The 72,089-nt window shown below is 41.8% G+C and overlaps 1 protein-coding gene and 1 pseudogene across 7 annotated transcripts; both read right to left on the bottom strand.

The window, feature by feature from the left end:
- Positions 1 to 10,033: 10,033 nt before the first annotated feature.
- LOC147438940 (Nucleic acid-binding, OB-fold-like protein) lies at positions 10,034 to 26,235 on the bottom strand. 7 transcript variants are annotated; one of them, XM_086484900.1, is made up of 14 exons: positions 26,060 to 26,235; positions 25,913 to 25,987; positions 25,608 to 25,775; positions 25,468 to 25,536; positions 12,604 to 12,669; positions 12,432 to 12,509; positions 12,229 to 12,315; positions 12,087 to 12,146; positions 11,771 to 11,967; positions 11,599 to 11,689; positions 11,441 to 11,509; positions 11,262 to 11,353; positions 11,081 to 11,144; positions 10,034 to 10,475 (listed from the first exon to the last, which is right to left on the bottom strand). In XM_086484900.1, exons 1-14 carry the CDS (start codon positions 26,126 to 26,128, stop codon positions 10,371 to 10,373), a joined length of 1,290 nt encoding a protein of 429 aa, XP_086341026.1. In that variant the 5' UTR covers positions 26,129 to 26,235; the 3' UTR covers positions 10,034 to 10,370. The 7 variants fall into 7 exon arrangements, with proteins under 7 accessions (XP_086341026.1, XP_086341024.1, XP_086341025.1 ...); XM_086484898.1 differs by having other exon boundaries at positions 12,405 to 12,509; XM_086484899.1 differs by having other exon boundaries at positions 12,087 to 12,149; positions 26,060 to 26,234.
- A 29,519-nt stretch (positions 26,236 to 55,754) lies between these two features.
- LOC147438941 (uncharacterized) lies at positions 55,755 to 56,345 on the bottom strand (annotated as a pseudogene).
- Between the last annotated feature and the right edge of the window lie 15,744 nt (positions 56,346 to 72,089).

The following is a 72,089-nucleotide window of genomic DNA, read 5'->3' on the forward strand; positions in this document are numbered from 1 at the left end:
AATGTCAGTTTTGTGCAGTCGATAAGAATTCTCAAAAAGACTTTTTTAGTTTCTATTGAGATTCATTCCAAATCTTTGCTTGATCTTGTTCATAGTGACATTTTTGGACCCTTTCCTCCATCCAAATCTTACTATCAATATCTCATGACTTTTACTAATAATTTCTCAAGATCCACCATTGTTTTTCTCTTACGACATATATCAAGGGTTCTATCAATTTTCAAGCAATATCAAAAGACCGTAGAACTTCATACCAATCATTGCATCAAGAAACTTCACAGCAACAACGGTGGAAAATATTTTTCCAATAAGTTTGATGAATAGTATAGGGACCAAGGCATTCATCATGAGCATAATGTTTTCTATTCTCCTCAATAGAATGATGTTGTAGAATCAAACTATTCTTAATGCCATGTGGTGTGTGCAGATCCAATGTGGATTGTCTTGATGTTTTTGGGTTGAAGTAGTCTTGGCAGCAGTATTTACATAAAATCATCTTCCTACGAGTACTCCTTCTCATAAAATACTGATTAATTTTTGGAAAGGTGAACCTCCCTCTGTCTCATAGTTTTACACCTTTGAGTGTATTGCAGATATCTATGTATCTAAAGAGACACGAGCCCTATTGGTTTGAAATCGATTTGTATTGGGTATTCAGATATTTTTAATGGATACAATTTTTGAATTCAAAGAAGTTAATAATAAATTGTGATGCTATTTTCAATAAACAACTCACAGGAAGCACATGCTCTATAGGAGATGTTGAATAGACATGGTGTATAGATGATGTTGATGATACCATGTTATTACTCGCTGCTTATGGTCGAAGATGATGTAGGTGTTGATATTTATGTTGACCTTCCGATTGATACCGAGCATGATACTTGTCATGTTTATGATGATGATATTCTTGATAATGCTCTCACTATGTGCACGGACCATATCGGTTACACAAATGCAATATCATCTCCATAAAGGAACAATGGCGAAAGGCCATGGAATTTAAAGAGTCTCTTTTGTCCAAAGATACTTAGCTACCACTTGAACGTGCTCCTATTAAATGCAAATGGGTCTACAAAACAAAAACCAAAGCGATGGATCCTTTGACAAGTTCAAAACCTAGTTAGTTGCCAAAGTTCTTTTCACAAATTGCAAGATTTGATTATTACACACAGGTATGGAGATGAGTGGTCATGAACATGTAAATTAACCAAAAGCATGCTCAACTAGTGGGCACACATTTGCACTGGCATTTCCCATTATAATGAATCTTTTTAGTGCACTACAAATATTTTATGATTTAGAGCTACTAAAACTAATAATGAGTTATACAAAGGAAATGAGTAGGGATAAATGAGTGCTCTAAGCTATGAAACCTAGCGATGGTGACAGCCCGCCACCATCCTCTTGGGTGCAAGAACTTTGTGTGTGCTTTCTATATATGCCATGTTGTTGTTGTGAGCTTCACCCTCATGCTTCTCTCCTCAAGCTCATATGCTCTTCTTTCTACTTTCTCACGGTTGACTATTGAACAAGACTTCTTAGAGGTAAGCAAGCATCTTGGCCTGTCCCTCAAGCCCTAAAAGCCCCTCCCATTGACTCCCCTCCAATCAAATTCTCTCCATTGGATTTAGAATCAATGAATCTTCCACCTTCTCAAGGATTCCTCGTATGGTTCTTCTTCCCTCTTTGGCTAGCATGAAACGGGCTGATGACCATGTCTCAAGAGCCATCATTGGGTAGTTTCTTTCCATGCACCCCATGCTCCAAGCCCAACAATCATGGAAAAGGTCCCAGTGGGCTCCCAAAGGGGTGAAGGTGTGTAGCACATGGAATTTAGCCAGCAACTTCTACATGTTTTTCCTAAAAGATGAGAGCATTTCCATGGAGCTCCTTGGGACAGGGTAGTAAATGCTCTGCAACTCCCCGATCTACCAAGTAAAATGTTGGCCAGACTTCTCCTTGAAAATGAGACCCTCTCTATTTTTTATACCTAGTTATACAATTCACTCACATAAGCTCGATGCATAGAGTTTCCCAACTTGCCTCTCCTCTACTATCAATCATTCATCAAGACTATTATCAGCCTCTTAACCAGTGTCCTGGGTGTCAAACCATAGCAAGAGTTCAACCCAAGATGGCATCCTCAAGTTCTAATGGATCATGACCTCTACACTAGCCCATTCTCATTCACACACATAATAGTGTCAGCTTCTTGCAATTGGTTTGCTACAAGGTGCTTCTAATGTGGGTTGCAAGGCCATTTAATGAAAGATAGTCCAAGTAAGAAAGGAGTGAAAGAGTCTTTCATCTCTCAAGCCTTCCCCAAAACAAAACAAGAGTCCTCTTCTTAAGCTCACAAGCCTCCTTCAATGCTCAAGCTTTGAAGGTGAACCAAGAGCATACTACGAGGTGAGCTCCCACTAGATCAACTTTCTCTAGAGAAGGAAAGAAGAGGGCTAATTCTTTCACCCTTCTTGCCTCCTTAGAGGAAAACACAATATTAGAGAGTTTGAGAGTTTAGAGACGATTGGGAATTACCAATGTCTTAAAGATTTGGCCATGTGGACAAATCTCAAATTGTTTTCTAAGATGAAAGCCTTCCATAAGGTAATACTTGAAAAGATCTTTTGAGTCATGCTCTCAAAACTTTGGATAATGTCATAATAACTAATATCTAATTCTCCTAAATGATTTTCTCATGTTAAGCTGATCATTTAATATGGGGAAGTACCAGGGGCGAAAAAGCTAGATTATGGTAAGGCTAGCAGACTAATCACAGTAGGGATTTAAAGGACGAAAAATAGGGATCCAAAGGAGAACCATCTGCACAAGAGAAATGTGCAAGAAATGGGCTTCAAAGACCTAAGGTTCGGCCCATTAAGACTTCCAAAATGCTAAGGTTCCAAAATTCAAAGGTTAAGTCCAATGGTCAATGCTTAGGAAAATTGGATGCTTGATAGTGTACAAAAAGTCCTTGCAAGCTCCTAAAGAGGAGGGGGCGAACCCTTTTAGTAGGGGATGAGAGAGAAACACACACACACACTCATGCAAGCCCCTTTACACAAAGGGCATAGTATACACATGTCAGCTCCCTAGCCCAATTGCCCACAAGGTGCATTCAAATCCTATTGGATGGCCATAGAGATGGACCAATGAGAATTAGGCTAGAGTAAATCTAGTTTAATTCATTTAAAAACACTTAATAAAAGAATCAATAAGAATTAAGCTCTCTAGAAGACTATTGGCCAGTCTTCCAAGGGGTCCAATGAGCATTCAACAACCCAATGGCTTGCCTGATTCCTATTGATCAGAAGACTAAGGGGTCCAATGAGAGTTTAATTGCATTAATTAATTACCTAAAGCTCTCACAAAAGGGAAAAGGGGGACACATGTCACAAGGATATCACTTATGCTTCTTAATTATCATTGGCTAGGCTTTGCAAGGTACAATGGGGTGTCAGCATGAGTAAAAAGCATGAGGGGTCAACCGAGAGAGAGAGAGAGAGAGAGAGAGAGAGAGAGAGAGGGGGGGGGGGGGGGCTGATTTTGTCAAGGCATTATCATACACACACTCACACAATCTCATTTGTGAAGCAAAGAAGACTCACTCTCCTTCTCAAGCTTAAATGGAAAGCTCATCATCTACTCCAAGCTTGTGAGAAGGGAGGCCTACACCAACGACTCTTGGATTTGTGATGCAAATCCAACCAAGAGCCAAGCTTCAATGCATGCTCATTTCCTCTACCATGCTAACTACTAAGCTATGCTAAGCTTTTATGAGTGATTATGTGAGGAGATATACTTCTTTCTTGTAAGACTACTCCTTCTTCGTCTCAATCTCCTCTCATACCCCGCTAGCTCTCACCATCTTTGAAGGTGTGTGAGGTCTTGGGTTTGACACAGTGAGGGAATCGATGTTGTGTTTTATAAGTGTGTGCATGGTGCTTGAAGCTTCCATCTTCATTGCACCAACAAATTATTGAAGGAACACAAAGTATTGTATTGTAAAATGTCTCCTTTGATGGGGGAAACCTATAATACAAAGCCTTTTGGAGGGGGGGGCGGCTCCATGTAAATCCGGTCCTCAACTGTTGTCAATAGCTTAATTTCTCTCTCTTTTGAAGTATTGTTCATGCTTATCTAACTAGGTGTTATGCTTTTTGTTGCTCTCTCCATCCAAGCACTCATGTTATGCTCATTAGGAATCTATTCTAATGAAATGCTCACTATAATTATGCTATTTTTTGCTACACACAAGTTACATGCCATTAAATGTTACAGATAAGATTTGACCATATAGTCAAATCTTAAGCTCTTTTTGAAAGTGGGAATTGAGAAATTCCCAAATTTACTAATATGGAGTTGAAAGGAAACATGGAAGAGGAAGGATCTTTTTTCCTTGCGTTGTCGAAACAAGTTGAGGCATTGGGTAGAAGCTACTATAGCAACACAACGTCACCCTACTAACAACCCTAATGGAGGCACAAATCGACAACAAATGATCCTTGGAGCACTCTCAACACAAGAATGGAGAGATCAAATCAAAAAAAGCCTTTAAACACAAGCTTAAAAAGTAGGCTGCATTGGCCCCTTGTCGCCATTCACTTTTTTTGTATCCAAGGCTTTTTAACGTTTTATTGTTAAATGTCCTCTTTCTTTATTATGATTCTCATCTCTTTTATGATAAAATAATAATGACCTATACTCATAGTGCTTCTCTAGCATGATATTATGTCTTGATTAATTCATTATATGAAATATTTTTCCATTTTGTGGATGCAACCACTTCATGCGTGATTCTAATGAACAAACACTTGAAAAGAGAATCAAAATTTAAAAAGATTTACCTTTTGTAAACTAAAGCAAGCAAGATATGGGATCCTCCTTGTTGCCACCACAGGTTCTTGTATGAGAATGAAGTAACCATCTTTGCAAAATTATTTCCGTACAGATTATTAGTGTTTTTTTCTCTCAAAGATTTTGTTTTTTCTTTAAGTTTCTAATTATATTTTTCAATCCATAAAGTTATTGGTCGCATTTTTTATCCATGAAGATCCATTCCACAAGGTTTCTATCTACAAAGCTTTCCACAAGGTTGTTAAGTGTTTTAACAAAATGTAAGTAATTAATATGTGTGGAAAATAGATGCTTTCCTTAAAGAAGAACTTTTGCACCTTCAAAGATAAACTAAACTAAGATAGTAAGGTTATGGAGTGATAGGAAAATGTCCATATAAGAAGTACAAAGCTATCCTTGACAATATGGGTGTTGAGATCAAAATGAGGGTCCATCGGGAAAGAACAAAAACCTAAGGGGGGTCAACTAGGGGAGAGCCGGTTTAGGAGTTCAAAACTACTAGATGACGGCTTTGCCCCCTCAGTAGACTGCCCATTTACCTTGCTTGCGTGCTTCATGCATCTTCTTCAGCTCGCTTGCTTTATTCTTGAGTTGATTTGTAGTTAGTTCGTCTGCGATCCAGAACTTTTTTCCCTTGAGAAGCCGAGATTGGCGTAGCAGCTTCACCCGTTCATCTTTGTCCTTGAAAGTGAGTATGCAATGCTCGGATGGTACATGCCTATGTGTGTCGTTGATCCAAGAGATAGTTTCAGGCTTAATGTGGACAGGTTGAAGAATATCATTGAGCTTGGTAATGGCTTCCTCAAGGGTGTCCTCTCTGGTGCACCACAATGGGTGGAGGCCCCCAATCCTGACCTTCAGGCCAAGAGATTCTTGTAACCGGCAATCTTCTACGATCGTCTGTATCTTGTTGTCAATCTTCTTGTATATTGCTTCATGGGATTCCTTTCAGGCCACCATGACAGTCTCGGTGAGGGAGGCTTCGACTTCTGGGCTTTTGCCAGTAGATCTTGGCTCTCTACCTCCTTAGTGGCTTCAAGTTTGCATAACCGTTGTTTGAGTCCTTCATTCTCCTTGATGAGTTCTTGGATCTTAGCTTCAAGGACCATGATCCTTGCTTCTTAGCAGGCAGTCGGGTCCTTCCTTGGTGCCGTTGCCACCCAAGAAAACTCTTACGTGAAACGGGGGTGTCGAAGGAGGACGTCGGGACCACTCGTGACACCTTCTCAAAGGCAAGTCTTGAGAAAGACAAGCTTACTTGAAACTGTAAATTGTTTGGCCCTGTGGTGAGTCGAAACTTAGACAGGTGGGATCAGAGGCTGAAATTTTGGTTATTAAGCTTGACTCTGTACAACTTAGCTTATTAAGCTTAACGTTGTTGAACGTTGTTAAACTGGTGAAAGGCTCAAGATAAAATGGGGAGAGGTCATCTGTGTGAACGTGTAAATAAAATGGGGAGCGCTGTAAACAGCAATACAGGTAGCGCACGAGCTAGGCAAGAGGGTGCGGCAGTGGGCTATAGCAGTAGGGCGAGCATCATGCTTAACGCCCCCCCACGGAGCTGCCCTTCGCTCGAAGAGAGAGAGAGAGAGAGAGAGAGAGAGAGAGAGAGAGAGAGAGAGAGAAGGGGGGGGGGGGGGGGGGGGGGGGGGGGGTTGAAGCCAAAAACTGAAAAACTCCAAAGGCAGAATGATACAAGATGACCGCAGACTGGACAAAGGCCGCATTGATATAATGAGCCAACTCTAGATCAAAAAAACTTGTAAAAAGCTCCAACATAGAAAATCCACAAAAAGTCGGAAAAAAAAAATGAGCAAAATGCATTGTAAATCCACCTATATTTTGTACTAGGAGGGTGAAAGGTAGCTAAATCACAATCCAGGTGCATGTGAGAAAAGCATTTGGAAGGTGAACGTAAAGCTCTAACACTCCCCCTTCCCCTCAACAACAACCATTGAGAAGTTTGCAAAGGAAAATGCTAGAGACCTAAGAAAATGTGAAGAACCAAAATGAGCACCAAGCCAACAACGATGAATCATCTAGCACCAAGTGAAAATGACATAGGGAAGGTTGCATGATCAAGTCAATATGGAAGCTGAAAATAATGGCAAAAAATGGAATTAGTCACATAAGAGAATGAAATGGTTAAAAATGGAATTAGTCGAGGAAGAGAATGAAATCGACGAGCCAAAGATGAGCATATCATAGCCCATCAACAAATGGTGAAGTAGGCACAAAGAGTAAGATGTGGTACCCCCCGAAGCAGAACACTTCAAACAAAGAAGAAAGGCAATCAAAAACACTAAGGAACTGACAAACGAGTAGGGGCAAATCAAGTGGCTAAAGGACAACACCCACAACCGATATCTTGACCAAGTCATTGGGAGTAGCAAGGGTAAAAGTTTTCCTAGTCCCAAAAGAACCATCACCATCTACATCATTGCGACAAATCATGTCTACTCCAATAACATCTAGTTGTTTTACATCCATGTCTCCCACAATAGGTACAAGTAATAACAATTCAATCTCAATCTGCAAACTTCAGAATGAGTATCTAATAGGTAGATCTAAAAACCTAGAATGTATTCAAAAAATATAATAAGCTCACAGTCAATACAAAGTAATCAATGATTTACTTATTATGAGGACCATAAGAGTCAACGGATTTTTATGCCTACCAAATAAGTACTAGACATAGTAGGATCCAAGAGCCAAAATTGAAACCAGACGTCCCCACAGATACCCAGCACGAAAAAACTATCAAACAAAAATCAACCACCAAATGATATCCATGTAAATGATAAATTGATACTAGCAAGGCATTGGTGCAAACCCATTCCAAGGAGCCAAGAAAACAGAAATCATAAATTAACAGTCATGGCATCATCCCCAACAATAGTCCTGAAATAGACTGTTCGAGCTATTCTCAGCACGCAGCCGATTAACTAAAAGTCTAGAGTCCTTAAGTGAATCCTTAGTGTTCCATGTCGTTATTGAAACCAACCAGGTAAAGCATTTTTTTGTAGAGAGAAAATATTAGTGCTAGAATCACACCATCATTCTATATGCTGGAACAACATAAGTCAAAAAGTCTAGAGCGAGATATTCAATCAAAACAACAGAATAACCAGTTTAAAGTTGAATATTTCTATGAGAACGAAGAAGAGGAAGGGGTATACTGTAGAAAAAATGCTCGAGCCAAATCAATACCACTAGGTAAAGCATTACCACCATATGAGACCAAACAAGCCTAGTGAGTCATTTTATTCACTTAATCTCTTACACTCACAGTCACTTGTAAAACACAATGATCAGACATCCCGATAGCCAATAGTTTAAGCCCCAGCTAGCAATTTTCTATCCAAGTCAAACTGCTTAGAACCAGCATCCACAAGTGATTTAAAACATCTTAGAAATCCAATCAAAGGCTATTGCTAGAAAAATATAGAGATCAAAAACTGTTAGTGAGGTTAAGTAAAGCAACCTAGAAAAATAAGCCAGCTAATAGCTAGAAAAACCTTAGATGACCACCACATTAGAATGGAAGTTTATAAGCAAGCTAACCCCTCACATGACCACCACATTAGTACGGTAGTTTAAAATTCAACCATGCAATATCACACTGCAAAAACAGGGATAAGTTGCCCAAGTTCCATCCAAAAAATCATATGGTGCCAAGAAATTTCATGAAGTAGACCAACAAGTTCCTTAACATGAGTATCTCAAAGCGACCAGCAAGTATTCTCTTAAAGTAAAAGTAGACCAACAAGTTTCTACACACGGCCAATATTCCAAAGAGAATTCCAAGGTGAAGAACAACCAAGTGACTTCTCATTTATGAGATAAAGTTACTTTATGCAAGATAAATTCAGATTTTTTCAGTAGGTAACCTGTGAATAAGAAGCAACCCTCATCACCACCATCAAAGCAAAGCAGTACGTCATTTCCTCCCACTCACTCTCTTTTTGTTTGTAAGCAAGAAATAAGGTAGTAAGCAAGCTAATGGAGGGTTCGAACCCTCACCTTGTAAAAAAAGGAGAGATGATGCACAAGAAAGTCACAACCAGAGAGATCAGTCATTGAAGTCCTAGCAAAAGAGGCATGTCAGCAAGTCACGAGGAAAGTAAAGCTGCAGGCACACCATCCCGAAGTAATATCCTAGGGAGGAGATTCAATTGCCCACGCCAAGTTCAAGACATGGAATGCCAGTTCACCATACTTCATCAATGGTTTACAACAAGGATATGGTAGGCACAAACACACTAGAGTGCCCATCAATGAGACAATAATCAAATCAGGCATCAAAACTCCAAATACAAGACTACCTTACATTATAAAACTCCAATACAAGACTACCTTACATTATACAAAAGACCTAGCCAATGGTAAGACGAACAACCCGAGGTATTGAAAGCAATCGTCATTGGAATGCAAAGGAGGGGAATACAACACTCTGTAAGGTCACAAGCGTGCTAGAGTCGGGGCGAAAGGAAAGCCTTGATCATAGCTAAGCATTGTGGAAGAGGGAGTCAAAAATTGAGACCAGTATCTCCCACAACCCAATGGGAGGTTGCTGAAGGTTTATTTAGCGATAATTCCCACTAAATAGGCAATCTATAGAGTTTTAAGGATGAAAGATAACCAAGAGATGGGTCACACCTAATGCCAGCACTCCCATTGGGAGTATGAAATGTTATGGGATCCTTTAGAGTTCTATTTAGGGTATCAAGCATATTGTCCAAGCTCATTACAACAATGTGGAAGGTCAAAGTCGTCAAATAGGACAATCATTAGTATGACTTAAACTTTTCAACCTTCAAGTCGGCTATTCTATCCAATGAAGAAACCCGTGAGTGTGTAGAGATAGCTAGATGAGTATAACTCACCATTATAATGACAGAATGTGTGGAACCTCCCACACCACAAAACCCATTAAGGAAAGTGCAAAGTAAAGACTCATGGTAATCACCCACAAGACAATATAACCATGAGCTCCATCATGCATAGTATAAGCCATATTCACCCATTGAGGAAAGCGCAAGGTAAAGACTATGACAATCACCTACAAGATAATATAACCATCAGCTCCATCAAGCATATTACAAGCTAAATTCACCCATTGAGGAAAGTGCAAGGAACAGACACTTGGTAATCACCCACAAGACAACACACCTATGGCAACCATAGAGGAAGATTAAATAGACCAATACACGACAAAAACGGGGTGATAGGCAACATGTAGCCTATCGGTAAGGTGCACATATTCTCTATTTCTACGTGGTCATGCCGCTTGATCATGTGCCCATTACACACATTACGGCATCCTTCCAAGTAAAATGGACATATAGCTTATGGTTTTTGAGGTACAACTCAAAATATCCTGAACATCGCATTTTTAGTGGAACCGTACACTGCTCTAACATCATCTAATTTTTGACATAACTCCAGTTTGAGTCCGTGAATTATAATTGTATACAATGTCAAAAAATTGGGACACTTGCCACAAAAGCTCATTTGATAGGTGCCTTTGGTAAGGTCGAGTTGCAGGGACCAGCAGATGTCATGAACGGAATGCCTTTGTATGTAGCTATGCCATTGTCATCCGTGTAGAGGTCCTACAAATTAGTTGTAAAGAACAAAATTAGAGGCAAAGCCAGTAATGTTACGCCAAAGGAGGCATGCCGACTTCGACTATCTTCCTCCAATAGCACAGACTTAGTCAAAAACATAAGCACTCGGTCCTCCAGTACATGGAACAAAGGCAGTCACAGGTCTAGAAAGGAAAAAACACATTTTAATAGACTAGAGATTATGAATTATGCCTAATAGACTGTAGGGGCCTATCTCCTTTGTCTTCAAAATGCCTAATTCTTACGCTGCTCAATTCACTTTTTGACAGCAGTGCTGTTCTTCTTTTTGTTGCACAGCCACAAAAGCCTGTTCAACAGCATGCTGCTTGAACCTGTTTTTATAGACCCCTCTTGCAGCAATACAGAGACAAGACGCCAAACTTCAGAACATCAAATTTTATTCTCTAACATCTGTTCATGCCCATCAGTCCCAGAATAGGGGCAGCCAGGAACCTGAAGTGGAAGGAAGGTGGCCTTGTGATGCTTCATAATTTGAACGTTTTCCCCCGTGTAAACAAATTTATCTTGATTTATTTAATTTTTCAGAGGCTTAAATTAAGGCAAATGGCCATGAAAACAGCTAAACGTACCGGAAAGATTTTCTCCAACTGCTTTTTCTTTGGGTTCAGCACGTCTTCTGGCTTCCCTTCATGCCTGCACACATATCATTACTTTGTTGGATCATTTCTTTGCTGAATAAATCTCTTAAGAGCAAAAACTGTCCATTGATGTAGACAACATGGCAGACGCTAAAATATTTCACTGATATACCCCGCAAATGTTATCCTTTCCCCTACTGCAGCTTCATCTGGCACAATAAGAGGCTCAACTGAACTGTGGTCTGGGTTTGATGCACAGAGGACCTACGTCAAAATGCCACACGTTAAGAATCAAGTTTGACAAAGACATGAGTTGGCTTAATTTTACAACCAGCAGCTCTAGCAAATTACCAAGCCAGCAGACACAACATCTCTCAACTTCCCTGGCTTTACATTCGCAATCAATACAACCTTCCTATTCTGCAAGTACATCAAAAAGTCGTTGATGTCCCAAACATTCAGAGGTACTTTCCCCAAGATTCATTACGTTATTGAGTAAAAATACGTACCAGCAGATCTTCTTCTTTCAAATACCTTGCAAGTCCACTCACAACCTGCCGGACGCTACTCTCCCCCAGGTCAATTTCTTCAACAAATAACCTGTTCAGTCATGACTTAAAATTGCATCATCCATGATTACAATTCCTCACTTTAAACGCATCTTGGGCGTCCTGAACTTACGCATCAGCACTGGGGTGTTTCCAGACTTTGATTATCAATCCAACACGAATGTCCAACGCACTAACACTTGTGTCATCATCAGCCTTCTTCTCCTCGTTTTTGGGTGCCGCAGTCTTATCTTTCTTACCTCTTTTCTCTTCTCTACTAGTATCTCCAGCTTTGACCTCCTGTTCTTTACGGTCTGCCACTTTGCTACTCTGCAAAGTAGAGAAAGCTGTGGTTCATCACCCCCACCCCCACCCAAAAAAAAACCACTCTGTGCACAGCATTTCCCTGCAGCCTAGAGCTGTTTAAGCCAAGCTAGAAGATTACTTACCGTGTCTGGGCTCTTCGTTTCTGCAAGCTTGACAGCTTTCTTGGTATTGAGCAGCTGCTGCTGCTGCACATTGTTTGAGACAGAGCTATGTTAAGGAAACTATGAGAGCATACAATTGAAGTGATGAATGTGAGTAAGAAACCTTGGTATCTTCCTTGATCTCAGATACAGACTCAGTGGGCAGTGTGCTCTCAGATGATGCTACTTTTTTATCCAATTTTGACAGCCTCTTTGCATCCGAATACATTGTTTGAGACAGAGCTATGTTAAGGAAACGATGAGAGCATACAATTGAAGTGATGAATGTGAGTAAGAAACCTTGGTATCTTCCTTGATCTCAGATACAGACTCAGTGGGCAGTGTGCTCTCAGACGATGCTACTTTTTGATCCAATTTTGACAGCCTCTTTGCATCCGAATAGTCCTGCATCCAGGAAGCTGAGGTGGATTGATGAATAGGTCTTCAAAGATAATCCTGTGAGGAAGAATATAAAGCATACTACAGGAGTTCATCAAACCTGGGGTTCAAATTGGGACTTCCTGATGGGAACAGTTTGAAAAGCAGAAGCAACCTTGTCTTCACCCTGAAGAAAGAATTTTTCGCAAGAGTTATGTTAGGTCCACTTAGGGGACGAAGATACGGTCCTCTTATAATTTACAACACCACATCCCTAGCGAAAGCAGACATGCAATCAGGCAAGCATACATAGGAAATCTGATGTATCTCAGAAGTGATATCACCAACATTCAGGGCAAAACGTAAAGATTGCCCAAGGGAGAACTTGAAAATGAAAAGGAATCTGCACTAGAGCGATGGAACATGCAGCCATTACGTTGGCGCCACAGGGTCCAAAAAGACCAGTATCGGACCCACATGAAGAAGACCGCAAATCGTTGTACAGAAGGCGGGAGAATGCCAAAATTGGCCCAAAGCCCAAAACCGTTTGTGGAAGACTGCAGAAGGAAAACAGAGGCACATACAAGCAGATATGCGGCGCAGAAAGGCTCTCGTAATGTAGCAATCCCAAAGTAGGTGAAGCATCTGACACAACGAGAAGAGCGGATATGACGTGCAATGAGAGAAATGCCCACCGGGAGAACTCCAAGCAAGCATCGCCAAAGAAACAAACGCTCCTTCAAAGGCAAGTGGCTCTTCCAGAGGTTAGAGAGGTGCTGCTCCCATCAGGTATCAGACTTTTTCATAGACCATAGAGCATTGCAGTGGTCAGCAAGCCAAGGCTGGGTAAGAGAGGAGCATAAACCTGACTGATAGAGATGGCCTCAAAAGGAGTGTCCCAGAAATTCCAATCAGACATGCGGAACCATCAGCCAAAGACGGAATGGGCGAAAACTCAAGAAGCGTTTGTTGAAGCTCGCTCCAGAGCTGCCGGTAGTGCATACCCAAGCCAAAACGGCAAGCTGCAAGGAAAAAATGGAAGGTATAGCCCGCTTCCTCGACCACATCATTCACAGTGAATGACACTGTGAGTGAAGGTACTGAGACTGAGAGAGAGAGAGAGAAGAACACGACACCAGAATGTTGTCAAACCCTCCTCCAAGGGCCCAACTCTCTATGGCGAGAGAGGTCTATGCTATTGATTGCACAATCTGGTACAATGGTCTAGATGCAATGAACTTGCCGATGATGTTGATGACAATGATGACGACGACGAGAAGGGCTGAAATCTGAAAACGCTAGGGGCTGAAATCTGTATCTGCTGAATTATGACACTGTGTCGGCGAGGACAACAACGCGACGACGATGCGCTGAAAACGCAGATGCTGAAATCTGCGAACAGTGGGCTGAAATTGAAAACGCTGGCTTATCTGACCACGCGGCGAGGATCTGTTGCGGGAAGGTGAGATCTGCAAGGTTTGGGGCTTGATCCAAGGTGGAAAGGTACGTAGTGTACGGCATGGTTAAGGTACGTACGGAACGTACTTCCGTACTGAACCACCTTTCAGGTACGTAATAGGTACGTACCATTTGTCACGATTGTGACTATGTTAACAGCAATACATCTACTCCTAGTTGCAGATACGCGAAGTGCCATGCCAAGGAGGACCCCTACGCTTGGATGGTCACGACCCTCCGCTCAAGAGACAGGCCTCTTCGTCAAAAGCCACACTCCTTCGACGACTGGTCACACCCCTTCACTCTACGGGTGCGACTCTTCACCCAATGGTTGCAGCTCTTCGCCGAAAGGATGTGTCTTTACGTCTAAAGTCATGTCTCTTCACCAGGAGAAGTGTCTTTTCATTTGTGTCTCTTCGTCTCCTATATAAGGAGCCTATTGTACTCAGTTTTCAACAAGTCATTCAATCAATCAAATAGAGTCTTCTGAGTCTTTCTTTGAGTTCAATTCAGTTTCTTAAGTCTTAATCATGAGTTTAAGTACTTAATAAAGGATTAGTACCTAGAATCCTTACAGTGGTATCAAAGCAAAAAAAAAACTCCCGAGACCCGAAGGTTGTGAGCCTCTCACCCTCGCCGCTACCCTCTCCCCCCCTTCCCGGAGTTGTATGGAAGCAAAAGAAAGATACGCGCACACACACGCAAGCATGAGGTAGCAAGTATCTTTCTGTTTCACATATATAAATATAAAAAAACAGAAGCGAGATGTGTGTGTGCGTGTACCCTGAGAACCCTGCGCACCCCTTCCCCGGGCAACCCCTTTGCGCAACTTTCAATCGCTGAATCGTTGAGGTGCTGGCTACAATTCTGCACTGGCTGACTGCTGGGCTGAATTGATCGTTCGTGCTGGCACCCCCTCCTCCGGTTCGCACCCCTTTCCAGAGGATCGCACCCCTCCCTTCCCCATGCGCTGGGCTGAAACGCCATGTTGGGCATGCCTCTTCGCTACAGAAAAACCTCAGCAACGCAACGTATTAAATTCAAACAACGCAAGCCTTTTACGTCAAACACATCAGCAACGTAAAGTTTTTTTAACGATTTCAGCCAACAGATTCTACGCTAGTGAGTGCCCTCAATTTTAATAATTTACAATGGCCCACCAGCCCCTAAATTAAACCCCATGTGAAACCACACTTGACCGGCCTCCCCCAAATTAGCCCAAATTTTTTAAAGCCCAATGTGAAAACTCCTTATAGGTATACCTCTTCAAAATTAAACTAACGTAATCCAACAACATCGCAACCAGCCGGATTGTCGCACGCTGCTCTACCCATCACTCAGCACTGGCCTTGTGTGCATATCCTACGCGCGGTACGAACCTCTTCTGTACATCTTGTACATTGACGAACTCTCATAAGAGGTTCTCCCGGAAACCAGCCCGCACTTTGTTCCTGAGGTGCCTCTCCCGGCATCGGAACTAGAACCAAAGCCTCTCACATAACAATTACCCGAACTTGTTCCCGCATTGGCACCTGCAACAAAGAGCCCTCTTCAAAAACCGGTTCCACGACAGCACACTACTCGCTCCAGAGGCCAACCCCATCTAGCAAGAGTATTGTGGGTATGTAACATATCGTCACGCCACACAGTTTCAATTACTCTCGCTGAGCAATCACATGGCCGGATCACAAGATGGCAACGACCATAATATGCCGGAGGACCCGATAGCAGTTCTCAAAGCGTAGATGGCAGCACTTTCAACAAGCCTCGCATCGATTCATACTCGCTTGGATCAAATGCAGACGCAAACCTCTTCTCGGAGTCACCCAACAGCTTCTCGAACAATACATGCATCTTCTTCCGACGCTTCAGTGGTCGACTAGAAAGAACCACTCCAACATAAGCCTTCGAAACCGAAATTTTCTCACCCAAAGCATGGTTTCTCTGAGACAACTAGACGCAAAGTACCTTCGTACGAGCAGCAAAAGTCTCAGCATGAATATTCTTGGAAATGCTACAGTTCTAAGCAACCAACTTCTTATCGGAATCATCGGCAACAAAAGCAGCTCTATGAAGCTTCCAAAGGATCATCAGCGATATCAAGATGGACTTACTTAGTGGCACATATATCCGATCCTAGTCGAGTACTCGGTCGTGAACGTCGCAACGCTGGACATGTTCCCCCTCGCGAGCCATGAGCTACATTTAAGTCTTTCTTATATGATGGTGGTAAAGTTGAAGATTTATTGATCCTTTCCTTGTGCAAGAGGATCCTTCAAAGGTCTAAGAGGCAACAGCTCCCTCAACCTCCTCCTTCTCAATTGGAAGCCTTAATACCCGTTGAGAAAGCTGAATATACAAAAGATTCAAGTTCTTATGTGACAATCAATAAGCACATAGCCCCTTCTTTGGCCGTGATCCACGCAGGAAAATTCGCCTCGTCACCGCCCTTGCAGAATACAGTCTTTGTCTCTAAACAGATACCAGATGCTATGGTGAATGATAATTCTTCAAAGTTGAAGACTCCATTCCTTGCCTTCAACGATGCCAAGGATAAAAGAGGTGCAGACTCTTGCAGCACGACTTTAGTCGCTGCAAATGAATCTTTGGACACAACTTGTTCTATTGATAAACCTTTACATATGGATATACCTTCAAAAACTACTCTGTCTCAATCTACGACATCCCTTCAGGAGGATCTTACTATTTCAGACAAACCAATGGAATACCTAACAGATTTCCAACCAGTGGTCATCACTCAACAGAAAACTCAAGTCAATCTACCAATAGTTTCACTTGAAGCAGATAAAGATTCAATCTTTTCTTGGACAAAGCTCGAAGTTACAAATGACTTCGACAAAGGCACTTATCAAGTTGCAGATATGATCAGATTTCAGTTTGGCAAAATAGTCATGGTCAATAATAGTGCCATGACGTGGGACTTAACAAAAAGAGCTTTGGCTGCAGAAGCACTACAACAATACATTTCCTTCTTCCCGGAGTTTCTACAACTACCCTGGGTTTTATTTAAAGAGGGAGGGAATGTCACGATTGTGACTATGTTAACAGCAATACATCTACTCCTAATTGCAGATACGCGAAGTGCCATGCCAAGGAGGACCCCTACGCTTGGATGGTCACGACCCTTCACTCAAGAGACGTGCCTCTTCGTCAAAAGCAACACTCCTTCGACGACTGGTCACACCCCTTCGCCCTACGGGTGCGACTCTTCGTCCAATGGTTGCCGAAAGGATGTGTTTTTATGTCTAAAGTCATGTCTCTTCACCAGGAGAGATGTCTTTCCAATTGTGTCTCTTCGTCTCCTATACAAGGAGCCTATTGTACTCAGTTTTCAACAAGTCATTCAATCAATCAAACACAGAGTCTTCTGAGTCAGTTCAATTTCTTAAGTCTTAATCATGAGTTTAAGTACTTAATAAAGGATTAGTATCTAGAATCCTTACACCATTTGTAAAAAAACCATACTATATGGAAATTAAGTTCACAAAGCTTTCAAAAATTAGACTCATAAACAAATTAACATTACAATGGACACACATGAGGAATGCAAGAGGAGAGGGCGAGGGGTCGCAAAGAGTACGTGCAACTGTGTGATTGTCTGTGAAGGTCTCTGCACAAATCTGGAGCGCCCCAAAGTTTTAAGCCTTGGCACACACTTCAATAAGCCTAAGCCACACTAAAGGGCTCGCCAAAACTGTCCGCAAAAATCAATGTGCTGATTTCCCCCAAATTTTTCAAGTTGCCAGTACAGTACCGTAATGTACGTACCGTACCGTACCGTACGAATATACCGTATTGAATGGTTACGTATGTACGTACGGATGCAACCTTGACTTGATCTGCGGTGTCTAACTGCTGAAAATGGAAAACGCTAATGCTATGGGCTGATCTGTCGCCGCGAATCTACAAAATGCTAGAATGATCTGCAACTTGCAAAAACGCTAGGCCTGCTGTGCTGTGAACTGCTAACGCCAGGGCTGATCTGCTCTTACTGAAAACGCTAGGCTAGTCTTGATGGCTGAAAACGCTAGAGATTCTGATGGTTTTGCTGAGAAGGTGCACTACAAGCGTAAGAGCTTCTACTGCCTCTTCTACCAGAAAGTGCTAGAGCTAGTTTCCTTATATATTAACTTAGCCGATTTGCCCTACCCATTTTCCCAACAGTCACTTTTTAATAATAAGTGAAAAATGATGTTCTATGCACTGTAAAATGCTCATGATAGCTACTGACTGTAATTCTGATGATCATGCTGTGTGCAACCAGAGGATATGCAACTACTCTAAGTGCCTGGACATGCACGGCCTGCGAACAGACTCACAAAGGTGCCAGAACAATTCCTAAGCTGATCTGAACCCTAGACCTGAAGTAGCTTGTCCACATGCACATAGGGTTAGATGTGCACGTGACGTCGGATCTAGATACGATTGCTAAATACCAGAATCATAGTCCTAGATCAGAATGGATTCTATGTGATATGATTTGAATGTAGCAATAGGCGGTACGCATAGAGGATGATGTGGCAGCAAGGGATACGGCACGACCCAGAAATCATGCTGACAGGAGCCACGTTGCAGTAGTACGGATTTTTGCATAATGCGCTGACATGCTGACGTGGCTATTGTACGGAATTCCGTATTTTGCTGACTGCTTTCTATTGCAGATTTTTGGACCAGATGCTTTTGGGACAATTTGCTTTTGAGTTTATTGCTTTTGGGGCATTCCTTGTAAGAATAAATAGACCCAAGGGGCCTCACTCTTTAGAGCGTCTGGACGCAGAGTCTAAGAGCGTAGGACCCCTCAAGTGTTGTACTTTGCTCAAAAATTAATACAAAAATAAATACCGAAAGGGCTGCTAGCTTTTGGGACCAATACCTCCGGTCACGGAACTACGTCAGGCTGTGTCGAGTGAAATTTAATTGTGATTCAAAGTTGTGAAGTGTTCTCTCGTGTGTCGTGTCAGATTTCTGACTTGGGGTGCGGGGTACCCAAGTCTATTACATCAAGACTTAGACGATAACGTTTGTCATGTTTTGATCTTTGAGTAGTTAGTTGTTTGCAACAGAGTTACCGGGGAACGCCCCTACCAAGGCCTGGAACGCCAGAACGGCGTTCCGGCCGACTGCAGGTGCCCGAAACGGCCCGGCGTGCCCACAGACCAGGGAATACCGGAACGGCAAGGGGGAACGGGGTCAGAACGTCTCGGAACGGCCTAGAACGGCAGCAATGGTAAGAAAGCATAAAGGGGCAGATTTTGGGTGTGTGTTTTTCCTTATAAATTGCTCCCCCCTCACCCCTTTCCTTCCCAAATGCAACAAGCCTCAAGGCTCTCTCTCTCTTCCTCTACCCTCGCGCTCGGGCCTCAAGCTCTCAAGCTCTCTCTCTTGGGCTTGCCCTCAATTTTCAAGGCTTCAAGCTCTCTCCCTCCGTCTCAAGAAGTGAAGCCTCTCTCAAGCTCTCTATCTCAAGCAAGCATTGTGTCTGTTGTGAACGTACTATGACCGCGCATCACCACACGATGCAATCGAGCCATAAAAAGGTGGAATGGTATGTTTTTTGTGAGTATTAGAGTCAAAGGACTTTAACACTACTTGTATTCAAAGTTCAAACACATAATGCTAAAAATTGCATTATTTGGGTCTTTTTTAATGCCTCCCGTTCCACGCCGTTCCCGTTCCGCAGGGAGGCCCGTCGCCGTTCCCGTTCCGCATTCCGGGTAACTATGGTTTGCAGGAGTACTTCCTCTTCGCGAGGGAGTAGGAGCAAAGGAAGGCATAAGCCTCTACAAGAGAAAAGCGCTCTGAGGAACTAGAGCCAAATCAGCCAAAAGGTTTTGCACCCTGAGTTTGGGAGCAGATCCACAGATCTAAGAGTGGTAGACTCTCAAGTTGGGATCCAAAAGTTGAGATTCCGAAGGAAGGACTTCGAATTCAGGAAAGTAAAGTTGTTTTGCAGGAAGAGGACTCTCGAAACAAAGTCGGAAAAGAGTTGCAAGGATGCCATGCCCCAAGTCTCGAAGGTGAGATCCAAATGCGAGAACCTTGGTTCTCGAAGATTCACGATAAGGAACGGAAGTTCCTTGGAATAGGGTCATGCCCTAGGAAAAGGAAGCCGAGGCTTCCGAGTACCATCAAGTTTGATTCTAGAACGAACGTGGTAATACGTTCGGTTCAAGTGCTTGTGTAGACTTCTCCCCAATAATAAAGATACTTTTACGGGGGAAGACTAGGCCATCTTCTGGTCCCAATTTTATCTATCTATCTATCTATATATGCATGTGTGTGTGTGTGTCTATAATTATTTATTTATTTTATTTTATTTTATTATATTTATATCCATTGGCTTCAATATAAGTGATAAATTCTATTTATCCAAGTATACCTTCATAAGTTCAAAATAGTCTAAACTCACGAATTACAAGAGGGAATAAAGCACTCATAAAACTATAAAAGCAAGGGACACAAGAAAAGAAAAGAAAAACTAAATCACTTTATTTGTATGAAACAAAACTATTTAAATAAATAAATTCTATTTATTTAAGTATATTTTATATTGTTACGCGCTCCCGTTTGTGACAGTGGTATCAGAGCATGGTCTCCTCTATTTCTTCGTAAAGGAGGACTCCTCTGGGAAGATACGGGAAGAAGCCGTGACAAGCCAAGAGAGAAATAAGCAGGCGGAACCCTAAGTCTTACAAGAAAAGCTCGCAGAGTTGGGAAAAATTCTCTCTACAAGAAGTTGACAAGACTTCTTTGAGTAGGCAAAGCATGATGCTCAAGAACCTAGAGAATCCGAGGAGCTAGAAGAGAGCCAAATTCACTTGTTGAAATTCAGAGAAATCTGAAAGTATTTTTCTTATCATCCATTGTTTCACCTCACTCCTCTTTCAAAATATCCATGAACACTCAGTCCAAAACCATAACCAAGAAAATTCCGTCATTTCGGGAAGGATATAAGTAAGGTCTCTAGACCTGAGAACACTCCAGCCAAGTTTGATACTTTTGACGAAGGGGAGATGTCCCGAAAGCTACCGCTTTCATTCAACGGTTTGAAGTTACCTTTGCAAACGGCAATTTCTGAGAGAGGTCAAAGATGAGGCATATAACCAAGCACCTCCTAGGAACTGCGAGTACTTGGTGCTCTATACCAAATCTTTACATGGAACTCAAGAAAAGACCTTGATTCAGTTCAAAGGTGAATTTTTCGAGACATTGTTTTTACCTATACACTTTGAGAAAGGCATCACTGGAGATTGGGATCGGTTTGCCCAATAGGAGCACGAGCGAGTCACAAATTACATGGGCAAGTATTGGTTCACCCTTGCCAAGGTAGCTCCATTCTTGAGCCTCTATGATGAAGAAAACATGAAGAAAGTCAACGAAGGGCTTTTCCTCGAACTTCGTAGACGCATCCGCAAGATACTTAGCAACGGATGGTGGAGTCAGCCATGCAAGCTGAAAGTGTACACTTCAGTGTACGAAGAATCTAATTCCCATAGTGGGATGGGAACCACTGAACACGGAAACAACAAATTTTTGTTCTCTCTCCTCTAAGGATACGTTGCTATCTCGAGAAAATTTGGAGTAAGGAAATTCGCTCCGACTCCTGGGAATTTTGAGCAAAAGACCATCAACATTAAGTGAGAGGGCAAATCTTTTATCAAAGTTAAATCTTTTAGGAACTCGTAAACTGCATATTGCTTTTATACACGAGGTATGCATATGCATAACCAAGATCAATCACTCTCGAGTGTTTATGAGAGTAGAATCGAGTTGAAACATTGTTTTATGCCATGAACTCGTTTGCTCAACCATCCGGAAGGTCACTGATTGATATAGTATCCGGTAGTTTTTTTCAGAGATTACCTCCTACTACGGGTAGGACATTATGAAGGAACCATTCTGAGCTTTCAAGAAAGAAAAGCTTTCACTAAGCTTGAGTACCCTATGAGCCCACACCCCCTACCCGGTAAGGGAAGATATGGTAGTGCTTTTTGCACAAGTGAATGAACACTCTCTTTATGAAGGAAGGAACAAAGAGCCAACTACGGCTTGTGCTCACGGAATTCCAAATTTGAAATCCCAGTTAGATAAGCGGGTCTGCTCTGGGACCAAGTCGAGGGATCATCTGGTTGAGAGTGTTCGCTCTGAGAATTTTAAGAAGCGAAGGAAATCTTTCGAGTTCACAAAATCTCTTAACACAACATGAGTTACATGGATAACACATGAAGATACAAAGATGACAACCAGTCAAATTTTTTTCTGCTAAACAGAAAGAGATTAGCCAACTTCCTTTCAGGAAGTGGATTGGCATTTGAGATACCTCACTGGAGCGCCTTCTTGCGCGTAATGATATTCCGACACGAGAATCTCTATCTGAGAAAAGTTCGGTAGCTTTGACTTTCTCTACTCCGAAGGGAGTTTTCTGATGGTCATTGATCATCGTGTATGCTACGTGGATTGACCACTAAAGTATCAAGCTATGGTTGCAGTATATGCTTCTCCGTAAGTAAGTCAAGTAATGAACTCTCATGTTCCAAGATGGAAATCCCTGAGAATCAAAGCGGATCCGCTCTATTGTGAACCGAGTTTGAACATACGTTCAAAGAATGCTATGGCTAGAATCTTATCTGCCGAAAATTTTGCAAGCTGTCATTGATGCTTGCAAGGTGAAACATCTTTGATGACCTCTGCAAGGAAGAGACGCTAATGGGCGTCAAGAAGACACTGCCCGTGCTAACAACCAACAAAAGGAAAACGCGGAAAGAGGTTGTCGCAATGCACCAAGGGATCGTCGGATCGGAGCAATCGGCCTACCCTGAGCAAAGGCCCCGAACAAGAAACCTTCTCTACTGAGATGGCGGACTCTATTTGCCAAAGGAAGACATCCTCACATGAGATTAATGCTCTATGAATTGGACATACCCTCTGCGAGAGGACACAAGAGATTTAATATCCTCAAGACTATATGCGCAGATTACGTGCAAGCATAGATACCTAGATTGATTTCTAGGAGGATTATTCCTCTCGAGGTTCAGGAGGAGGAATTGAGTTAACAGATTCTCGAATAAAGAAACTTTTGATCTGTTGGAAAGACGCGTAACTCGTAAGATTGATGATTTGGTGAAAGATATCCTTGAGGTACTAGAGGAAGGACATAAATTTCTCCTAATGGAGTTGAGTATCCCATCTACTTTCAAAACAGTAAGATAAGTGTTGAATTATTAAGTTTTTGTTTAATTGAATTTTTAAGTTCTGTTTTGAGAAAGGACCAGGTCAACTTGCCATTGAGCAAGATTTGGACTCTTTTCGATTTTTGCCCACGCAATTTAGTTGGCCCTCTACAATTGGGAACAATTGTTTATATGTGAGGGATGTTGCTAGATTAGCTTTATCTGACATGAAAATAATTCTAAAATGCATTATTGGATTTATAAGTGAGAGGGTTTTTCTCACTGGAGACATCCGAGTACAAATATTTCCATTGCATCATTCAATGTAATGACGAGAGCACTATAAAAGGGAATATCTGAAAGGCCACCAAGAACGAGCAATCCGATGCGTCACATTGAATGGGTGACAGGTAGCATCGGGAAGAAGTATTCGACCATCCGGGAACATACAGCATCGCGAAGGAGATTGTATCGTAAATTCGCTCAGAAAGGACTAGGTAATGGGTATTCCTGATGCGTCACAAGGTTGGTGACAGGAGCATCGGAAAGGGAATATCCATACTCAAGAGGATATTCCGAGTGGTGTTAGAATTGCGCACAAAAATGAGCAAGCACTTGAATGAAGATGGGTTTAGAGGAAACACAGATGCTTTCTAGAAAAGCGGGTTGCTTTTCGGGAAAGCAGTCGCTTTTCCATAAAGAGGTCTATGTTAGCATTGCATCTGTGTGTGAGACAGACACCTAGGTTGTGATTGTGCAAGCAAAAATTTCAGCTTATAAGGTTTTATTGAGTTTTTTAAAGATTCAGACCATTTTTAAATAGGCCAGCCACCCACTTGTAGCACATGATCTCTCTCCCTCTCTATGGTGCCGCCCCTCTCCCTCCCCAATCCTTGCCGGCAAGACCTTCCCTATTCTCGCCAGCTGCCAGGAGCAATAAAAGCGCCCTCTCTCACTCACAAAGATAGAAAAAGCCAGTGCTAGTAGCAAGGAGAAGCTACTGCAGATTTTCAGCCACAAAGATGACAGATGTCATCAGTATCAAGTAGGCAGTTTCCGTCGCGAAGAAGTGCCTACAAAGAGCGTTCCCATCGCAACAAGTTGTTTTTCTCTGTTTTCAACCCATAAACATCGTAGACAGTGCTGATTTACAAGAAGGAACCCAAGAGCACACCTCTTTTGTGTGTTGTAGTACTGTGTCAATCTTCTCTCTCTCTCTCTCTCTCTCTCTCTCTCTCTCTCTCTCTCTCTCTCTCTCTCTCTCTCTCTCTCTCTCTCTCTCTCTCTCTATTCACTAAGTGATAAATTCTATTTATCCGAGTATATTTTATATTGTTATGCAATCCCATTTGTGACATCTACCAAAAACTCTTTAAAAACTTATAAGCTGAAAATTATACAAACACAAACCCAAGCATCCCTCGATGCAGTCTCATGCACAGATGCAATGCCAACACAGACTCCTTAAAGGGAAAGAATCAGCTTTCCCAAAAAGCGCTCAAAAAGCAACTCACTTTTTCAGAAAGCATTGCATTTCCTCCACCCTTACTCAATACCCATCTTCATTCAAGTGCTTGTCTCTTGTGCACAACTCTACTCAATTCCGAATCAACTCAAACTATGGAATATTACTCGATGCTCTTGCCACCAACCATGTGACTACCCATCACTTGGTCTCTCACTCACCGAATTTACGAAACAACTCCTTTGCGATGCTCTCTCACCTATCCCATGACACATCAGAGCTGTCCATTCCGGATGGGCGAATACTCCTCAATATTTTATGTAACCCATTTAGCGGGACACATCAGAAGCATCCATTCTTGATGGCCAAGCAGATAATCCCATTCGCGATGCTCTTGTCATTCCTCTAAATGACGCACTAGGAATGTCTATTCTCGGACATCTCAAGCGAGAAAACCCTCACTTATGGATCCAGTTATTTCCAAAATTCATTTGTAACTATAAATCTATTGGTCCATAAAAGGTCCACCCTACCGCGTACTAAACTTTGTATAAAGCCGACACTTTACAAGCTCTACATTCAACTTGCAATATCTCCTCTCTACTTCTAGTATGCTAAGATATCTCCAAATGCATCAATCTCTCGTCTCTCTTTTGAATGTGCTACCATGTAAGAAGATCTCTTGTAGCGAGCCCACAAGTTGTACAGTTCGAGAGGGCATCAAATATGTTTCACCGTCAAGGACGAGTAATGGTTAAAAGTCCTTGCTTCCCAGAAAAAAGAAATAGAATAACTGATAGCTTGCAATGGCCAATATCAGTAGTCGAAACTGACAAACAAGTTGGCGTAGAGAATGTAAACATGGCTTTACCTGGATGTAGTCAAACCACCTGACAACATTTCGGTACTCATCTTGAGAAGAGGGAATGACATCCGATACCTGTCAGCACCTAATTATAAATGAACAGCAAGCTGAGAATAAAAAAAGCAAGCTCTGTGAAGATACATTACCACTCTGTGTCGAACAGCAAGGAATACTGCAATGTCAACTGGCGAGATGGCCATGCCAGAGCCAAACACAACAGACTTCTTAAGCAGATGAGTATTCAAGCATTGGAGCTTGCTCTTCCAGTCTTTGCTCTCCTCAAAAGCAGTGGCAAAAGCAAGCCAGTGTTTAGCCTGCAAACAAACAGATTGATTCTCTCTCTCTCTCTCTCTCTCTCTCTCTCTCTCTCTCTCTCTCTCTCTCTCTCTCTCTCACACACACACACACACACGCATGCACGCACAAACAAGACCCACAAAGTAATACTTACCTCTTCACACATGGCCGCATCTTGCGCTAGTTGTGACGGAAGAGGATCCATATTAATCCACTGCTGCAGGGTTTCCTGAGACAACCAAGACAAGAGGTGTAAAAGTCCAGCTTGAAACATAGGTATGTAGCATAAAGCTACACTCACCGGCGGAAGAAGGTTGCAGAGGGAGGCGAGGGCAGATGGCTTGGCCGGGCCATTGCTGTCAACCGCCATCAGGGCTTCGCTCTCTTTAGTTCAACACCAATACTAATAAGACTCGAGTCGAGACTGTGCCTTTGACTATCTTATGCGCGCGCGCGCGCGAGAGAGAGAGAAAGAGTGAGAGGAATTTTAACGTCGTGAGAGCGAGAAATGAGTTCACTTTAGAATTTTGTCCCGTGCTTACGACTTGATTAGGAAGTGGTTATCCGTGCACCAGTAGGTAGGGGCTACCCAATCGTAGAAAATCAGAAAATGCACGGAATCAAAAGAGATCCGATGCCAGGTATCAGGCATCACGGCAGGAGAGGAGGACACGACGCGCAGGGAATGAGGGCGGTGGGTAGATGAAGAGGCGGCCATGCGTAGAGGGTGCCAACTGGGTTTAATTTAAAAAAAGCCAAGAATCAAGCGAGATGCCCTCAAAATGAGTAGGGTGGCGTGTGCAGGGAGAGTCAAGAGCAAGCGGGCGACGTGCAGCTGGGCATGTTGAGGAGGTCTTGGTTCTTGGCAAGTGCACAACTAGGCCATTTCGGGTTTGGAAGAGCAAAAGATTTCCATAAAACTAGGAAAAATCTCATTAGCATAGATTAAGTCCTTGACTTGCTATCATTTCTCATCAGAGAGGTAATCTTCCCAATTGGATTGATGCTCGCTAGCGTATGCTCTTAGCATATCCTCTAGCACTCGATTAACACTTGCAAGTTGATTGGCAATATTGATATTGAGTTGTGTTCCCAACCATCTAAAGACATTCCTCCAAAAATAACTAGTAAACGAGGGTTCACAATTACACCAGTATGGTTGGGTAATCTATATAATCAATACAGATTGTCAACAACAAACTTGGTGAACTTTAGAGATTGAACAGTGGACTGAATAAACTTTACAAAGTTTAAACAACCTATCTACAAGCACCATGACTGATGATTTGTAGTTGCCAATGCTTAAGGTGGATGTTATGCTCATAGCATACGTGAAAAATGAGGGAATAAAATGTGTAAATAGCTCTACAAAAAGATATTAAATACTTTCCACTACAATTACTCGATAGCCTTGGTGAAACATTTGAACCATAATAGAATGTGAAGATAAAGCACATCTAAATACAAATAATGAAGCATTTTCATTAATAGGACGTAGCTTTGCTATATGCATAATAGGTATGCAAAAGTGCAGCCTAAAAAGGTTGAAACAAGCATCCGTTAATGTTATTTATAGTACCTCTTACATTAACAAGGCTTACTAGATGTCTAACAATTTTTTGCCACTGAAATTGTTTCCGATATCACGTGCTTGAAATGGTCTAAAAAAGGATTAGACCAACACTTCGAGACTGTTGTGACACGTGATTGAAGAAATAGGGATGTCAATCACAAAGACGCATATTCTCCGTATGTGGAATATGTCTCATATAGTGATGTCAAGAAATATGACATCCATCAAGTATAAGATGTACTTGTGTGTGGAGGTAACTGGAAACACTCAGCAACATGATTGAGAGGGACCCTTATAAACCTTGCTCCACACTGGCTAAACCGAATTCCACAAGTTCCTAGACCATGTTGCACACCTTGTGACTAACAAGATGTGCCTAACGGAACCCTACCTTGTAGACCTATAACTGTTTTAATAAGAAGTGAACGCCCAATTTTATCAGAGTGAACAATTACTAGGGAAAGTAACAACTTGCAAAGATGTTACTTGGTACACTATTTTCCCAAATCCTTTGCTCATACATGACCTTGTCCTGCGTCTAAAGAGTTAAGTGGATGAAAGAATTGCAGTATATGTATACCCCTTGTAAAGCTCAATCAAAGCATATTTCGAATGAAAACAAAAATCAAATTATATGTGTACTATGAGGTGAAAGGTACTGTATACTTACCCAAAGGTCAAAGGCAATTTTCAAGCCTCAAAGGTACATTACCAAATAAAAGTACTTCTTTGACTTGCTAAACACTAAAAGTAGAGATTAGTGAAGATAACAAATATTTAAATGAGTACCCTTGGTGTTGCATTGGCAATCTGAACCCCTTGGTCAGATTCTAAAAGGAAACTAGTGAAACCATTATGTAGTTGGGACCAGCATAGGCTATCGTGCTACCAATAATGATTGTAAGCAGTTTGGAATGAACATAGATACTACCCCTTGGCAATTGAGAACTTATTTCCATGAAAGTACAGGTATGAAGAGGCCAATCATTGACCATCAACACTTATGGAGTGATTTGTCATGCACAAGTTGGGTTGGACCCAGAAAATGTGCTCCCAAAGACACACCCGTTGCTACAAACGAGGCAAGAGATCCTCTCAAGTTGGAGTCTTATTCACAACTGGATCCTTAAAATAAAGATATCTCCTCATTATGAGAAAGATTGGTCGAACTTCAAAGAAAATAATGATATTAGGTATGCTTTGGTTGTTTTGTTTAATATATGCCTTGCATGGATTTAAGAGATATGTTTGATCATCATAACTCAATCCTGTATGTGTGGGTGCAAGTCCATAGAATTGTACTAGAAACAAGAGATTGCTTGCCTTGAGGCTCCCTTAGAGGGTTCATGTTGTCACATGAGCTTACTGCTTGATAGCTAGGCCATGCCTATCAACTGCAAAAGGACAACAACTTTGTTACTACATGCATCTCGTGCATAGAACCAATGACATGTATAGTGCCTTTTGATGTAGTCATATGCAATGAGTAAAAGCAAATATACCAACCTCAAGTGCTATTGAGTAGAAGGTGAAAACTATGATTGGCTCTTGCAACATCTTCAAGAATCATCAATAAAAATCACTCAAAACAAACAAATCTTATCTATTATGAAGGAATACTGTGTCATAGCAAAAGCGGAAGAGTTGCTTATGTGGAACTAACTCCACTGTACAAACACGCCTTGCATGCTACCCAAAACACGTTAATAAGCCCTTGACCTCAATGAAGTACCTACCTCTATAGTCTTAACTTATACCCTTAAATGCCTTGCACTATCAAGAAATCCAAAGTCCATGAACAAATCATGGACATGGGGCAAAATCCTTGCTTTCGGTTATAGCTTGCTCGCCCGTTTGGTTTTTGTTGTCTAAAAATCCAAAAGCAAGAGCTCAGTTGAGACAAAAATTCAATTTGATTTTGCAATCCTTGATTAAATTTGGCTCATAGCCATGACTTCTAAAGTGTGTTACTTTGACTTTGGCTCATAACTATAGAGTTTGATGTACTTAGAGCTCGTTCTACGTAGCTGGTTAACCCCATTGGCTTAGTGCTTATTAGCACACAATGAATGATCATGCACATAAAGTTGTAAAGCCCCCCAAATTTGGAATGCTCATAGCATATCCCATATCTTGGAAGGTACTATGCAATAATCATAAAAGAGGAAGCCTTGCGTCAAAGAGTGAAATCACAAGAACAAAACTATGTCGAGCTGTTGTGCCCCAAGTTTTTTGTTTTGTCGATAGACATGCACATGCCATGCATGAGAAAACTATGAAGGGTCAAGCTTTGAGATCTATACTAACAGCAAACTTGTTGTCTGTTTATGTTGCATTGTTGAGCTTGCTCCACCACAACAATGGACATCGACATAATTTGAACAAATCAAAAGTGAAATTGCAAACTTATGCATATCAGGTTTGGGACATATTTGTGGATCGTGCCTCGTAGACTGTAATCAAGCATCTCGCAAAAAGATTTGAGATTGGTAAAAGAAGCCAACAATTGCTCAGTTGCTCTACCGGCTCCAGCAAATCACACCAAACCTTGTCATGATGAGTCGCATGCATGAGGACTCAACAAACGCCTTGATAGGCCATCAACATCACAAAGTAATTTGAATCGGCTTACCCAATTGGTGGCCTGTAAACTTGCAAGTCCCAAATAATCTCATGACATGTAAACCTTGTTCTACATAAGCGATTTGATGCTTCTCTTGTTTAAAGTTTAAAGAACTCTGCAAAATTTAAGAAATTGAGAATTTAAAATGCTAAAGTGAACCTTCATAGTGGATTTATTCCGCAATTGAGGTGGCTTCTACAGCCCTTGATTGCCGTATGGTGCTCCCTCAAGCTTGGAGTGAAAGATCGATGGGAGTTCCTAGCTCCAAAGGAATCCTTGTTTTATGCCAAAATTTTATTGCTGGTACTGCTTTTGTCGAGGACCTTGCCAAGCACGCACATCTACAATTTTGCAACATCTAACGAAAATTTTCCCAACCCAATCCCTTGGTGGTCCTCAGCCATTGTCATGGGCTAGCCAAGCGTGGGGCTCAGCCCTTAGTAGGGGAGGGTGCCCAAACCTTTTAATTAAAAGTAAGCTTGGATGGCCATCGTGTGCAACAATGTAGCAGAGGCAGCGCCCACGGTTTTCTGCTCACCACTCCGCTACGATCTTCACCTTGGAAAAAAATGTGCCCTCCTTGTGTGCAAGAGGCCGCTCCCACCGTCATCGCTCCTTTGCATGCTTTGCATGAGCACAAGCATGGCACCCTTGCCAACATGCAACAATCTTTCCATCTCCACAACTCCTTGTTCTCTTGCCCAAGATCAATGCTCCATCTTTGATGGGCTCCTACCTCTGGAGAGAGAGAGAGAGAGAGAGAGAGAGAGAGAGAGAGAGAGAGAGAGAGAGAGAGAGAGAGAGAGAGCATATCCATCCCCACATGGGATCTTCCATGATTTATTTATTCTTCCCTTCCTTACTAAGCTCTAATACCAATGAAAGGACTCGGGTACTACCACATGCTAATCTCCTCCCAGTCTTACCCCAATATAGATGCCTAGTCCCTATTTTAGGAGTCCCCTTGACCATGCATGTGTAGATTAGGACCTTGCCTCCCCAATCCTACCTTAGGCATGAAAACTACCACAAGCATCACAATAAACCTCAAAATGTTTCTACAAATGTGCTAAAATCAAAACAGGACCAATCTTCAACTTTTCCTTGAGTGTCTTAAACATTGTAAGTTATGAGGGTCTCCAAGAAAATGGAATGTCTTTTTGAGTCAGGGTATGCAATGTTCTCCAATCTCCACAAACTTTTGAATGAACTGCCTACAATAAGAGCATCAACCCAAAAGGCTTCAAACTTTGTGAACATTTGTAGATAGTGGGATACATGGCGGAGATACTGAAGAGATACACCTAAATCTAGGATCCACGTATGTGACACTTCACCACTAACTAGAAATTTGGTTGACAACAAGCTATGTAAACATAGAGTCTCTTGTGCATCATAGGACACATCTATAGAATCTTTCGATAAATTAATGTCCTGCACGTCATCATAATTTTTACGCAACCTTTACTGAACTTTTTCTCTTCCTCTTTCGGATCATCGTCACTACTTTTGCTTTTGCCTTTCTCAAGTTTCCATGCACAAAAGTCTTTCTTTATATGACCATACTTCTCATATAAGTGACACTGAATGCCCTTTTTATTGCAAGACTTTGGTCTATCACAAGATGTATCTCTCTTTGCCAGATTCACATTGCCAAGAATGACATTTGCTATGTATGCTTGCTTTCTTCACACAGTGAGCTTTTCCATGATGCGAGCTACACATAGTCTTACGATGCACTTCTTCTCAAAGAAGAGAACTAACGATAATATTGTACACTAGCGTACCATTTGGTGTAGAATTACTAACATCGATACCAAATGTATCCCATGATGGTGGCAATGACCAAAGCAAGTGAATAGCTTTCATCTCATCATCTATCTTCATCTATTGAGCATGAATTTGGGCAAGCAAGGAATTGAACTTATTGATATGGCTAGAAACACTGCTCTTTTATACAAAGATTATATAGCTTTTGCATCAAGAACACCTTGTTGCTAGCAAAGTTTCTCTCATACATGTTGCATAACTTTAGTCATACTTGATGCACCATAGCACACTCCAATAAAATGAAATAAATTGACTTGGCAAGCTATAATCTAATTGTAGATTTGCAAAGCGCATCTAACTCTTCCCATTGAAACTAAATATGTTCATCTTCTCATTCCTCATAGCATATGAAATGGGAATCTTTTGCTTCTTTTGCACTAAAACATCTTGAATATGCTCTTTTCAAAGTGCAAAGTTTATCCCATCAAAATTCTTGATGTCATGAATATCCCTATCCTTAGAATATGCCATAAGAGTAAGATTTCCAACACAAAATTTTATTTTATTTTTGGAAAAGTTATGTTTGAATGTGGGGGAAAATCTCAACCAAAATGTAGCAAACAGTTTATGCACACTGTCAAGCTGAAAAAATGACTACTAACATGACGTCAAAACACCACACATGGCCTATGGTGAGGCTATGATAGTGGGGATCTCCAACAACTTAATCCACCTTGCAGTGGGTAAACCACCCCTTAGTGTTTGACTTCAAAAAACCTCACACACGACCCTCACAAAAGGCTAAGCAATGACATGACTATAGTCAAGTCTCACAAATGACTATCTTTGTTATCGAGTCTTAAAAATGGTTAAGAATGTTGTACTAGCCAAGATGGCCCACAAATGCGTGCAAAGACACTATCCGCAAGAAGCGTACATACATCAATATCTACAAGAAGCACAATATGCGCCCAAACAAGTTTTTATAAAGTGCAAGCAATAACTAAAACTCCAATTAGAAATGCAATCTTGGAGTAGAACAAAGCTGGTCAACACTTGCTACTCTCTCTCAATGATAGAGTTGACCACAATCTCAAACATAAATTCCAAACATATATGGCATATCACAGACAAATCTCAAGGAAAATGCTCTCCAGAACCTGTACATATATCCAACCACCTATAGTGGGCAAGTATAACTTGTAACTGCAACATGTTTGTGTTGTAGTTAACAACCACACTGCTCTCACATAGAGCATGTATAACCCACATAAGCATACATTGAGCCAATGCTTACCTGTTTTGTGTCTCGATCTATGTGAAAAAACCTTGTGTACGTGTGAGGATGCCGATGTCGTGTATGTTGTTGCAAAAAAAATTGTGATTAGAATTAGGTCACATGGACACCACTATTGCATCCAAAACATGCAAAAAAACCCCAAAAAGACACTTGGGTTGCACATATCTAACTCCATACCAGGGAGACATGGCCAAAAATGCATTTTTTAAGCCCAAAAATGCATGTGCCAAAACCTGTTTTTGCTAATCTTCTACATTGTGGACTGACTAAGCACAACAAAATAGACTCAAATCTCAAAAAAAAAATCTCTTAACTTATGTAAACACAAGTTGAAGATCTCAGCTCCAAATCCCATACATGCCTGCAAATTTCCCATTGTAAGCACACCTCAATGCACTCCAATGTGTGTGCAATCAAAGGATAACACTCCGACTGAATAATCTCCTCTATAAGCATTCAAGAACGGTTGAAAATCAAGTTTGAATCATGCACAAAGCACTCACAATGATCAAGCTCTCTCGTCGACAACCAATCGGCTCTGATATCGTAACGATGGGAAGCGAAAGAGCGGAGTCATATACCTACAAGCCACAGAGAGAGAGAGAGAGAGAGAGAGAGAGAGAGAGAGAGAGAGAGAGAGAGAGAGAGAGAGAGAGAGAGAGAGCACAAGACACATGGATATGGTGAGGGAGAGCTAGCCCTTCTTTTCCACAACGCACAATAGTGCATTAGTGTGTGTGTGGTTCATAAATTGTATGTCTATACAATTAAAGGTCAATGAACATAAATAGTGATGGGCAACGGGCGCCCAACCTACATGATCAACAACCCAATAGTTACTAGTAGTTACTAGAGTATATAACTATACAATCATTCCAAACCTAATACGTGCACCTATAAACATGACCCATTACTTTTATTTTAGGTCTAGCGAACTTTCTCGAAACCAATTGGTATCTATCATGGGTTGTCGAAACTCTTGATGCATCTTGCAACTGAGGATTAAGCGTAGTATCATTTGTACTTTGAGAGTTGTACTTCTCAAGCATCCATAAATTTGAATACCTAAATTCCAATTCTCTTAGTTTGTGTCATCTGAATTGAGTCTTTTAGTTAAGTTTAGTTATCGGTCTGATTTCCCATCTAGTCTTCTAAAGTTTGATTATGTTCATCTCATCTGATCTACTATCTCACATCTCACTCTGAAGTTCAGTTACTTGGGATGATTTGATCAAGCGACAGCTAGCTATTCCAGGTTTAGAATTTCAGCATCAGATGTTAGGTATCGAATCAAATGAGATGGATAGAATCATTCTTCAAAAGATTAAATGGGACAATCAAACCAATAACTAAATTGAATTGAAAGACCGAATTCAAATGACATGAATTGAGACAATTGGAATTTAGATATTCACATTTATAAATGGTTTAGAAGTACAACTCTGAAAGTACAAATGATACGGCACTTAGTGCTCAATTACAAGATGATACAAGAGCTCCGACAATCCGTGATAGATATAGACATGCTTCGAGAAAGACAAGACATGCCAAAAACAAAAGTAATGGGTGTCGTTTATAGGTGCCCATACTAGGTTATGAATGACTATACAATTGTAGACTCTAGTAGTTATTGGTAACTTCTTTAGGTAGCTTGTAGAAGTCCTTTCATGTAGACTATCTCCAAGGTAGGGTTGCTACGAGACTAGGCACCCTCCTGTTGTATGTGGTTACGTACAATTGGAATAGCTGGAGTGTAATGGGTAATTATTGCGTTGTCTTTTTAACGATGAGTTGGTGACTTGTAGATTAGAGTTATGGGAGTTGAGGAGAAGGCGTCCGCAATAAATAAGTTCATCGACTATTTTATATTTGCATAGTGTTTTAGATCTTTATCAATAAGCCACTATGGCTGCTTTGTAAATAGGATAGTGAGAACTCACCCTAAGAGGGTTAGCCAATAAGTGATATGCTCCACTCATAACTAAAGTGGACTAAGTGTAAAAGAGGGATCTCCAATCTTTGGCACCAATAAGTAATATCAAATATTAAATACCAAATTCTACAAGAGGTGCCCTGGAGCTAGTTTGGGGCTACAATCTAAAATATTTAGGCCTTTCTTGTGTAGATGCTCTCAATTTTTACCCTTCCTCTCTCTTATACTATGTTATATTGTGTAGCGTACTCTTTAATCAAGTCTACATCTCCTCTCTTACTCCCTTACACCCTTTCATTATCAAGCTATCATAGTCTAGCTGTGTGTGTACTTGGAAATTGGGAGAGATGGTGAAAGGTTGACAGAAAAGTGTGCAAGCAAGATTGGAAATTGGAAGACCGTTCTCACCATCTCCTTCCCAACAATGGTATCAGAGCTATGTGGTTTGAGGGAATCGGCAATCAAATTCAAATTTTAAGGAGCAAATTGCAAATTTGTTGCATCAAGTTTGGAAATTAAAGCTCAATCAAGGATGATTGGCAAATCAATCATCAAATTTTGCTTATTGATAGCCAAACTTGGAAGGCTTGATCTCGACAACCAAGAATCTGATGCTAAGGTATATTTAAATTTGCTAGTAAATATTCACTAACCAGATCGATGGCTGCAAAAAACTAGGGCCTTGGTTCAGGTAATGGGCAACGACATTATGCAAGATTGAATTTTCAAATTCAAAGTTCGATTAACTTCAATCAAATTTATTATCGGCTAATATCTTGAAATTTTGATCGATGATCATCGAGAGAAAAAGAAAAGTCTTAGAAGTGGTTCTAAGAAAGTTGATTGAAGCTAAGTTAAGAAAAGCACAGATGAAGGAATCAAGAATAAGTAGATTTTCACTGAGTATTGGAAGAGTCGATCTCGGACGGGGAAGAGAAAATAAAATTATGAGGCTTTTGAAAAGAGTTCGCAATGAAGATGGCCATGGATGCGAGGCTCACGAGGGAATCCAAGCTTTTTGAAATTTGAAGTTTGACTACTACTCTTACTCAAAGCAAAGATTACAAGGCAAAGAAAAATTGAGGGGGGAGTCGAGAGATAGAGAATTATAATATCATGCAACTCCCTTTCAAATCGGCCCGAAGCGGTGGGAATCATCACTCATACAGTCACTTTCATGGAGGTCGATCGTCATCAAAATCTGCCCAGGATGCATCAAACTGATTGCACAGCTTTTGGGAATGTATTTCGCTTCATGCATGTAGGCCAACATTGCCGTTGTTGCAGGTCCCCATCAACCCTTCAAGCCGTCGTGCAATCACTAGCTTTGAGAGAGCTCGCTGCCTCACGTTTTTACCTCATGCATTTCACACACTTTTTGTTGATTAAAGGTGCGGCCGGCCCACTGCATGTTCACCCCCATTTGATTTAGCCGCCATTCACCCATTGGATTCACCTCTTTGGTAATCCAACACAAGCAGGAAAGAAAGAAGAAAAACTCCTTTGGCTGCCCTATTTTAGCCACTTTCGACTGACCATTGCATGCCTAAGCTAAGAAGCAATTCACCCCTCCTTGGATCCCTCGGTTGGCTGTATAGTCTTAACCCCTTTGCCAACAACCCACCAAATTAATCAACACCTTCGCCAACCTATCATCAACAACCTTGGCCACCCATTTCCAAGGGCCCATGTCATAAAATATAATATCTAACTTTACCAAATGATTTTCTCATATTAAACTAATCATTTAATGTGGGAGAATAAACGGGAACAAGAGCTAGAATAGAGCCATGTGCTTCTAGACCTATCTCAACACGGGACCAAAAGGAGAGATGGTTGCATCTCAATAGGGGTCCAAAAGGAGATGGTCTATCAAAGAGTAATGTGCAATAAGTGCTTCTAGACTTACCTCAGCAGGGGACCAAGAGGAGAGATGGTTACATCTCAATAGGGGTCCAAAAGAAGGTAATCTATCAAAGAGTAACGTGCATCTAATGGAGCTTAAAAGACCTTAGGGTTAGCTTCATTAAAGACCTCCAATGGTTAGTGTTAAAAGTCCTTTGACCTTAGGGTTGGGCTTGAGGTGGGAACCCGACCTAAGCTTCAGGTGCTTGTCGTGCTTGATGACTAAGGTGCATGCTTGATGACTAAGGTGCTTGAGGTGCTTGTCATGCATGATGACTAAGGTACTTGAGGTGCTTGTCATACTTAATGGGGGGTAAGGTGCTTGAGTAAAAAAGAGACCCTACAAAATTAATGAAGAAGGTGCTTGAGAAGCTTCCCATACATGGGAGGTAAGGTGCTTGAGTCAAAAAGAGACCCTACAAACTTAATGAGGAAGGTGCTTGAGAAGCTTCCTATGTATGAAAGTCCCAAAGTTAGGGGAATCTTTGACTTAACTTTCCACTCACCCAAAGGGCACATGGGACACATGTCAGACTCTCCCTATGCTTAACCACATGGTGTGCTTGAATGCTATTGGTTGAGCTAAAGAGGGGTCCAATGAGCTTCTAGTTCCATCCAACAAATATCTAGATATTTTCAAGCTCTCTCTCTCTCTCTCTAAGGGGTAAGGAGGACACTTGTCAAAAGACTACCCATGTACTTGAATGCATGCAGCATGTGATTAGCTAGAGGGAGAGGGGTCCAATGAGCTTGCAGCATGTGGAGAAGTTACAACTCGCCCCCAAGTAAGCAAGGGGGGTGCTAGGAGGATATACACCACACACACACACACACACACACACACACACACACACACACTCATTTTGTGGATTCATTCTCACTTGGTGAAAGTTAAGGAACTCCACCTCCTTCTCCAAGCTTGTGAGAAGTGAGAGCCTACACCAACACTCTTGGCTATGGAATGCAAATCCAACCAAGGGCCATGGTTCAATTCTTAAGCTTGCCATCTTCTCCATCTTCATTACTATGCTATTATGTATGCTAGCAATCAAGAAGAGTGATGATAAGTGAGGAATTATTTCTTTCTCTTATGGAATGTTTCTTCTTCTTCTTCCCTATCCTCATTCCCTGCTACCTCTGTCCACCTTCGAAGGTGTTTGAGTCCTTGGGACTGAGGCTTGGGATAGTTAATGCTTTCTACGAAGTTTATGTTATGCTTGTGATGCATGAAGCTTTCCATCTTCATTGGATCACCTAGGTCACAAGGAACACAAAGATTGTATTGTACCAAGTCTCTCTTGATGGGAGAAACTATAATACAAATGCGTATTGGAGGGAGGACCGGCTCCATATGAATCCGGTCCTCAACTATTGTCATGTTCTCTAAACTCTCTCGCTTGCAAAAGTATTGTTCATGCCAAGTTAACTAAGTACCATGTTTATGTTGCTACCATCAATTAAGTTCACCTGCTATGCTCACAAAGTAATCTCACAAAAGCGCTTCATTTAATTTCCTAATTCTGTTACTCTCAAAGTTCATAGGCCATTTCCATTACATTGGTATCAGAGCATTTGGTTTCTCTTTTCTTGCTTAAGAAGAGAGGTCCTTAAGTAGCCTATTAATGGTTGTTTTTGTTAATTATATTAGGGTAAGTGGGATTGGGATCTATTATTGATTTTGTTGAGGTGACTATGTGAGATATGGTGCACACCTCGAGAGCTTTGGTCTTAATAATGGAATCTCTTTAGACTTGCCTACGGCTTTACCATTATTGAGCCATAAGAAGTCCGAAAGGAGCTATCCCTCGGCAACTTCGCTATGTTAGACTCACTCCACTACTCTCTATAATTAACCAATTTGAGCCGTGGGTGTAGATACTTAAGTGCTTATTTTCAAAGGCTAAGAGGAGTAGCAACTAAGGTTTTGAATTGCCAAAGCATACACTAAGTAAACACGTAAGTTTAATTAACATGGCTGACAATAACCAAGAGAGTAGAATGAACATGGATAACTTTGATTTTGCACATGAAGGTGCTAATGATGATGCCCCCATGTTTGTTAAATATCTTGTCACAAGGTTGCAACAAGCTATGGGCAACCCCGATTTGCAAGCCGAAGTTACTCAACAAATTCATGCTTATGGGATTTGCTTTCCTCTCCAAGAGGAGAGAGAGCTCAGGAGGCCTCTTGATGAGACCCCCAAAAGAAGACTCTCTCCCATACGAGAGGAAAAATCCAAAGATCAAGAAGGTAATGAATCCCTAAATTCCTCCGAAGATGTGGCTCCACGAAGAAGGCGGACTAAACGATCACCAACTCCTCCCAAGAGAAATGGTTAACCCATAGTCCTTATCTTAGTCACTCCAAAAGAGAAGAGAGGAAACAAAGGAAGAAAAGGGCAAGAAAGAGGTCACCCTCTTCTCCTTCTTCTTCACTTTCCTCCTCTACCGATGTACGCGTATGTCGCACGTGTCAATGCAAGGAACTTGCTGATACACCGTGTGCGAGCCACAAATGGCTCCAAGCACACAACAAGCCTAAACAAGTGAGCTCAAAGATGGCGTTGGTGTGTCACTCACCGCTCTACGCATCCTGTCGTGGAGGATTCCTCACCGCGAAGAAGAAGGAGCCGCCGCTGCGCCGCGCTCAACCGCTTCGCCGCCGCCGTGCCGTCGTCGCAATGCTCGATCGCACACACACACTCTCTCTCTCTCACGCATACACACACACACACACACACACACACACAAGGGGATGAATAATAAGAAGATGGAGATGGAGCAAGAGCACTCTTCAATTGCACAAATGAGAGAATGAGTGAATTTTAGGTTTAGTTGACTTTTATATGAGCTCGCTCCATTCACACTTGGGCACCCATGCTTAGCCAACTAATCCCTTGAATGTTCCAGTTAGAGTGTGCCTCTCATCGGTGATCACTCTTACCCTTTTCCTATTGGACCGACAAGCCCGGTACCTAACTCTACCAAGTAAATAATACAACGTCTGTCGTAGGTGATATGGTGTCCGTGAGCCATGAGGGTTAACATGCTCCCCTTCCTGATGTAGATTCCGTCCTCGGAAGCTATTGAGTTGAAGCTCATTCATCGAGGTGGAAGAGCATTTGAGATGAATGTCCTTAGCCTTCTTCAGTCACTGCAAAATCAAACAACATTCGCACAGTAATTGCATTCTCATATAGAATTAAAAAGCATAAGTAGTTGTAGGCAAACAATGTGATTGGTAACATAATTTTAAACCATTTGTCAGCAATAAACATTAAATTGCAATATAATCAAATGCATAAATAGATGTAAAGGTAAAAAATAAAACAAGTATGGGGTCGCTAATTTAACGATCGAAAGGTACTAGAGATCGACTATTAATACCATGGGTAAGCTTCTTAATTTTCTCTGGTCAATTAAGTTGTTTAATCGTGAGAGCCAAGTATTTCATGTTCGAGGGCTGACTAGAGGCTATACCTAGAAGACCTTGTAGTTAAGATACGATAAAATGAATTTCTCATGAAATCATCGCCTGACTGATTACTTTTTCTTGGACCCCCCAAAGTCTTTTCACAGTGATTCAATTTTGATGTGTGTGCTTATTTTGTATGCCTTGGGTTTTTTGCTTTTCAAGGAAAAGCGCCCACACTGGGAACCTCTAGGGGTCTAGTACCATAGGCGATACATGTGAGTGAAGTACCAAATCAAGCTGAGATTTCTCTTCCAGCTTAAGATTTTACATTATGGCACTTTGATTTTTTGTTTGTTCATTTTCAACATTTTAATTTTGTAACTTTGGGGGGTCATATGACACTGTTACACCTCCCCAGGCTCATCACACTAGTAAAATCCCTTTATAATACTTAAGCTAAAGGTCAATAAGGTCAATAGGGTCAAGCCCACTAGAAAGCTCTAATACATTTCACACAATGCTGCCTAAATCGGATTAAGAACCTAAGTAACCATTAATTATTAGGAAGGCGTTCCCCATGGTATTAAGATAAGATCTCTAACACCTAGCTTGGTCAAACTAGCTTAGTTGGATTGCTTGATTTTTAAGCCTAGACAAGTGATTATGACAAAAAATTACATTGAATTTAACGTTTGGTACTAAGCAAATGCGTTGAATATTATGCTACCAATCACAATCAAGGTAGACAAACATGGATGCAAAAAGATAAGGGGCAATGCTAATGGACAAGAAACACCTGTTTGTGTTGATGGTCGCGCTTGATTTGAAGTGTGAATGAGAGAAAGATCCCACGAAGGTCCAAATCCTAACAACAGCAACACGTTCCTGTACACACTAAGAAACACAAAGAATACCTCTAGGAGGCACATCAGTGGGAAAGGTACTTTGCTAATCACTCAACTCTAAAACAGAAACACTCCTATTGTACTAATCCTACCTACCCTCCATCACTCGAGTAATGAGGATCAAAGGTATTTTATGACATAGGTTTCTGTTTCAGTGTATCGGATGTGAATATGTAGGTCTGGGTCAATGTTTTGACTTTTATTGTGCATACTCGTTTGCTAATTGCTCTTGCTCTTTATTATTTTTGTTTTTTGTGAGTATAAAGCTATATATATACATTCCCTAAGATTGGGAGATTGAGAGGTCAGGGAGGAAGGTGGAGAGGGAAGCAAGTGAATGATGACTGTCAACAAACACTCCCCCCTTCCTTGGGTAGATCATACCGTTTGAAATGTGCTCGTCACCCTTTGAAACCAATTGTTCCAGTTGGTAATAGGTGAGGATTTTTACCAGTAGTTTTCTATTACCTTAGGTGTCTTGTCGAGTTGCAAGGGTGGTAAGGTACTCTCCCAGGATCGAACTTGAAGTGGTTCATCAGGTGATTCTTGAACACTGGGAAGTGTGGATTCCTTTGTAGCTTTATGGAGGTCCACTATTGTAGGTGGAGGCTGTGTAGAAGCTTTTACCTCTACGGATGCATTACATGAGGAGCTAGAAGCTTTATTCCTTTTTTCTATGGTTGAGTTGAGCAAAACAAGCCTTTCTCGCTTGGGAACCCATACTAGCTCCGGATCCGGTGAATAGTGTTTTGTGATTTTTCCTTTCCCATGATCTTTCATCGGCTTTGTCATCAGGGTTTGACTCACATAAGTCAGATGACAGGTAAGAACACAATTTACGTTTTGGCACCCAAATTTGATCATTTCCTTTATAGTAGCCTTGGGCTTCCAATAGTTTTTTAGGAATCCAACGCAACATTTTCTTACTTTTCTTGGGACGAGTGGGACGTTTCTTACAAGGCTTCTGTTTTTTAGCACTAGCTATGGTCGCTAAAGAAGCTTTAGGGACCCACTTGTATGTTTTCTTCGTTATATTAGGATGAGTCTTGTCAAAAGCTATATGCATTGCTTGTAGCATATTTAAGGATACGGGCATTTCATGGTCCTGTTTTCCCAAGTGTCTATGGTTGCTGCTAGGTGGACCCAATCCACATTGTCCGACTCACTCATCCCAGGTAGTACATCCATATAAGGAGACTCTTCCCCAGCATCAGTGTCCCCTTTACACGTGTAACAATATTGCAATGGGGCCGAGTGAACTGTGGTGTCAGATCTATGATCAATTATAAACCTGTTTCCTAGGGGATGTGCTCGACCAGTCACAAGATCCACTCGAATGACAGAATCTTGGAACTGCAAGTAGACATGGTTTTTAGACCAGTCATTCATCATTTTTGCTTCCCTCATGAAAGGACGTCCTAAGATCATCTCGGATGCCATAGTGTGCTTGGAAAAATCCATAATAATGAAGGTAACTCTTATTTTATGTCCAAAGACCTTAATCTTGAGATCTTTTAGCATCCCAATAGGTTTAACAATAAACCCATTGGCCATTTTCACTACTATGGTTGTGGTCGCAAGGTGAGGTCTTCCCATAGTTTCCCAAAAAATTTTAGTCACAATGCTAACCCCAGTGCCACCATCAAGGATTCCCTTCACAGTTAATCCCTTAGTAGTGATTGGTATGGTCGCATTGGATTCATCACCCTCAAAGTATTGTCCCAACTTGTTAACATGTATTTCTATAACAAGGTTCTCATCTAGGTTGGGTTGTGGATCTAAGTGTTCCTCCTCTGTTGGCATCTCCCCAGCTCCATCCATATGTGCAAATTGTGGTAGCCCAAAATTTAGTTCTCCATTGAGGAAGGCTCGAAGAGCTGAGACTAGCTCAGGATCTTTATATAGTTTGGACATGATGGTGGTTCTAACTTCTGAAGACATGAAATCCATCGATTTGGCAATGTTTAACGGCACCTTTTGGACTTCAGTCCCTTGACGTGCGGAAGATGGGATCTCCATTTCTTCGATAGGATCAAGTAGTCCCTCTGTAAACATTCTTTCCATCAAGAAGTGAGTACGCCCACTTTCCCATGACTTTAAGTCACTTCCTTCTTGGATGACACTAGGTATGGCTAAGGGTCTATGGACTTGGTGAGGTTGATGTTGCGTAGGGAACACGGTGTCTATAATCTGGATCTGCCTAGGTGCTGGTTCTAGATCCCTTTGGGTATCTTCTACCAAACTCCTTAATTGCTTGACTCGCTCAATCTCCTCTGTAGGGTTTGGATAAGTTCCTATCTTCTTCTTGAATCCCTGCCATTGTGGCTCATGAAGATCTTCCTTGTTGGTTTCTATCTTAGTGGTTGTTTTGGTCTCCATGGTTTCTCCTGAATCAAAATTCTCTTCAGCGTCATTTTTATATATGGGGTCGTCACCAGTCCCTATGTTGGTCTTTGAACTGGGGTCTGACTTCACTGCTTTTTGCGACCTCTTCCTTCGTGTTTTCTTCTTTTTCTGAGATTGGGCAATTGATGCCGTGTCTCTTTCCTCAAGAATATAATTTTGTTTTTGGAGCATCGATCGTGTGAGTATGTTTACTGGTACCATAGGTGTACTTTGTGATGGCTCCTCGGTAACTTCAATCAAGTTTAATGGCGTGATCTTCGGTGCATTGGATTATTTGGACATTGGGCAATCAAATGATCTATGCCACATCGATTACACATGAGTATTGGCATTGTAGACGTGCTCGCTTGATTGGTTTGCATCCTTTGAAAACTCCATTAACAAAGAAAACTAACAACCTTAATACACAGAGAATAAACACAATACCTTTGAAAACTCCATTAACAAAAAAAAACACAGTATAACACAAAATCCTTCTTTTCAACACACACACCCTCCTTCCTTACCTTTCCTACAATTGAAATTGCACCACAAAAGAAGCACAGAGTGCCATTCAAGCTTAGTTCATGGCATTCCCCAGCAGCGGCGCCAAAAATGTGCGCGTATGTCGCACGTGTCAATGCAAGGAACGTGCCGATACACCGTGTGCGATCCACAAATGGCTCCAAGCACACAACAAGACTAAACTAGTAAGCTCAAAGATGGAATTGGTGTGTCACTCACCGCTCTACGCTTCCTATCGTGGAGGATTCCTCGCTGCGAAGAAGAAGGAGCCGCCGTTGCGCCGCGCTCAACTGCTTCGCCGCCACCGTGCCGTCGTCACAATGCTCGATCACACACACACTCTCTCTCTCTCACGCGCACACACGCACGCACACACACACACACACACACACACACACACACACACAAGGAGATGAAGAAGAAGAAGATGGAGATGGAGCAAGAGCACTCTTCAATTGCACAAATGAGAGAGTGAGTGAATTTTAGGTTTAGTTGATTTTTATATGAGCTCGCCCCATTCACACTTGGGCACCTATGCTTAGCCAACTAATCCCTTGAATGTTCCAGTTAGAGTGCGCCTCTCATCGGCGATCACTCTTACCCTTTTCCTATTGGACCGACAAGCTCGGTACCTGACTCTACCAAGTAAATAATACAACGTCTATCGTAGGTGATATGGTGTCCGTGAGCAGTGAGGGTTAACAACCGATGAAAGCTATGGCTATTCTCCTAAAGAATACAAGAGGGGAGAACATCGCAAATATTACCTTGCATGGCGAAGGTCACAAAAGCTCAAGAAGTTCAAAGAGGGAGGAAAGAGTATCTCTTTTCTCACATGTGATGGCACCTTTGGTGCTACTGACAAAGTATTGGCCTTCATCCAACAATTTGATGCAGCGTTTGGAAATGAGAGCTTCACGGAGTCCTCCAAGCTACGCCAAGTAGCTATGCACTTCCAAAAATCGGCTCGTCAATGGTGGGCTAGCCTTTGTGGCAACGGCAAAGCCCCAAAGACATGGAAAACTCTACGAGTTTCCATCATGAAGCAATTCCTTACAAGTGACGCAAAGGACAAAGTTCTTATCAAATAGTGAATTTTAAAGCTTCTCTCTCATGAGTCTATCCACAAATATATGGACAAGTTTTGGGATTTACATCTCAAGGCTACTATCTTTCAAAAGATAGACTTTACTGAGCAAAAGCAACAATTCTGCGCAGGATTACCCAAAGAGATGGCCTAGTATGTCAACTCTCAACGGCCTGGTTCTATCACTAAATTAATCCACCACACCATGGTTTATTCACGCATCAATTTCCAACAAGGGGCTAGACGGAATGTCAAGCCCGTGGAAAATAAAGACAAAAGTGATGCCAAGGGGAAAACCAATGCCCAAAATTCTTACCAAGGCTATTCCAACAACAAAAACAATTTGTCCAAGGAGAAGGGAGTTTGCAAAGGTAAATATAAACTCTCTCCTAAAGAGCTAGAATCTTTTCATAAGGACCGCAAATGTTGTGGGGAGTAAAGCCATGGTTATCGTCCTTGCCCCAAGAGAATTTCCCGCAATAAGACTCCTACAGCCTCTATGTTTGAAGCTCCAAAAGAGGATGCTCATTGCCAAGGATTTCTCCTTTTCTATGCTTGGGGAAAGATGAAAGAGCATGATGCCTTTATTTCGTTTGACCCCTGTTTCGACTCACAACTTCATATCCACGGAGTTGACCACCAAGCTAGGCATACAAGCCCACAAGATGGGAGATACATTGAAATATGATGGAGCTATCAAGGGACAAGACCTCTCAATTACTCCCTTAATTGGAAAATTGAGGCTTCATGTCCAAAGCTATGTGGACAAAAAGGACTTCTTCATCTCCCCTCTCAAACATGAGAATGTTAATCATTGGGGCACCATGATTTAACTGCATGGCTTCCAACATGAATTTCCTTGAAATGAGAATCTACTTCACCTACAGGGAAAAGAGCATGTACATAGATGGTAATGAGTTGGGAACATCATATCCTTGCAATAAAGGGAATCGACAGGAATTAAAGTTGTCTAATTTCCTAAATGGATCCCAAGATGTTTTCATTGATGACATCCCTAGTGAGTTACCTCTAAAATGAGGGATGATGACCATGCAATTAAGCTCCTACCAGGAAGCTCACTGCTTAACAAGCCTCCTTATCGAGTTTCACAAGCTCAACAAGAGGATATCATGAGGCAAGTGCATGAATTGGTGGAAAAAGGGATGGTGAGGTCTAACTCCTCTCCATTTTGTTGACCATCACTTTTAGTGCAAAAGAAAGATGACACATATGACATGGATCACTAAATAAGATCACTATCAAAAATAGATTTCCCATCCGTGGGTAGAAGATCTATTTGATAAGTTACAAGTTTTGGCTTGACAAATGCTCTAGACACATTCAAACTACTCATGATGGACAAAAATCTTCACGCCATTCAAATGCTCTTGAGGAGTACAAGCGACACCTCCACGTAATCTTTCAAGTTGTGAGAGAGAATAAGCTTTTCATTAATCAAAAGAAAAGTGATTTTTTCCTACAAGAGATTCAATATTTAGGTCACATTATCTCTAAAGATGGCACCCGTATGGATCCAACAAAGTTAGAGATTATAAAAGGATGGCCTAATCCAAGGAATCTACAGGAGGTACGAAGCTTCATAGGTATATGTGCATACTATAGATGCTTCATAGAAAAAATTCTCACTAATAGCAGGATCATTACACGACTTAACAAAAAAGAACGTTAAGTATTCATGGACTGCAAAAGTGCAAGAAGCTTTTGCAAAGCTTAAGGAGAAGCTTATCTCTCAACGTGTGCTCACACTATTAGATCTCTCAAAGAAATTTGAGGTCCAATTTGACGCTTGTGGTGATTGCCTTGGCGCTATTTTGCTTCAAGAAGGGCATGCCATAGCATATGAGAGTCAAAGACTCGACTCCGACAAGTGAGTATTGGGCAAATACAAAAAAAGAGCTACTAGCTATTCTATATGCCCTAAACATGTGGAAACACTATCTCTTGGGGACTCCATTCATCCTACGAATGGATCACAAAGCCTCAAGAACTTCATGACGCAAACCAAGCTCTCCGACAAACAAATGAGGTGGGCAAATTTTCTTTTGCAATTTAAATTTCATATTGCTCACATTGTTGGCAAGCACAATCAAGTGGTCGATGCACTTTCACAACGACCAAGGGTAAATGTGGTGTCTATAGCAACTCACAATGATCTATCTTTTATGATAGATGAGTATGCTACTAACCGAGACTTTAAGTATGTAATTACAGCCTTTACATTAGGGAAGAAAAAAGAACCATTCACCTTGAAGGATGGTTATCTTCCAAACGACAATAGGCTATGTGTTACTCACCCATACAATAAAAAAGTCATGTATGGATCCCATACTTCTCCTTATGAGGGGCAAAAATGGAATCCATAATCTACTCTTCAAGGAGTAGAAATGTATTTCTGTTGCTCTACCATGAAAATTCAACATACAAGAGTATGTTTCAAAATGCGTGGTATACCAAAAGTTGAAATTTGATCGAGGGAAGCATTTTGGATTGTTTCAGTCGCTCGACAGGCTTAACAAGAAAACACACTCTATGCCTGTCAAAAAGACTATTAAGGCACATCAAATGGCAACCCTCTTCAGATCTCAAATTTTCAAGCATGATGGCCTTCCAACATCCATAGTGTCAGACAAAGATCCTAGAATAACCAGTAATTTCTAAAAGGGTCTCTTTAAGAATATAGGAAGTAGATTAGATTTCTCTTTCGGACTATCATCCACAAACGGATGACCAAAGTGAAATAACTAATCTAACGATTCTTGATCTACTAAAAGCCTACGTCATGGAAGTAGATCAACGTTCTCAATGAGATAAAAACCTACCTCTTATAGAGTATGCGTACAACGACATTTTACATACTTCTATGGGGAAAGCACCTTTCGAAGTTAAAGAAGGAAGATCCAAAAGTCCCTTACTATTTAAAGTACATGGGAAGATCTTCGTTGTTGATGAATATAGCCGAGACCTACAAGAATCTTTTCCAAAGATTAAAGGGGTTATATCCATCTCACAAGAAAGGCAAAAAGGGTTGCTGCTAATAAGTACAGAAGAGCCTTAGCCTTTAAGAAAAATGATTGGGTCTTGCTAAAGTTTCTCAAGGCTCATCTGAGGCATACTACGGGCAAGCGTCCTATGCGCCACCAAGAGTATAATGCTAAACTAGCAAAAAGATACTATGGTCCTTAAAATTCTTAAGCCAGACAATGAGATGGTTTATCAATTGAATTTGCCCAACCATTGGCTCATGCACAATGTTTTCCATGAGAACCTACATAAGCCTTACAAAGGAGCACCACCAAAAGAAGCAATAGTTGCAGACCCTCCAAAAATCAAAGATAAAAAAGAAGTACTTCAATCTGAGTCCATCCTATGACATGAAGGATAATATGAACCTTCTCAATGCTTACAATGCTGCACTAGAGTAAGCATATGAAAATGCATTTTAAATGAACAATGTTTTTGTCTTATAAGACTAGTTCTCTTTTTATTGTGCACAAATTTAAATAGTATGCATGCTTAGGATCATGTTTGTGGTGATGCCGTCTTCCAAATACCAAGTAGAACTTGTCACTCTACTTTGGAAGTATGATATGGACTAAAGAGCAGACATGCTTGCGGCAGCTACGTCTCCCAAGCACTAAATGGATTAGTCATCCATCTTGGAATGATGTTGTAGGGTAAAAAGGGATCCTCTACCCGCTAAGAAACATGGACTAATGACTATGCTTTATCTTCGCTACCTCATAGTCGAGGACGACTATGATTTCAAGAGAGAGGTAATGTCATAAAATATAATATCTGACTTTATCAAATGATTTTCTCATATTAAACTGATCATTTAATGTGGGAGAATAAACGGGAACAAGAGTTAGAATAGAGACCTGTGCTTCTAGACCTATCTCAACACGGGACCAAAAGGAGAGATGGTTACTCTTTAGGCTTGTCTTATGACCACATTAGTATGCAAACACCTCCTTCCAAAGGGCCATAAAGCTGTGTTTGCTTATTTTGGTGCATGCATATCTAGCAAGCAGACCATGACTCTCTCTCTCTCTCTCTCTCTCTCTCTCTCTCTCTCTCTCTCTTTGCCTATAAAATTATGTATGTCAATTTGTTTAGCTTTTTATTTGGGCTTGTATGTCTACCAAAGCACACCTAGACCCTGTGTGTGTGTGTGTGTGTGTGTTCAAGAGTCATCGGATAGATCTTTGAGATTGTTCCTATAACATTGAAAGTTCTATTCTCTCTCTCTCTCTCTCTCTCTCTCTCTCTCTCTCTCTCTCTCTCTCTCTCTCGCATGCACGCGTGCACACACACACGGTCTCTTGGGATTCTTCCTACAGTGTTGGAGTTGTTCCTACAATGTCAAAATTTCTCCTCTCTCTCTCTCTCTCTCTCTATATATATATATATATATATATATATATACACACACACACACACACATACACGTTGTCAGGAGTTTTTTGGAGCAAGGGATTGCGCATATGTACATACACATGCATGGTGCATAAAATAAAGGATTGTCCATTTTCCAGAGCCAGGTGGTTACGTGGGGCCCACATCTGCACAGGTAGGACAGGGTGTACATAGTGCATCGATTTTCACTATTACCAGTACCAGTGTGTTTCTTCTATAATAATGAGGAGTTGGTAGCCCGTAAAACTTCTCGAGGAAGCTATCCGCGGGCCGACGACATGAGGTAAGCGAGTGCGTCAGATGGCATCTAGTGGCGCCAGGAGGCCGAACGGGGTCAATATTTTCACGTGTGGATGAGTACGGACACAACGTGGGTGTTTTCTTGTGATAATTATGCAGAAAGGTCATCATGATGACCACTTTTTGGGGCCACTTCACGTGGTGGCAGGATGCATTATTGGAAAGAGCTGAGTGCTAGGTGTGTGCATGGATGCAGCAGGGTGACAACTATGCACTGGGAGGTCAGTTTTTGGCATGTTCGGGGTCCGTTTGAGGTCATCTAAAAGGCCAAGGGTGCCCAAGTAATAAATCTAAGTGTGGGAACTAAAAAACCAGAGAGAAGATGAGAAAAAACGTGGAGAGAAGAGGAGGAACAACCGCAACTGTGTTTTTGCTCATTTTGGAGTCTGTTTTGGCCGTAAATTGCTCATCCGAGGTCGGATTTGAGCACTTTGACACTATAGACTGGGGTTTTGGGCCGTTCCGGACACGATGGCGCTGTCCATTTTGCCAAATTCCTCACTTTTTTTCTGTTGTTTTGGCTGTGTAAGTTTCTCCTATGAGCGAAGCTTCTGCTCCAGTTTGTGATTGTATCTGGCTTATTTTACTCATACTGTGTGAGCTATTTGCCATATTCGTGTTGGCCCAAGCTCTATTGTATCTAAACATCAGAAATTCTTCTCTTTTGAGCTGAGTTTTTTGGGTGTGTGTGTGTGTGTGTGTGTGGAGTGGGCAAGTGGATAGTCTCTCTCCTCTCACTCCATCGGTGTGTTCCCTGTCTCGGCCAGGTGGTTGTGTAAGCCGAGTGGTGCCCCATAGTGTGTGTGTGTATCTTCCCAAGAGTGTGTGTCGGGTTGTTATAGAGGCGTTCTGTGTGTTTCCATCCCGCTCACATTCTTTTGGCGCCCCCACGGAGGATCTTCTTCGAGTACCTTCTGCTTCGAGCTTCAAGCTTCGAGATTCGGGATTACAGGTTGCAGGTTGCAGATTACAGGTTACAGGGACAGGTACAGGTACAGGTGATTCACACAGGTACAGGTAGCTGGAGTACAGTGATATACTAGTAGTGATGTCACTTGTAGTTACTGTGGGTATGCATCACTTGGCACCTGTTTGAGCGCATTGTCTGTTGGATTGTACGTTACTTGTGGAAACTACCATTGTACGCATTTGTGGAGCCATACTTGGGTTTTATTTGGCAGTCCCAGCCATTTTTGAGACTTGGTCTGGAAGATAGTCATTTCTGAGACTTGACTATACGCGATTTGCATTAGCCTTCGTGTGAGGGTCGATAGCGTGAGGTTTTATTGAGCTGGGGGATTCTCAAGTGTGGAGATCCTTTCGGTGATACAGGTAGCTGGAGCACCCTTTTCGTGACCTCGCCATAGGCTATGTACTAGTGATTCCTAATTGATGCTCGGGTTCTATTGTTGGCAGTTTATGCATACATATACAGTCTATATTTTGGGTTCTTACTGCTCTACTTCTGGGGAAACTCTGTCAAAAATTTTCCAAGTTATGATGGCTGGTTTTTTGGTCTTTTGAGCCATTTATGCTGTTATGCTGTTGAAATTTTGGCAAAATCAGAGGATAAGACAGGTGTGCTTTCTTGGGAGCTTCATGGTTGGCTTTAATGGATGATCAAAATGGCCCTCAATTCACTCCTTTTCATTTAACTCAAAGAATCCAGATAAATGTTCATGTGTCCAGGAAGATTTTTGTCCAGCAGCGCATAGTCTTTATGTTCGGGCCAAGAAGATTAAGAGAGATACTCGAATGTCCTTTGCCTGTTGTAATTCCAATGATTAACTATGAAAACTCATTTGATGTGCATGTGTTTGTCCTTATCTAAAGTTGAGCTCCATTGAAGTTTCTGGGGATTGGGTAGTGAAAAGTTTTGGGTTCTTGCACGTGCGTTCAAAGGGGTTCTCAAAGCATCGTAATTTGGGTAGCCATGGCTTTCTCTTATCCAGAGTTTCATGGAAGAAGTGATGAAGATGTGGAAGACTTTTTGGAAAAGATGAAGGTTGCCTACATTAGCAACCAGATTCATGATCCTGCGCAGATGTTACGTCTTCTCCAGATTTGTTTGAAGAGTGATGCACGAGTTTGGTCCAAAGCATTTGAATAGGAGTTGCGTGTGGCTGATCCACCTGTAAGATTGAGTTGGGATAATCTAAGGCATGGATTAGAAGTGGAGTTTGTGAAGGTAGAAGATCCTGACAAGGTGTGGCAAGAAGTGCAAGGTTTGGTGCAAAAGGAAGGTGAGCCAGTAGATGTGTACATACGTAAGTTCCCATTGGTATGGGAGCGGAGGTGCAAGGCCTTAGCACCACAAGTACCCCCGCCTGACATGATGAAAAAGGGCAGGTTCTTGGCTGGTCTTTGGGAAAATATACATTGGAGAGTAGAGCTAAAAAAGCCCAGGACATATGAAGATGCACTAGAGGTAGCAAGGAACAAAGAGTGGAAGCTGAGAAAAATGAGCCAGTTAGGGGTGGAGTCTTTGCCCATGAGGTCTGAATTTCAGCCTATGGACTCTTTACAAGGTCGCCTGCCAGGGGTTCATCATGAACCAGTGGTTCCTGCTACTCCTCAGGTTATGCCAGCAGTGGTCACTACAACAGTGCAAGATGATGGGCTAAGGCAAGACATGAGGCAAGTGGTAGATTTAATGAAGAATTTGAGCCCAAACATGCTAGGTCAAATGGAAAATAATCGAGGTCTAGGGAGGTTTGCAAATCAGCCAGGAGGTGAAGAAAGACCTAGGAATGGTGTTGGACAAAGCAATGGTAGGTTCTGGAGGCAGACGCCCACATGTTATAATTGTGGAGAGTTGGGCCACATCAGCCCGCAATGTGATAAGCCACCAAGGATGGGGGGAGACATGTATCCATTGCCAAGACAGGTGTTAACTAGGTCAAATGATTATGGAATTGAAATTAAGGGAGACGAAGGAACCAGTGGATTAACCAGGGAGGAAAAGGGAAAGACAAAAGTGTTAAGTGTGGTCACCTTGGAGAAGGCATCAAAGCTAGAGGATACATTAGTGATGCCTATTGGGAAGAGGACCACAAAGGAAAAGGAAGGAAGAAGTGCCCCAGGTCCTAGTAAGAAGAAAGGAAAGAGCCATGAAGGCAAGGATGTCAAGGCCAAGAGGAAAAGAAGGGCTCGTCGCAAGTTTCATGTTTCGGATTTTCCACTAGGGGATGGGCAATTAAGCTATGATTTAAAGGAGGATCTGACAAGCAGGAAGGCAGATGTTACTTTTGGGCAGCTTATAGAGATGGTGCCTAAGCTAAAACGACAGTGGAAGAGGATGGTTAACCCAATGGAGAAAGAGCCAGAGAGAGGTTCAGTGAAGGTGTTGGCGATGGATGAGCTACCAGACATTTGTCCAATAGTAGATGTGTGGCATAAAAGGAAAAATCTAGGACAAGGCTATGTTGATGGCGGAGCCCAAATATGTGTCATAACACACTCATGCGTTGAGAAGATGGGTCTTACAGTGACTTGGGTGTCAGGCTTTCAGATTAGATTGGCAAACCATCAAAAAGTAAAATGTTTGGGTGTTGTAAAGAGCTTAGAAGTGGAGGCGTATGATGCAAAGGCGGTGGTTGATTTTCATGTGATGCTAGCAGGATTGGGAGCATATCCTATTATATTGGGTAGACCATGGTTACGTGCAGTGGGAGCTGTTCAGGATTGGCGACGTGGTATAATTAGCCTCTATGGAAAGACAGGTGCCAAGAAGCTATATAATATGGACACAAGGAAACGATTGGAGGATCTCTATGAAGATGAGGATGAGTCTAGTGATGAAGGCTATTCCACAGTGTCTGATGAGGATAGTGATAGTACTACCAGCAGTGATGAGGATGCTGAGGTTGCATCTCTTTTGATGGACAAAGAAATCCAAGAGGATGGTTTAGTTGCATTTGTGAATGAGGTTGAAGATGAAAGTGAAGGGGCTTAAGTGATTGAAGGCCTGATGCAAACCAAGGTTGAATTGTCAAAGAAGCAAGAATTGATGACACAAATGATTAGTGGAGACCTCTCAGCTATGGAGAAGGAGATATATTTGTACAGGCAGATCTATGTTAAAGTATTTGATGGTTTTCTTCATGCAAGGTTGATATATGGAATCTCTATAGGTTTTCCTTGGGAACCAGGTGGAACCTTGATTAAGCTTTTGATGCAAGGAATGCCAAGTGTTTTTGTGTGGAATCCAGGTGGAATGAGCATCTACTAGTGTTGCTCCTGCTGAGCATGAATGCTCTAGCAGGCTAGGGGATGGGCAAATTATGTCAGGAGTTTTTTGGAGCAAGGGATTGTGCATATGTACATACACATGCATGGTGCATAAAATAAAGGATTGCCCATTTTCCAGAGCCAGGTGGTTACGTGGGGCCCACATCTGTACAGGTAGGAAAGAGTGTACATAGTGCATCGATTTTCACTATTACCAGTACCAGTGTGTTTCTTCTATAATAATGAGGAGCTAGTAGCGCGTAAAAATTCTCGAGGAAGCTATCCGCGGGCCGATGACATGAGGTAAGCGAGTGCGTCAGATGGCATCTAGAGGAGGCCGAACGGGGTCAATATTTGCACGTGGATGAGTACGGACACGATGTGGGTGTTTTCTTGTGATAATTATGCAGAAAGGTCATCATGAGGACCACTTTTTGGGTCCACTTCACGTGGTGGCAGGATGCATTATTGGAAAAAGCTGAGTGCCAGGTGTGCGCATGGATGCAGCAGGGTGACAACTATGCACTGCGAGGTCAGTTTTTGGCATGTTCGGGGTCCGTTTGAGGTCATCTAAAAGGCCAAGGGTGCCCAAGTAATAAAGCTAAGTGTGGGAACTGAAAAACCAGAGAGAAGACCAGAAAAAACATGGAGAGAAGAGGAGGAACAGCCGCAACTGTGTTTTTGCTCATTTTGGAGCCTGTTTTGGCTGTAAACTGCTCATCCGAGGTCAGATTTGAGCACTTTGACATTGTAGACTGGAATTTTGGGCCATTCTGGATGCGATGGTGCTGTCCATTTTGCCAAATTCCTCACTGTTTTTTTGCTATTTTGGCTGTGTAAGTTTCTCATATGAGCGAAGCTTCTGCTTCAGTTTGTGATTGTATCTGGCTTATTTTACTCATACTGTGTGAGCTATTTGCCCTATTGGTGTTGGCCCAAGCTCTATTGTATCTAAACATCAGAAATTCTCCTCTTTTGAGCTGAGTTTTTTGGGTGTGTGTGTGTGTGTGTGTGTGTGTGTGTGTGTGTGTGTGTGTGGAGTGGGCAAGTGGATAGTCTCTCTCCTCTCACTCCATCGGTGTGTCCCATGTCTCGGCCAGGTGGTTGTGTAAGCCGAGTGGTGCCCCATAGTGTGTGTGTGTATCTTCCCAAGAGTGCGTGTCGGGTTGTTATAGAGGCGTTCTGTGTGTTTCCATCCCGCTCACAACGTGTATGTGTGTGTGTGTGTGTGTGTGGGGGGGGGGGGGGGGGGTGGTCTATTAGCCACCTATTTTGTGTGGTTCCAATGAGATAACAAACCAGTGTAACCAGATGATCCTAGTGATGCCAATAGGTTGATAATGTTTTTATGTTATAGTCTATACTACAAATTGGGGATGAGTCATGTAATAGATGCAAAAGAGAGAAGCAATGCATTCATTGGTTCAAGACATGAAAACTAATCCTATAAAAGACATCAAAAGTCTTCAGCTTGTTACTCTTTACCCTCAAAGGCCTAGAACTCTGATTGAGCTACAACCCATGACTCCAATCCTCACTGTAGTTAACATATCCAAAGAAAAAGCTTGTACATATTCATTTTCTCTTCTTCTAATCAGGCTTTGGTGTTTATCCTTCCATTGTACCCTTCTCATCTTCTTCATCATCCCATTTTCAATTTTCATCGTCATTATCCTCACCTCCACCACCAACATGGCCCTCCAATTCCTCCATCATCACCTACGCCCTCCTCATTTGCAACATCATCGTGGCTGTCCTCTTCATCATCCTCATCCTCATCATCTTTCTTCTCGGTAAGAGCAAGCCAAACACTTGTGTCCTTCCACTGCATCCTCTCTTGCTCATATCTAGTCCTTGCACAGACTCTCCATATAGCATAGAGTTGGCCTCACCATGCTCCTCAAAAGTAACCGAGTCATTTGCTATGTTAAACAACTCAAAATTCAAGCAAGGTTCGATGTCATGAGCTTCACAGATACGCATGATAAAACTGGCTTGTTTGTCAAAAAGAAGGAATGTGCATGCCTTGACATAGGCAAAACAAAGAAGGACAATGCTAGAAGGTTAGTTTTGAGGGCTTGGGCTTGAATCTTGATACACGTGCAGCAGCAGCAAATCTCCACAGTCCTTGTTAAAAGTAGAGAATGGAAGCAAAACCATGCTTGATAACATTGAAGCAACCTTCATGAAACTCGAATTTCACACAGAAATGCAGCACAAAAAGCTTTTCGATGTGGTAGGGCTTGCAGAGGGCTTAAGAAATGAGGCCAAACACGAAGTACTTGGCCATTCCCATGGCGAGTTTCGTAGTTCTTGTAGCTACACAGAACATTTGCAGTTTTGGTAGTGGCCTGGATACTCCTCTCTGCACTCGAATAGTGCGCCTCAGCCTCTCTTTCTTTGCTTTGTCTGTGAGTGCATCTACTCGTAGTAGATCTCTCTCTCTCTCTCTCTCTCTCTCTCTCTCTCTCACACACACACACACACACACACACACACACACACACACACACACACACACACACACACACACACACACACAAGCGCCCAAGTGTGACCCAAAACGGGCACGTGCTGCTGCAAGTTGAGCAAGTAGAGATTGGATCGAGAACTTCAAACGCCGAAGTCGCCGAGCTTCAATTACTCCATGGACGGAGGTTTGTGCAAGGCCGCATTGGACGACACGTGCAAGGCTTCTCCTTGCTCAAAACATTTAAGTACAGATAGATTACTTCATAGACAAATCATCTCAAAAGGCAATCATCTCATGGGAGTGATCGTATCATGGAGCAATGTTAGAAAAAAACCGGGGTCCAGTGTTTTTTTTTCGACATACCATAGGGCCCATAGGGGGAGGTGCTTATCCCTTCCAAATATTAGCCATGTTACATGGTCGGGCGGGCCGCGTACCATCGGGCAAGAGCCACGCGTAGGCATCACCATGGCTACCTAATTGATGCACCACATGCTGGGAATGATGGAGAGAACTCGTAGCAACCAGCTAGGAACCTCCTCCACGGGTAACCCACCCCAGGAGGACTCCCCGGATGACCCACCCCAGGAGGAGGATGCACTCGAGTGTCCAAGGGCAAGAGCCCTAGCAACGTGAACACTAGGTGAAAAAACCCGGGTTCAGTGTATTTTAACCGGCTGAAATCCTAAAATCCCGGTTAGATTTTGAGCTTGCCTTGAAGAAAACGGGAAATTTTCACAATGTTTAGTGTAATTACCAACAAAAGGTTCAAAATTTGACCTGAAAACCGGGAGAACTTCAAGTTTGTCCTTATTTTCTTTGGTTGGGAAAAATGTATTTTTCCAGCCCTGTTGACATGGAGGTAATCGTATCATACACAAGAAGAAGGTTTAGAACCATAGGCTAATGCCCATTTCCCAACGATAACAAAATCGCCTAATCCATCTCAAGCTTTATCTACTAACATACTATGGCGGAAGGGTTTCTAATGCCAGGTGTCAACTTCTGCGACCTGAAGGCGTCGACTTGAAGGCATACGAAAAAAAAAACAGCGCTGCTGACGGCTTTGCTAGCGTTCAAAAAAAACTTTACTGCCTACGAATTAACCAGCGCTGGTGGCGGCTCTGCACGCGTTCAAGTACATTGAAGTACATACTACAGTGAGACGGCTGGCCTAATATTCTATGCTCTCAGTGAAGTACATATTACAACCTCATTAGCTCAGTCGTTCCTTGCTCTCCGTGAAGTGAGTGAGAGAGAGAGAGAGAGAGAGAGAGAGAGAGAGAGAGAGAGAGAGAGAGAGAGAGAGAGAGAGAGAGAGAGAGAGAGAGAGAGAGAGAGAGAGAGAGAGAGAGAGAGAGAGAGAGAGAGAGAGAGAGAGAGAGAGAGAGAGAGAGATGAAAGTCAATTGAAATAGTGAAATTGTTTATGAGACCAAAAGATTGCATCGTGTAATGTTCACACACATGGGTCCACACACACACACACACACACACACACACACACACACACACACACACAGAGAGAGAGAGAGAGAGAGAGAGAGAGAGAGAGAGAGAGAGAGAGAGAGAGAGAGAGAGAGAGAGAGAGAGAGAGAGAGAGAGAGAGAGAGATGAAAGTCAATTGAAATAGTGAAATTGTTTATGAGACCAAAATATTGCATCGTGTAATGTTCACACACATGGGTCCACACACACACACACACACACACACACACACACACACACACACAGAGAGAGAGAGAGAGAGAGAGAGAGAGAGAGAGAGAGAGAGAGAGAGAGAAGAAGAAGAGATAACATTGTAGGAAACTATCTAAAGATCTAGCACACACAGTCACCCACACACACACACCCGAGAAGAAGAGAGTTTTAACGATGTAGGAACCTATCCCAAGATATCTTAAAGATCTACCAGACGAGGACTTGAACCCAAGACATGTTATTGTAGAGGGAAATGGCATAACCAATCTACCACACTTGGGAGTCCACAAAGGTTATAACCATGTATGGCCACCGAGAAAAAAACCCCATAAAGGTTATACATTTTTGTCTTTTCATTAGCGCATGCACACACACACACACCAAAGAAGTAGAGAGTTTTAACGTTGTAGGACACAAAATTGTCCATAAGGCTTCCCACACATAGAAATAAAACACACACATGCACAAAGATACATAGAGAGACAGAGAGATGAAAATGAAATGAGATGTTATATTAATGTCTTCAAAAGGCCAAAATCAACTATGAGTCCAAACTGTTACAAAACTGTGAATCTGATACCATGTCTGGGTGCTAAAACACTAGAACAAAAATACTACTACTACTAGTAGAATCCATCCTCATTTGCACTCTAGATATCAAGAGAGTATGACTCAAATCCTCTATTGTACTCTCTGCTATGTAGCCCCATAGCTACATAGCCGTCTGGATCTCCATAGCTCCTGTGCTTGACTGAGAGAGAAATAAAATGAAATGAAATGAAATGTTATGTTAATGTCTTCAAAAGGCCAAAATGACCTGTGAGACCAGAGGGTTACAATGTGTTAAATCTGATACAAAGTCAGAGTAACAAAATGAAATGACAAAATGATAAAATGATAAGATAAAAGTACTATGGGATCCTAAACTGGTAGGCGTGAACTAAGCACAGAGAGAGAGAGAGAGAGAGAGAGAGAGAGAGAGAGAGAGAGAGAGAGAGAGAGAGAGAGAGAGAGAGAGAGAGAGAGAGAGAGAAGAAAAAGACCAAAGTGAATAAAATTATAGGTGAGTGAGATAAAGAGAGAGACAACAAATATATGAATAATGGTAATGTGATCAACAGATTACATCCATGTGCCCCAAGGCTAGATTAAAGATAAGCGAGAGAGAGGGAGGGAGAGACATAGAGAGAGTTAAATGTGAGTAACAATTCCTTCCAAAGATGTAGATTTATCTAATGATAGGCCCTCCAAATCTAGCTATGCTATTCCAATGATAGTTAACATAACCAGTTTGTCACTCTCATACGAATAGTTTCAAAAGATCCCAAGGATATTATAAGTGCCCTGTTGTAAGAAATTCAAGAGGGAATTTGGACAATCAACATCTTATTTTTAACAATAAGATAAAACACCTGATTGTTCTATACATCATGGCGAGTTTGATAATTGTGGGAGGAGATGATGTCCCAAAGAGGCAAGGATTGATCTATTTTCCATATGATGCGAATTGAGGGCTTATCTCCGAATGCATTTACATATGCATTACAGTTCAAAATAATCCATAGTTTGATCACCAAAAGGTGACCACATGGATAGAAGATCACATGAAACCATTATAGATTTAAAAAAGGGTTGGATAGAGAGAATAACACGTGTGATTGAAAGATCCAGTACTGCTTCCAAACCCTATAAATTTTAGATATAGAGTGAAAGTGAGTGAGAGAGAGAGAGAGAGAGAGAGAGGGAGGGATGGAAAACAGACCTAGAAACAGACTTATTTAAAGAGACTTATTGTAAAGTCAAGTTTTGTGGATGAAGTCCTAGAGCAACTACACTTACAATGTCTCTCTTTTTTTCTTAGGAACTTTATGGCACCTATGGTATCTACTGAATGTTTTGGTCATGGATTGGAAGCGATGGAGATAGTAATGGATCATATAATGATTCACTACTTTCCGAAAAACAAAGTTGACTTCTTTCAAAGCATTGTTCGAGGTTTCTTTCCGGGTGTTACTATAGAAGAAGCTTGGAGAACCTAAGATCGCACTTCCATGACTCGAGATGGGACACCCTTTCACCAGGTGTTTGTCAGAATCCAGAATGATCCCAGTCAATGGTCTCGTAACCTATGCCTTTTGCAGATTCGAGTAAAGATGGGATACTCAGATGCTCTCTACCTTGATTTTGAGTTAGGTCATTGTTCTATATCTGAAGTTTATAGCAAAATTAATGCGCTAAAGAGCATTGGAGGACCTAATAAGATAGAGAATCATAAGGAGCCTATTTTCAAGCGTCTTAGTGCTAAACGCTCTTTTCCCATTTTCAAATGTAGATGGGGTTGATCATGTATTGAGCAAAACTTTTATCTACTGAACAAAAGTGATTCATGAGCATTTGGTTTGTTTTCCACTTCTCATGCAATCCTTTGTTGTTTTTCACATCTAGATAGAGATGATATATTTTTTTGATTCTAAAATAGCAAGCACTTAAAAAGTGAGTTACTTTTTAATTTACAAGCATTCAAGCCTTCTCTTTGGTTGTCACATTTCTCTTTGCAACCACTGTAGTTTTTTGTGTACAATAAAATGGAGATTAGTTGTGCCATTCCATTGGCTATTGCAACCAACGGCTTGATATCTTCTGGGATAGCTGTAAGTGCATCAGCGGGTGAAGAGGAGATACTGTCATCTCTTCCTACTATTTGCAATGTGCGTGCAGCAAAGAGAGCAGCTCGAAATGTCGGGAGAAATAGTGCATCTGCTAATGAACGGGAGATACTTTCATCTCTTCGTATTCGAAATGTGTGTGCGGCAAAGAGAGAAGCTCAAAATGTCGAGTGGAATTCGAAGAAGCAAATTATTGAAACCTTGCTAGAGATCAAGGCCTCCTGCAATAGGATGGAGACAATGCAAACCAATGTCTCGGATGTGGTTGAAACTTTAAGCTCTGCATTGAAGATTGAAAGTGGGATACTATGGAAATTGCGAGAAGAGACAAAAGCATCAAACTTGCAAAGATTAGAGAGTGAGGCATACATGAGAGAGAAACTTTCCAAAGTTGAAGATTCTCAAAAGATGATATTGGCATCTATTGAGAATCTTAGAAAAGAGTCTTCGCGGAGTCAACGTGAATCAAAAGGACGAATGCAAGACAATAATCTACGACAAATCGTGCCAAGGTTGAGAAGTATCGTCAACAAGCTCGGTGCTTTGACAAAGGTTCAAGGTTCAAGACTTTCAGATATCCGAGCTACCTCAAATAAATTAAGTGCTTTGGCTAGATTAGTTCGACCAAAGCAGCGTCAAGTTTCTCAACGATCTAATCCTACTAATCCTACTAATGGTAGAAATATGTAATGTTTTGCTGTATCTTCATCAAACTGTTCTTTTTAATCGAGTCAAGCTGTTGTGCCAAATGTATTTAGTCCTACTTATGGTAGAAATATGTAATGTTATGCTGTATCTTCATCAAACTGTACTTTTTAATTGAGTCACTATCAATGTGTCAAATGTATTTAGGTTAGAGGATATAATTAGATGTCCCAATTTATATTGATTTTTCTTATGCATAAGAATGTTCTTTTAGTGACATATCCAAATTATATCAGGTATATTGTATTTATATGAGATCTATTTGCACCTGATTTCATAGATGGTATCTGGACCACGTATATTATCACCTGGTCATGCACGACGTAGTCGACTGTGTGATGATTCGCGAAAGGCGAGGCGCCAAATAGCACGAGAGAGAACAAGGCATTCACTACAAAGTACTATTGGAGCTTTACTGGAGTGGAATGAAAGGCAAAGCATGCATGATGTACATGAAGGAAACTCTGAATCCATGAATGTTAGGACAACAATGAACATAGTAGAGGGAAACTATTCTAAAGTAGAAAAGCGTTGTTTGTCCAACCGCTTTGAATATCCAACGTCTCTCCTTTTACATCACAAGTCTATGGCACCAGTTCTATCCAAAAAGTGTGTGTTGCACAACTTAGGAAGCTTAGATTATGTTTGCTCCAAATGTGGAGCAAAGGCCTGGAAGGGCGAAGGAAAGACTATCCAAACATTTGTGGATAAATATTGCTGCTCTAATGGAAAAGTCCAATTAATTCCTTTGAATGAGCCACCAAATGAATTGAAATATTTGATGAGCTCAACCACAACAAGAATGAGACAGTTCTTACAAAACATTCAAGGATATAATAATGCATTGGATTTGTGTCTCTTGGTGCCCATATCGATGAGACTATTAATTATGGTGGGAGAGGTGTATACACTTTTAAGGTTCACGGCTCTGTCTATCATAGCATGGTTCTTTAGCGCCAGCCGAAGGACAAAATGAAGTCCCACGCTTTGCACAATTATATTTTTTTGATACCGAACATGAGTTGAGCAACAAATTGCATCATGTTTTAAATTTAGATATTAGTATTCTAGAGTGTTTACAAGTGATGATGCATAGAGTAAATCCTTATGCAAATGCTCTATGATCTGCTGATTCTTTGTCTGGAGATGCTATTGTACCCAATATGAGGATGGTTATTGTGAGCATCGTTGTGATGGTTGGCAATATCTTGCACCAAGGGGTTCTGAAGTTGCTGCAATTATGCCAAGACAAGGGGATGATAGAAATATTGGCTATCGCGACATTGTACTGAATTTTCAACACGGGGGTTTGAAAAGAATCTCCAACATGCATCGAGCTTACATGTCCTTATTGTATGTTTTATAATTTCGAAGTGGAGAGGATGGGTGGCATCTTTATTTACAGACTACCGATGGAAAAAAATTGAGTCAAAAGCAATATTATGTCTTTCGCTTACAAATAAGAGATGATACCGTGGAGTGTCTTCTTCAAGGAGGTAGGCTATTACAACAGTATGTCGTGGATGCTTATAGTACTCTAGAGGAGTCACGGCTTTTGTGGATGCGAAATAACCAAAAAACACTTCGTGGTGAAGTGTACCAAGGATTGGTTGACATGGTTGAGGCTAGAGATGGCTTAGAGAGGGTGAAGGTCCAACTGTTGGCCGTAGAATTGTTTTGCCTTCGTCTTTTGTTGGGGGTCCAAGATATATGTGCCAACTATTTCAAGATGCAATGGCAATTGTTCGTAGTAGGGGTAAACCGGATCTCTTCATCACATTCACATGTAATCCACGATGGAAGGAAATAGATGATGCATTACTACCTGGACAAAGTGCCGTTGATCGTCCTGATGTGACTATACAAGTATTTTATCAGAAGTTCCAAGATATGATGCATTTACTTATCAAGCAAGCCGTATTTGGGGAGGTGATTGGACATGTTTTAGTGATTGAGTTTCAGAAGAGAGGTCTTCCTCATGCACATATATTGTTGATACTTGCATCCGAATATAAACCCATAGATACATTACACTATGACAAGTTGGTTTGTGCAAAGCTCCCTGACAAGAATGTGTTTCCAAAATTATTTGAGTAGTTAGTCGTTGTAATGTTCATGAGCCATGTGGTCTTTTGAACCCACGTTCTCCATGTATGGTTGATGGTAAGTACAGATTCAAGTTTCCACGAACATTTTCTACGTCTACAAATGTAAACGAAAGTGGATATCCTGTGTATATGAGAAGAGATGATGGAAGGTTTGTTACATCTAAAAATTACAATTAAATAATCGTTGGGTTGTTCCTTATTGAATGAGTACGAGCGGAAGTGCGACGCGAGAGAGAGTGCGAGAAGAAGAGCACGACGATATGGTGAACTCGCTCTCCTATAATGTGTAGAGCATAGTGAGTTCTTATTAGGTTTTTACAAAAGAATATGTGTAGATACCTGGCGGCCCGCGCACTTACCTGGGCGACCACATTGGGCTTTATACCCCAACAACCTCCCACTTAAAGTCCAATGTGGTACTTTAAGTGTGAGAGAAGCTACTATACAAGCTAATATATAAGAGATGTAGAGAAGTGATGTACTACCCTACACCTAACTGCTTGCAAAAATACGCAAAGCTCTCTGAGGGAAGTCCTTTTGTAAGTAGATCAGTAGGATTTTCTGTGGTGTGAACTTTGACAAGCTGAATTTGCTTATCCTCGAGCATTTCCCTGATGAAATGATACTTGACATCCACATGCTTTGTCTTTGAGTGATAAACTGGATTGCGAGCCAATTGTATAGCACTCTGACTATCACAATATAACACAGGCATCTCTTCTTTGATTCCCAAATCTGTTACTAGTCGATTAAGCCAAATTGATTCTTTGCATGCCTCTGATGCTGCAACATATTCAGCCTCTGTAGTAGACTGAGTAACACAATCTTGTAATCTAGACGCCATGATACTGCTCCACCAGCCAATGTAAAGACATACCCTGAAGTAGACCTTCGTTTGTCTAAGTCACCTGCATAATCTGAGTCTGTAAAACCCTTTACACTTAGCTCTCGACTCCCATGGCATATACACATACTCTTTGTAGCTTTCAGGTATCTCAATATTCCTTTCACTGCCTCCCAATGTTTCTTGCCTGGGTTTGACATGTATCGACTTACTACTCCCACTGCAAATGCAATGTCTAGGCGAGTAGCAATCATTGCATACATCAAACTACCCATTGCAGACGCATATGGAATCTTATCCATTTCAGCCTGTTCTTCCTCAGACACAGGACAATCTTGTTTGCTAAGTTTCACATATGGTGGCAATGGAACACTCAATGCCTTTCCCTTCTCCATATTGAAACGTTGCAAAACCTTGTCAATATACTCTGTTTGAGATAACCAAATCAACTTCTTTGATCTGTTTCTCTCAATGCGCATACCAAGAATATGACTTGCCTCACCCATGTCTTTCATGTCAAACGATTTGGCCACCTTTGACTTCAAAGCTGAAATTTCTTCCAAGTGCTTGCCAGCAATCAACATGTCATCCACATACAAAATAAGGATCATCCAACTGCCATCCTTATCCTTCTTTGTATATAGACAGTGATCGAACTCACTACGTTTGTAGCCTTGAGAAAGCATAAACTTGTGGAACTTATGGTACCATGCCCTCGGTGATTGTTTTAAGCCTTAAAGACTCTTTAACAACTGGCATACCAAATCTTCCTTGCCTTTCTCAGAAAGCATAAACTTGTGGAACTTATGGTACCATGCCCTTGGTGATTGTTTTAAGCCTTAAAGACTCTTTAACAACTGGCATACCAAATCTTCCTTGCCTTTCTCAGCAAACCCTTTTGGCTGCTACATGTAAATTTCCACATCTAACTCACCATGCAAGAACGCTGTCTTGACATCCATTTGGTGCAACACCAAATCTAATATGGCAACCAATGCAAGAACGCTGTCTTGACATCCATTTGGTGAAACACCAAATCTAATATGGCAACCAAAGCATCTCAATGTAGTCATCTTGACCACCGAAGAGAAGACTTCATCAAAGTCAATGCCTTGTTCTTGCTTAAAGCCCTTGGCAACAAGCCTTGCTTTGTACTTTGGCTGACTATCATGAGTGGTGATCTTATACCTGTAAACCCATTTACAAGGTAGAGCCTTTTTGCCCTATGGTAATTTAACTAGCTTCCATGTCTGGTTTTTATGCAGAGCTGTCATCTCTGACTGCATGGCCAATTGCCAATTCCTGGAGTCCTTCATTTGCACTCCTTCCTTGTAACATGAAGGCTCATTGCAATCAGTCAACATGACATAGTTCATAGATGGAACAAACCTATCTGGAGGTCGCGTGACACGTCCAGATCTACGCACAATAGGTGGCTCAGGCTCAGCCACAACCTGTGGTTCCACTCTATCCTGTCCTTGCTCCTTTTGAGCCCTGACATTATGTCTTGCACGTGCAGGTCCATCTTCTTGGAAGACAACTCTTCTAATCTCCTCAACCCTCTCTGGTTTAGAATGATATTTGGATTCATTAAAGTGAACATCATTGCTGCAGACAAACTTTCTGGATTCGGGATCCCAAAGTCTGTACCCCATCTCACCAGAATTACCATAGCCTAGAAAGATGCACTTTCTACTCTTTGGCTCAAGTTTGTTCCTAAATTCCTTTGGAACGTGAGTATATGCCTCACAGCCAAAGACTCTGAGATGCTTGTATGAGGGCATTTTGCCTGACCATACCATCTCTGGCACTCAATCCTTCTGCAAAACCTTGCTAGGAGATCTATTTACAAGATGAACAGCTGTTGATACAGCTTCAGCCCAAAACCCATTTGGCAGTTGTGCATTAGACAACATACTCTGACCTTCTCTTGTATGGTCCTATTCATCCTCTCAGCAACACCATTTTGAGGAGGATTGTAAGGAGTAGTAAGTTCACGTTTTATACCTTTTGACTCACAAAAGTCCTGAAAGGCCTTTGAAACATACTCTCCACCATTGTCAGTGCGTTTTATCCCCTTGAGCTTCATAGGTTTTATATGCATCTTTTGTACCAACACGTGCCAAATCTGCTTCTTCCACAATGGGAAATTGGTTCCATCCAGCTTCTTGATATTGTAAAGAGCAGTGTCTTGTGATCCAGCCATAGCTACGCTTCACAGTAGTTTACTTTCCTGGGAAAAATTCGGCAGAGTTTCCCCTGTAAACCGACCTCTGAACCAATATCAACTTGTCAAATGAACCAAGAAAGCTTCAGATTCTACAGAAATTTTGGCAGAGTCTCCTTTGTAAAATGGCTCTAGTGTACTAAAAAACAGACCAAAACCAACTCAAAAAACCACTGTCTCTCTAACACTGTAAGCTGTGGGTAAACCTGTCCTGCACCTGTATTGTCTCTCACTGTCCTGTCAACACTGTCCTGTAAGCATAGACTGCGACAATGCCTCAACGGCAGTAAAGCAAAGATGCAATCCCAACTGTCTAACTCACATTCAATACATCCTAGCTGCCTATCTAAGGGTGCTCGAGGGATCGCTCCAAGACCTGTATCACTGAAAGGATCTCAACATTCGAGAATCCCCCAGCTCAATAAAACCTCACTCAACCCTCAACAAAGGCTGCAATAAATCTGACAATACATAGACTTCCCACAAAGTATACATCCACAAATTTCCCACTATATGCTGTAACCGTTGTGGCGGTTGTTTGCTGCGTGACTCACAGCCATCAAACCCTCAATAGACATACATCATCTCTGAAAATACATCCCATGTGGAAGTACCTGCAATGTCAGGATGAAATCTGGAATATCAAGCAGCAAACACAAGCTACCTGATGAACTAGTGGATGTCGCCTACAGTCTGTGTGTAGATGCGCTCGTGTCGTTTGTGACACGCCTCCAAGAACTGTGAGCCATCCTTCGATGTGTAGACAACCACAAATCAGCACTCTGGGAGTGCCGATATCCTCAACACCTGCAGTCGTAGGCCGAAACCCCAAATTTGCAGAGTCGGATCTGCACTCGCCAAGACCACGTAGTCGAAAATGGCATGCGCAGAGCTTTGTCGAAGCCGAACGGTGGCCAAGATGACCTCAGAATGAAATTCTGAGAACACCTAGCCCTACGAGCTGACCCACAGGATTTGGGGCCGTGTCTTCGCCTTTTGAATCTCACTCCAATCTAAGCAGGTGACTCTGGCTACCTGCAAATGCTGCCCCGAGCATCGATCTGAGCTCTGATACCAATTGAAGGAGTACGAGCGGAAGTGCAACGCGAGAGAGAGTGCGAGAAGAAGAGCACGAAGATATGGTGAACTCGCTCTACTGTAATGTGTAGAGCATAGAGAGTTCTTATTAGGTTTTTACAAAAGAATATGTGTACATACCTGGCGGCCCGCCCACTTACCTGGGCGACCACATTGGGCTTTATACCCCAACACTTACAACCCTCTGTTATCACTAAGATACCAAGCCCATATTAATGTGGATATTTGCTCAACTGTCATCACTGCCGTGAAATATCTTTATAAGTATGTCTACAAGGGACATGATCGAGCCACTGTTGTCCTTCAAGATGGTGAAGGAGCCACTGATGAGATCAAGAGTTATCTCAATGCACGTTATGTTTCTGCATCTGAGGCTATGTGGAGAATATTTGGCTTCGACATGCATAGTGAAAGGCCAGCTATTCAACGATTGCAAGTACCCCTTCCATTGTAGAATATGGTCACATTTCAAGATGGTGATGATGTATCACATTTGCTAGATAATGAGCAAAATAGAAAAACTACCTTGACAAAATGGTTTGTTGCAAATCAAAACTATCATGAAGCAAATAGCTTCACATATAATGACTTTCCAAATGGTTGGGTATGGAATAAAAGTCGAAAGGCATGGTCTCCACGACAACAGGGTGTTTCTATTGGAAGAATGTATAATATTGTCCCTACTGCTGGTGAGGTTTATTACTTACGAATGCTTCTCAATATTTGCAAGGGATGTAAGTGTTTTGAAGACTTGCATATGTATGATGGTCACATCTATGATACATACAAGGAGGCATGTATAGCTAGAGGATTATTGTAAGATGATGAAGAATGGACAATTTGCCTCCAAGAGGCATCTTTTTTTCACAATGGAATGCAGTCGAGACAACTGTTTGCAATCATATTAGTCTTTTGTGAGCCACTTCATCCGGCTGCTCTTTGGGACAGGCTTTGTACTGAATTTTGTGAGGACTATGTTTATGCCCTAAGGATGCGTGCGATTTGATATGGCAAAAAATCAAGCTTTGCTTCATATAGAATGCTTTTTGCAACAACATGGCAAGAGGCTTTGCGATTATATGTGTTGGGGTATAAATCCCAATGTGGTCGCCCAGGTAAGTGGGCGGGCCGCCAGGTATGTACACATATTCTTTTGTAAAAACCTAATAAGAACTCACTATGCTCTACACATTACAATAGAGCGAGTTCACCATATCGTCGTGCTCTTCTTCTCGCACTCTCTCTCGCGTCGCACTTCCGCTCGTACTCCTTCAACTGGTATCAGAGCACAGATCGAGGCTCGGGGCAGCACTGCAGGAGGCTAGAGTCACCAACTCAGATTGGAGTGAAATTCGACAAGCGAAGACACGGCCCCAAATCTCGTGGGAGTGCCCGAAGGGCTTGGTGTTGTCATAATTTCATTCTGAGGTCATCTCGCCCACCGTTCGGCTTCGACAAAGGTCTGCGAAGGCCATTTTCGACTACGTGGTCTCAGCGGCTGCAGATCCGACTCTGCAAATTTCGGGTTTTCCGCCTACGACTACAGGTGCTGAGGATATCGACACTCCCAGAGTGTTGATTTGTGGCTGTCTACACATCGAAGGACGGCTCACAGTTCTTGGAGGCGTGTCACATACGACACGGGCGCATCTACACACAGACTGTAGGCGACATCCACTAGTTCATCAGGTAGCTTGTGTTTGCTGCTTGATATTCCAGATTTCATCCTGACATTGCAGGTACTTCCACATGGGATGTATTGTCAGAGATGATGTATGTCTGTTGAGGGTTTGCTGGCTGTGAGTCACATAGCAAACAACCGCCGCAACGGTTACAGCATACAGTGGGAAATTTGTGGATGTATGACTTTGTGGGAAGTCTATGTACTGTCAGATTTACTGCAGCCTTTGTTGAGAGTCGAGTGAGGTTTTATTGAGTTGGGGGATTCTCGACTGTTGAGATCCTTTCGGTGATACAGGTCTTGGAGCGATCCCTCGAGCACCCTTAGATAGGCAGCTAGGATGTATTGAATGTGAGTTAGACAGTTGGGATTGCATCTTTGCTTTACTGCCGTTGAGGCATTGTCACAGTCTATGCTTACAGGACAGTGACAGGACAGTCAGAGACAGTACAGGTGCAGGACAGGTTTACCCGCAGCTTACAGTGTCAGAGAGACAATGTTTTTTGAGCTGTTTTTGGTCTAATTTTTGAGTACACCAGAGCCATTTTACAAAGGAGACTCTGCCAAAATTTCTGCAGAATCTAAAGCTTTCTTGGTTCATTTGACAGGTTGATATTGGTTCAGAGGTCAGTTTACAGGGGAAACTCTGCCGAATTTTTCCAAGGAAAGTAAACCACTGTGAAGCGTAGCTATGGCTGGATCACAGGACACTGCTCTTTACAATATCAAGAAGCTGGATGGAACCAATTTCCCACTGTGGAAGAGGCAGATTTGGCACGTGTTGGTACAAAAGAAGCAGATAAAACCTATAAAGCTTAAGGGGATAAAATCAGAAGATATGGACGAAGATGAATGGAACGAAATGGATGAATTGGCACTTTCTACCATTATGCTGACTTTGGCAGAAAGCGTTACTGGATTATAGACTCAGGGGCATCACTTCATGTGTCTCCAAACAAGGAGTGGTTTACCTCTTATGTGACCACTAAAGATCATGTTCGGCTAGGCAATGGGCAGACATGTGAGATCTTAGGTGTTGGAGATGTTCAATTGAAGTTTCAGAATAGCTCTTCTCTCACGCTGAAGAATGTGAGACATGTTCCCGCAATTACAAAGAGCTTGGTCAGCACAGGTTTACTTGATGATGCTGGCTACGTCACCACTTTTGGACAGAACATGTGGAAGATATCCAAGGGTTCTATGACAGTAGCACATGGAGTAAAGCCTGGAGGACTTTACATGATTTATATATCAAATGTATCTAAAAATGTAATCAATGTAACCGAGCAGCCGAACGTTTCTTTGTGGCATAGCCGGTTAGGACATATGTCCAAGAAAGGAAATGAAAATCTTGTCTCGTTCTGGTTATTTGCCTGGCTTTTCATTTAATGATTTTGAATTCTGTGAACATTGTCTGTATGGTAAGCAAACACAACAGCCACATAAGCATAGAAGCAGTAGAAGAGATACACAGTTGGCACTTGTTCATAGTGATTTGTGTGGACCTATGCCTAACCTATCTCTAGGGGGAGCTTCTTACTTTATGACATTTATAGATGATTACTCGAGGAAAGTATGGGTTTACTTTCTCAAGCACAAGGATGAAGCGTTTAGTGTTTTCAAAACGTTTGTGACACTTGTGGAGAATCAGAGTGGCAAGAAGCTTAAATGCTTACGCACTGACAATGGTGGAGAGTATGTTTCAAAGGCCTTTCAGGACTTTTGTGAGTCAAAAGGTATAAAACGTGAACTTACTACTCCTTACAATCCTCCTCAAAATGGTGTTGCTGAGAGGATGAATAGGACCATACAAGAGAAGGTCAGAAGTATGTTGTCTAATGCACAACTGCCAAATGGGTTTTGGGCTGAAGCTGTATCAACAGCTGTTCATCTTGTAAATAGATCTCCTAGCAAGGTTTTGCAGAAGGATTGAGTGCCAGAGATGGTATGGTCAGGCAAAATGCCCTCATACAAGCATCTCAGAGTCTTTGGCTGTGAGGCATATACTCATGTTCCAAAGGAATTTAGGAACAAACTTGAGCCAAAGAGTAGAAAGTGCATCTTTCTAGGCTATGGTAATTCTGGTGAGATGGGGTACAGACTTTGGGATCCCGAATCCAGAAAGGTTGTCCGCAGCAATGAAGTTCACTTTAATGAATCCAAATATCATTCTAAACCAGAGAGGGTTGAGGAGATTAGAAGAGTTGTCTTCCAAGAAGATGGACCTGCACGTGCAAGACATAATGTCAGGGCTCAAAAGGAGCAAGGACAGGATAGAGTGGAACCACAGGTTGTGGTTGAGCCTGAGCCACCTATTGTGCATAGATCTGGACGTGTCACGCGACCTCCTGATAGGTTTGTTCCATCTATGAACTATGTCATGTTGACTGATTGCAATGAGCCTTCATGTTACAAGGAAGGAGTGCAAATGAAGGACTCCA

This window comes from Adiantum capillus-veneris, chromosome 16 (genome assembly GCF_014529385.1).
Source record: "Adiantum capillus-veneris isolate H3 chromosome 16, ASM1452938v2, whole genome shotgun sequence".
NCBI classification, from domain to species: domain Eukaryota; kingdom Viridiplantae; phylum Streptophyta; class Polypodiopsida; order Polypodiales; family Pteridaceae; genus Adiantum; species Adiantum capillus-veneris.

Coding starts and splice junctions, on each gene's coding strand:
- LOC147438940 (XM_086484896.1), bottom strand. CDS start 26,128: ATGGCGGTTGACAGCAATGGCCCGGCCAAGCCATCTGCCCTCGCCTCC. Junction 12,510..12,603: donor AGTCCCAATTTGAACCCCAG/GTTTGATGAACT, acceptor TCCTGGATGCAG/GACTATTCGGATGCAAAGAG. Junction 10,476..11,080: donor AGTTGGAGAAAATCTTTCCG/GTACGTTTAGCT, acceptor ACTAATTTGTAG/GACCTCTACACGGATGACAA.